The sequence below is a fragment of the Phoxinus phoxinus genome (assembly GCF_949152265.1).
Source record: "Phoxinus phoxinus genome assembly, chromosome: 4".
Lineage (NCBI taxonomy): Eukaryota > Metazoa > Chordata > Actinopteri > Cypriniformes > Leuciscidae > Phoxinus > Phoxinus phoxinus.
The window spans coordinates 15,587,717-15,648,918 of NC_136879.1; the positions used below are offsets into that span (position 1 = coordinate 15,587,717).

The following is a 61,202-nucleotide window of genomic DNA, read 5'->3' on the forward strand; positions in this document are numbered from 1 at the left end:
AGAGCCCCCACCCTCCCCCTCCGATGGACCTTGTACAGGGCAAGGACTCACCTTTCCAGAGAGAGAGAGAGGGGGGGGGGGGGGGGGGCATTATGTCAGGATTATGTTCTGTTGAGTGTGTTTGACCTAGTTTCCCAGTCTGTGTCAGTTTTATTCTGTTCACTTGGTGTTCGATAATTATCTCATAAGTTCCCTCGTTTAGTCATATATATATATTCCCTGTTTTGTTCAGTCCTTTGTCCTTTCTCATCAGTTTTACATGGTTGTATTATTCTGTTTCCTGAGCTTTCCTTGGCTTTTGGATTTATTTGATTAAAGAGTGTTTTTGCTGATCTCCTTCGTCTTTGTGCGCTTTATACAGCCACCCGTGCCGTGACAGTAGGAATGTTGTATGTAGTATACATCAGTCATAACAGACTGTGGGCTCACCGCGCAGCTGTAAAGAGGCTGAAAAGAGTTATCGCTGTGAATTAAAGAGGTGACCTCCATTCTTTTTTACCCTCTATCTTTAATCTATCTCTGATGCTTAGTTCCCACTTTTATGTGATTGCATTTAGTAGGATCTATTATTAGGCATACACTTTAGCTGCTGAAGCGCTTAGCTTTAGCACTTGTTCTTGTTCAAGATTTGATTAAATGGGCAATACTGGAGAAAGGGCAGTGAAAGTAAATACATTCAGACTGAGTGGACTTGAAATGGGTTGCTGTCATTGTTTGAAGAGCGTGACATAGTGACGCACAACTCCAGCCTCCCTCCTTCAGGCAGCAGTTTTTCATTTCCCATCTCCCAGGCCAAACAGACTCGACTGGGCTTTGTGTCTGAGCATCTTTCCAAGCATTCTTTTTTATAAATAATCCCGGCAAATGGATCTTCCCTTCCCTCTGCTTTGTACTCTATGACACCATTCAAGGCCCCTTTAAGGCTCATTTTTATGATTTAGAAATGGCATGTTCCACCTCCCCCTAATCTTCAGCTAGAGGGCATTTCCACGGTTTACTCATATTGTGCATTGACACTTTCTTATTACCTACACGAAACAGAATTTGCAACCCATTTTACTTCTGTAATGAGATGCATTACTGACCAAAAACAGTCATTTCAAAGTGATATAACATCCCTATATGTATTGACACAATGACCTCTAGATGCATGCAAATATGTACTGTATATATGTATTTATACACTGTGAATCTATTTGTATGTATGCCAGTCTCTTCAAAGTTTTTTGTGTATACAAACAGTCAAGCGTTTTCTTCATTCCCTTACGTTAGTTGTTATGGATACCAGTGAAAAAAGCTCATGCCTGTGCTGAGGCACACTGCCTCGTGTCGGTAGCAGTAAAGTGATGCATTTCCCTCATCAGTCTAATTAAACTAAGTGGCAGTCCTCTGAATACGGCTGTCTAGTGACATTGTTATAGTCTTTGCTTTCTGGTGGGGATTGATAGAGTGGATTCCAGTAAAGGATGCGTATAAGCCAGTCAAGCGAGCAATACAGGACATACTGCACCTGGGAGACATTCCTGTGACATGGTGACCTCTATATGGTGTCTGCTATACAATGACACCCAGACTGCGTCTGCTCACTGAGCAATTAAGTGAAGAAACAACACAATAGATTTTCCTCATGGCAATAAAATAAAGAACTGCCATGATTTCTCCAAGGATGCAATCGAGGCAGTGCAGTACATGTCAGAAAGAGGGAAATAAAGCAAAACAATTAGTGCACAATTTGAAATTAAATAGTGTGTAAAGGCCAATTCACACTGCACCGACAGACGCTGACCAACGGCAACAGACACTATGGGCCCTATTTTAACGATCTGAAACGCAAGTGTCAAAGCGCAAAGCGCAAGTAACTTTGTGGGCGGATCCCGGCGCTGTTGCTATTTTCCCGGCGGGATAAATGCCTCTTGCGCCCGGCGCAAATCTAAAAGGGGTTGGTCTGAAGTAGCTTCATTCACAAACACAGAGAAGTGACATTGGGGATGATGGGAGAAACCAACCCAAATTAGCTTCGGTTAAACAGGCGTATAATTTGGGTAAATGTGTAGCCTAATCTAGATTTTGTTTTTTTTTAATCTAGATATATCTTTTTCACATCTTCACGGACACAACAATGATTTCCCTCGTGTGTTAATATTTTTCCTTGTAATAATGTATGATTTGCAAAAATGAAAACTGCTGCGTCTGTTTATAATTATTAGAGAATCAAAGTGTATGCGCGCTAACACGCTACATTATGGCCAAGCACGCGCCCTTAAAATACCATATGACTAACGCGCAACGCGCCACTGTCTTTAGACTGTTTTTTTCCTGGTCAGTGGCGCAATTGCTTTCTAAAACTGGAAAATAGCTCCAGGGAAGTTTTGCGCCGGAACACGCCTCCTCTTTTCGCTGAACCGCCCCCGCGAGCGCAAGTTCATTCCCTAATTTACCGACGGGCGTCTGTGGAGGGAAAAGTCTGCTGTGCGCGGGTGCAAAATAGGAATAATACATGCGTCGGTGTTCAAAGTCAATTGCGCTGGGTGCAAGATAGGGCCCATTGTTGGTCTGTTAGCACTGTCTGCATCTGCTGCCATTGGTCTGTGCTTGTTTTCGCTAATTGAAGATGTTTAATCGACATTTGTCGGGTCGTGGAATGTCTGAGAAGTGAAGCACTGTAATTTGGCATTTGTCCGCGTTGGTTGGCGTCTGTCGGTGCAGTGTGTCTTTTGCCTTTCTCGAGCTCATTGTATTCTCAATGAAAAGTCATGTGAGATGTTATAAGTGTTATAATTGGCTGATTACCCTGTCAATCAATGGAAAAATCACCGCCTATCATATTGCGATTTTGCACAACAGGTTTGGGAATTCTGTGGGAGTTCAAAAGATTTTCCTTTTCTTTTTTTTCCGCACAGGTTCAAGTTGTTTGCGTTGACCAACATAAATCTGCTTGGTGTGAAAGTGACTACTTTATACAATGCAGATTGTTTCAAAGTAGCTTTACAGTGATAAAAGGGAAAGTAATGATTCAATGACACTGTGTGAAATTCATCAATTCTGAAATGAGTTCAATTCAGCTAAGAGGGCACGTATACAGAAGACAATAGTCTCATTATTCACTTTGAAGAGGAATCAACTATAAAGCAGCTCTGCAGAAGACACTACTGTCATCATCCAGCTCAATCCAGTTCACGTTTTGTTCTCATCCAATGTCAGTGCAGTCAAATCAATAATATTACTTTCTTGACTCGACTCCCTAACCATTTGACTTGCAGTTGTAATAAATCACAACACTTCATAAGCAAAGTTTCTTATTTTATAGGCTTTCTTCTGGCCGGTGGTTATGAGGCTTGGATGTTGACTCTTGTGTCTGTGTTTAATCCATTTCATTTTCATGGTTGGTTAAGATTGTATGAGCCTTTCTCGGATAATGGCCAACAACTCATCCACATCCCTGTTTGTGCCCTCATCCTCACCTTTGCTTGTCATTAACGGATAAAGCAAATGGCAGCATTTCAAGTGAAAATGTCGAGTCATCACATAGGAGTGATGAAGATGTAATCCCGCTACCTAATATAACACATCTCCCTTAATTTCAAGGCAATGTTCTTTTGATTGAGTCACATCAAATGCAGACAGATGAGATGAAAAACGTTGGACAAATGAAATGGCATTACTAATGAGGCAAGATGTGGGAAGAGCTAATGCAATCTCTCCATTTATTACTCTGCAGAGAACTGCCATGGGAAATCATAACACCTTCCGCCTGCCATGCTTGCGGTGAGCTCTAGCATTGTTCAGCATGATTAAAGGTACAGTATGCCTAAGTTATGTACAAGTTAGAGTTAGTGCAAAGTGGACTATCAAAATAAAGTGTAGCCAAAAATGGTGTTACCTGAAAATAAAATATAAAAAATGCATACTTTAACAAAAATTACTATTGTACCACAGTGTATTTCTTATACCAAAAGTTGACATGACATGAAAATCAGGTAAAAAACGCTTCTGCTTCCGGGCTCTCCTACAGCAGGATTTGTGTTGGTAGGTTTGAAGGGCTTGAACACTCCATGTCCCAGCGGGGGAGCCACACACACACACACACACAAAAAAACCTGTCAAGCCTTGTACTGCTTCTCTATCAGGCTACTGTCACCTGTGAATATTATGTTTTCCTTGAACAAGCTCAGGAATTAAATCACAAAATGGTTTTAAGCTTTATAATAATGCAGACAGTTTAAGAAATTGTAACTATCAATTGAAAATTGTTGTTGAATTAGTTTCATGATACAATGATTAATCAAATAATTGCAATTCATTTTATGATTATATTTATAATTTATAAACATTATTGTGACTGGCGAGCAAATCATGGAAAGTGGAGTTATAAGTCAATCTAAAATCATATAAGCCTCCAGTCCACAGCTATCCACGTAGGGGCCATCAACACAGGATGTGTTCTCTCATTATGTCTGCACTATTTTTAATTGGTCTATGTACGCATGTAGATTAACATCTTTGGCTGTTGTTTTTTTGTTTTGTTTTTTTCTTCACTTGAGCGTTTTATCTGTTTTTTCCCCCTCCATATACTTTGAAAAAAATGTCTTGAAACCTCTGCATTCTCTGTTTGTTATTAAAATTGTTTATTCCTGACCACTCCTCGAAATTCTCTTACTCAGTCTAATGAGCAATGCTTTTGAGAAGACTTTAGAAAGTTTGACCTCGGCCCTCCGCGGAGGTTAAGAACATTACAATTTTTAAAATATAATGAAGCATTTATTTATTTTTCCACAGAAAGAGAGAGAAATAAATTGCTAATGTTTTATTTGCAACCATTCTAGTCAGCTGTGAGGGTAGTATTGACCGGGGCAGGTCAAATAGCTCCTCAAGTCTCAACCTGTTTTTATATCAGATGAATCAATACTTTGACAAAGCATAAGATAACATGACGCAAGACCTTCTTATATAATGCAGAAGTCCTCATGTAGTCAATCATTTTATATATTGAAACTCTTTATCTTTGATCACCAAAATTACATAGGCCTATGTAAAAGTTTTTTCATTGAAAAAAAAAACTTCATGCCTTAAAATAGCTTAAATATAACTCTACACCCTTGTCTCATTTAGTATACGCGGTTCTATGAATATGTAAATTAGCCCCACCTCTGCTTACTCACTCAGCTCAGAGATCCACTGGTTGACGATCACACGTTGATCTGATTGGTTACAAGGTAGTGTGTGACGTCAGAAACACCAGCGATTTCAAACCGTGTTTTTGAGACTGTCTTTGGTTCACTGCAGTTTTTACATCAAAAATGTCACTTTTTTCGTTCTTGAAGTGAACTTTTCGCCTCTATGGTGATTAGATATTTACCCGGCAGGTATTTTTAGTACAGCGCCTAAACAAAATGTCACAGGAACGTACATTTTTGTGAAATCAACTTCAAATTTGGAACACACATCTTGGTTAGATATATGGCTTTGATTTTATAGTAAAATATATTTGGTAAAGTATATATTTTATATAAAATAAAAAATGTTTAGAGCAGTACATTTGATTTACAGTAAACTTCCATAACTTTTTCAAGCTTTCATTTTTTGTAGTGCTTTCACTTCAGCAATAATCGCTGTCTTCTTTAAACCAAACATACGTCTATATTCCAAAGCATTTTAGAATTACAACCATTTAAATTTGGAAAGTGCATTTTTCATGTCTATTCTCCAAAAGGGGGGTGACAGTTCAAAGAACAAAAAAAACAAAACAATACATTTTGTAGCTTTAACAAGGATTGATCTAATTAATTTAATTTTACTTTATTTCATTTATAACCGACAGTGAAGATTATAAATGATTGCTCGATTTATGTACCTGCATTATTGTCGAATTGAGAACTGTAAAGATTTTGGACCAAACTATATACGTTGTTGCATAATGAGAATGACCTCCATCTCTACATGCTGCCAACACAACTTCAGTCTGACATCTCAGGGCCATTCTCACATTTCTCTAACTTTTCATCTCTTTATTTCAACTTGGAAGTAATAATGGGTAACAAAAGTAGCAAGTGCAGAGAGGTTAAAGATCACTTCTTTCTTCAGCTAGAAGTTAACATTAAAGGAATCATTCACACGGAATGAAAATTCCAACCCAGGCTCATTGGAAAAATGTGCCTGTAGCGACATTTCTGCAATCAAGATTTTGCATTGATTCTTGCACATTTCACAACACCTTCAAAGTGAAATGTGTAGTGAGTTGTGCAAAAAAAAAAAAGCTGATTTAGTTTTATCCGAAACAGATGAATATGAATCAGGCCACGGTTTATATGCTGGTTGTTGCACTTGCGTGCTAAATTGTATTGAATGTGCACCTGTAGTGTAATTAAAACCTTAAAAGTATTTAAAAAAAATAAAAATAATTGGTACATGCAGATAATATAATATGAGTTAAATAAAAGGCCACTTGAATTAAAGAGTACATTTTTGTGACTTTTTCTTAACTCTTAACATACAAAGTATTGGCTACTTTTAAAAAGTGCACTTTTTAAATCATTATGTTTTGTAAAGCTTTAAAATAGTACTCTTGTTTTGAAGTGTTTACTAAGATGCTAATTAAAGCATATGTAATAATTTTGACTGTAGTGTGTTATTTGATATTACAGTTGGAGGTGATATTTAAATGTACTAAATTGTAACTTCATCATTACAAATATGTAATTACAAATATAGTTGAAATGCAAATTTCAATTGAAATACACCCAAAATTCGGACACTTCAAAACGTTCATAAAGAGATTGTAATATGAATCAAGCATCTATATTCTGTATGTTTGCTGATAGCCCTAAATATATCAGTATATGCACACCACTTCCTTATTTGCTTGATGGAGAACAAGCGGCTCCGTGGAACTGGCAGATGTAGGCCTGCCTGCCTGTCAGAAGTCCTGATGAATTATGTAGAGGACTATGCGAGCCAAGGTTGAGAGATAGATGGCCTCAGTGGACTTGACAATCGAGATCCAGCACAAGCACTAAACATTCAAGTCCACACCAAGATGTTCCACCGAACCGGGGAGGCTTCGCAATCCCCCGAGACAGTCCAGAAGCCAAGCACAGGCACGTGGAGAGAGATGGAAGAAGATAAAAGAGAAAACGTGTCAGGAGACCACACAGACAGACTCAGGGGAGAATGAAAGAGTCATATCTTACAAAGCAGTCCTCTAGCGTAGGTACATTACTCAATTGATGCCATGTTATCTGCAAGAGAGGGTAGTTTTGCTATTCAGTTCTGTTGGCTGTCACAGTCTAAAAAAAATCAAAAATAAAAACTAAGAGGCTTCAACAAATTGCTTTGGCGTATTCAGCTAAGCACTTGTCTGAAGATCTTCTCTCTCATTTTATATACTCAATTGTCTTGGGCTCTCAGTTTCACCTTTCGAGTATACAACTCTACAGAATGTTGTTTTTTGTTTCTGTAATATGTTATGTCACATATTCTTATATAACAAGTATATTTTTGTGTTGTCCTATAAGGTAATTTCCAACTATATCAAAGTAACAATCCACAGGCAGTGTTAGAGCCTATTAGGCTTGAGACCTCTTTTTTCTTTTTCTTTTTTTTTACCTCATGTCCCCTTCAAATCTGTGATTATGTGATCTCTCTTCACATTTTCTCCAACAGTGCCTGCAGTAATCTGTCTGTGGTAATGTCACTCTGGGTCCTCCCTGTAATACTAAAGCATTTAAAATGATCATTGCCTCTAGTCAGACGGCAGGGCTTGAAATGTTCAGCCTGGAGCGCTACCCAACGCACAAATCCAAATACGACACCACTGCTGATATACCGACAAAAATACAGAATTGTAATTGGTTTATTTTTAAATTGCCAGTGGGTCAAGAGTCACGACCTGCCACTCATAGAGCCAGAAATAATTATCTGAGATTTACTACTTTAAGATATATGTGGCTACCATTTGGACGTTTACAAATTATAAAACTATAAGATAAGTGTATTAAAGTGAGAAATATTCTTGGACTGTGTTAGGTTCTATCGATTAGGGACTATCAGCTATTGTGTCATTTCGTTCTGAATCTGTGTTCTGCTCTGTTGTGGGAAGTGTTTGTATGTATTTTGTCCAGGGAAGACTGATTGGTTCCTGCAGCCTGATTGTTACATTGGCCAGCTGACTTCCTGGTGTTCCATAAAATATCCTTATAACTTAGATAACTTAGGGAGTCATATTCCCTTCCATTCTCTTCCCATCCTTTCCCTTCCATTCCCTTCCATTCCCATCCAATTCCTTCCCCCTTCCCTTCCCTTCCGTTCCCTTCCATTCCCTCCCCATCCCTTCCTTTCCCATCCCATCCTTTCCTTTCATTTCCTTTCCCTTCCCTTCCTTTCCTTTCCTTTCCTTTCCTTTCCTTTCCTTTCCTTTCCTTTCCTTTCCTTTCCTTTCCTTTCCCTTCCCATCCCTTCATTTCCCATCCCATCCCTTCCCCTTCCCCTTCCCCTTCCATTTCCTTTCCCATCCCATCCATTCCCTTCCTTTCCTTTCCTTTCCTTTCCTTTCCCATCCTTTACTTTACTTTACTTTACTTTCCCTTCCCTTCCCTTCCCTTCCCTTCCCATCCCTTCCTTTCCTTTCCTTTCCTTTCCTTTCCTTTCCTTTCCCTTCCATTCCCTTCCCTTCCCTTCCCTTCCCTTCCATTTCATTTCATTTCATTTCATTTCATTTCCTTTCCTTTCCTTTCCCATCCCATCCCATCCCTTCCCTTCCCCTTCCCCTTCCATTTCATTTAATTTCCCATCCCATCCCATCCCATCCCATCCATTCCCTTCCCTTCCCTTCCCTTCCCTTCCCTTCCCTTATATATATATATATATATATATATATATATATATATATATATATAGATAGATAGCTTAGATAAAGCTATACATCTATCTAATTTATCTAATTGACAAATTTAGTTTTTCTTATCTCTTGCTTTTAATTGTCAAAGAAATAAATTACACTGCTGAACAACCACCAATTTGTATACAATCTTTCCCTATATTTTCATTATTACAATTATATGATTGGTTTAGGGATTTTATACAATGTAAAAAACATTTGTCAGTATAAAGCAGAAAATATATGTTATAGTTTCTATACTGTAATAAACGCTATGTCAATTACCACTGCATTATTCATATCCTCTTTTTTTATTTTTTATGAAATTACCCCAAGATGGCTTGAAAAACTAACACAGTCTCACCCCAAAACGTCACATACTGACGGGTCTTGACCATACGGCAACATATGACGAAAAGGGTACCCTTTAACGTCCATGTGTGACGATTCGGGTATGGTTGGGTTTAGGTATGCGTTAGGGTACCGCTAGGAGGCGCTGCTGGTGCGCTTATGTCTGCGTCTCATATTGACGTTATAGGGGAACCCTTTTCGTCGTATGTTGACGTATGGTCAAGACCCGTCAGTATATGACGTTTTGGGGTGAGACCGGGCTGGAAAAACAAATACATCTGATTGTATTGTCACAATCAGATGAAGGTATCTCAGGAGACAGGAAGTAAAGCTAAAACATTTGATTTGGATGTGCCTTGCTTGATGCCTTCCTACCTTGGAATGCGTCCTCCGAAGGCAGCATTTTTAAGCTTTCGGACGCAGCCCATATAAGGGGGTTCCTGGAACATAGGTTATTACTTCTATGAGTTCATTTTTGACTTTCTGTGAGAGAGTGCCCCCTGGCTTCCATTATGAATAAAACATACATTGAGAGAATTGCGCTCCATAATGTCCATTGCCTCTTTTGGATTAGAAGAAGTTCACAAATATCTATCTAGAGACTATCTTTTCTTTTTTTTAATTGAAATCTAGATTTATTCTCATTGGTCCATGAAACCCTTGAACACGGTTATCCGCAAAATGCAGGGGACGAATTGACTTTTTATTAAAAGTGCCTAGCGTATTCTACGCCCATGGATAAAAAGAATGATTGATTGATTGATAAATTTTCAGGCTTCATTGATAATCACACAAAGTCCACATTAACAATCTTACATAGTTATATTTGTATTAGAGCAGCCTCTATTAATGCGTTTTGTTAATCTCTCTGATATTTCTAAGGAGCTCAGCAAGCAGTACAAGAACAAGGCTGAGGACCTCATCCGTCAACTCTAGCCGCTGCTCCATTACAATGTTTAATTAAGGTCATTAATCCTGCTTATTTTTCATGAATTTCTCATTCGTTCCATCACAAACCCAGCCTAACTTCGCTGCGGGCACACACAGTTGTCTGGGGCGACATCCCTGTTAATTACAGTGAGTACTGTTTAAAACAGTCGGTTTCATTATAAAAAAATGCTGTAAATGAAGTCTTAGACATCATAGAGAGAACTCCTTGAGGTACCCTTGTGGCTCAGCACTGAAATCTGCTAATTGCTAACGTGGTTGCAAACAAAAAAAGAGTTGCACTCTGTCGAGATAGCTCCTGGGGTCGCTTCACGGCTCTCTAGCGGCTTTATGTATGCAAGAGGCAGCTTTTGCAGACGTCCCTGCAGGGTCTTGTGTGCGGCTCAGCCTGGCCCCAGGTCTCTGAATGAAAACGTAAAGGCTTCTCTAATTATTGATCAAAAGTCTGCCTCCAAGCCTGCAGACCCTTGATAAGTCTTTCTGACGTTTGCAGGGTTTGAGTCGAGTATTCTGCGGCAACACCTTAAGAGACCTTCATTCAAAGAAGAATAAATGATGGATATTTCAATTGTGCCTTTGTTGGTTTGTTCCTGTTTTGTCTTTGACATGGAGATTACTTGGCCATATTTTCACTCTGAAATTTCAGATTCATATTAAAATGCCTGTCAGCGGACAATCAAATCAGGGTCAGACTGACTAAATATGTCTTTAATGGGATATGTAGGGCATAAAGCTACTGATGTGAAAAGAAGGTCTGTTTCTTGTGAGCCATGAATACACATTTAAAAGATGAATAAATATCAAAAGTTTCCCCACAGTTTGCCAAACCCATCCCATCCCCAAACCCTGCTGTAAACATGTCAACTTACCATAGCAACTTAGCAATACAAATATATTTATATTGTTATTTTTTAACAGTTGTATAGATATATTTAGATCCCTTAACCCTATTTCTAAATGTAAACACAACCCACTTTTCAACAAATAAAAAAAAACATGTATTATATTAAACAATTATATATACAGTATATACAGTATTTAGTCACCAATCCCTCTACTGTCTCTAAAACTAACCCTAACCATTTCTTAAAGTCCCCCTGTTGTCAATAATAGTATCCCTTAAAACTTATCTTTGAACACCAAAATTACATATTTTTATGTTTTTTCCTTGAAAAAAAAACCTTCATGCCTTAAAATAGCTTGAATAGTACTCTACACCCTTACCTCATTTAGTACGCGGTTCTATGAAAATGTAAATTAGCCCCGCCTCCACTCACTCACACCAGCTCAGAGATCCACTCGGTGACGATCACATGTTGATCTGATTGGTTACAAGGTAGTTTGTGACGTCAGAAACACCAGCGATTTCAAACCGTGTTTTTGAGACTTTTGGTCTTTGGTTCACTGCAGTTTTAAAGAGAAAATACTCAGCAATGGTGTTGACTTATGAATTTGCACATGGTTTGTCTTAAAGCATATTAAAAACACCACACAGACATATAAACCACAGGGGGACTTTTGATGCTAATAGTTTTAAAGTTTAACTAAACAATATGTGTGATACCATGAGTTTAATGAGAAACGTGCTTACCCAATATAGAAGCTACTGAAATAGTCCAGTATTTTAATTAACTCATCCATCCCCATTTCTTTGTTTATACTTTTATTCCACATTACAGTAAAAAGAAAAATCTGGAGAAGAAGGTATTACATCTACTTCACCATAAATGACTGGATAAGCAGTACAGTGAATGACATCCAACCCAAAATGACAGCAGTTTCGTTCTGAAAGCTCTTCTTTCTTCTACCGTCAAAGATCTAATTTTCTCTGACAACGACATATCTCACAGTTATCCGTTTATAATGCTTCGGCTGATCTCACCCGCTGCTGACGATTGTGCCCTTTGAGTTCTCCTCGGCCTTGAGTAGCAGAGAGTTTTCAAGTGCTCTACCCATTCCTCACGCTGTGCTTTGTATTCACAACATGCTTTCATTGTGCTCAGATGAGATTCAGAGGATAATACAGGTCATTTTCTAGCTGAGTGCTTCACCAGAAGGAAACACCATTCTCTAAAAATACTCAATTGTACAGTCTGAGTTAGTAAAACAGATAAATATCATTATACTGTACATGAGTTAAAGGAAATTCAATTTTGGTATGTTTTAGCTTACCTGAAGTGCATCCAAGATGTAGGTGTCTTTGTCTCTGCAGTAGTTTCAATTTTGATATTTTTAGGTCAAACCGATCTTGTCTGTCAGTCATATAATGCAGGTATATAGGTACTGTATCCAAAAGCATGCAGAGATGTCTCTAATAGGATGCAGAGAAAAGTCCAAATTAAAAAATTCCCCATCGTAAGTGCACATTGATGGCCTAAGACACGAAACAAGCGGTTTGTGTGATAAAACGAAGAGTATTTATATCGTTTTTATCTCTTTTACTCAACGACGTCCAAGTGATCTGTTTACTTAGTCTGCGCAAGCACCGCAAGGCTCCGGAAGTGATCTCTCGCGCCCGTGTACGTCACTCATTGTTTACACCAGAACCTATGCACAGAAAAGAGATTGTAGGTAGGACGGCTAATTGAAATGGGACTAGTTTGCGCTTATCCGGGATGTTTAAAACGATGTAAAAAAATACATTTACGTAAGCTCGCGCGAACTCATCCGGGAGACCACTTCCGGAGCATTCCGGCGCTTTACGCCGCTTACGTGGACTAAGTAAACAGATCACTTGGACGTCGTTGAGTAAAAGAGATAAAAACGATATAAATACTCTTCGTTTTCTCACACAAACCGCTTGTTTCGTGTCTTAGGCCATCAATGTGCACTTACGATGGGGAATTTTTTTATTTGGACTTTTCTCTGCATGCTATTAGAGACATCTCTGCATCTCTGCATGCTTTTGGAGACAGTACCTATATACCTGCATTATATGACTGACAGACAAGAACGGTTTGACCTAAAAATATCAAAATTGAAACTACTGCAGAGACAAAGACACCTACATCTTGGGTGCACTCAGGGGCGCAACTACCCAGTGTCAGAGGGGTATGCAGCAACAAATTAGGCGCCCCCCACCCCCCAAACAAACAACAACAACAACAACAAAAAGTGTCCAATGTAATGAGTGAGGAACGAGTGAGAGTTAACATATAAAATAAGTAGAAAATTGCTATTTGTTAATAAAATTGAACTTTGTCCCTCTAGGGGGGTTCGGGGGCATGCCCCGAAAATTTTGTGCTTTTTAATGTTAAATTCATCAATCTGGTGCACTTTGAGAGTTCAAAATTAAAAGCTCCAACCCATATTCAGTGTGCAAATTAAACAAAGAAAAATGCAAACCTCTTTTAGTTACAGTGTCTGTCTACATTACACTACATAATAATAGTTATAATATTAATCCCTTGATAGTAATAGCCATATATTGTAAAACAAATGCACTGAAAAATAAAGGAAACTTTCATAATTAGTTTTGTACTAATTTATATACTTCACAATAAAGATGTGATTGGGTCAGCCCAGTGTCAATCAAGGAAAGAACCAATTAGCTGATAGCTGATCTAAGTGTTTCATGAAAAATTTCAGAAAAAAAACCTAACATTGACTTTTTTTTGACCAATGGATTACACCGTTGTGTTTTTGTGTTTTTTTTTTTTTTTCTTAACAGCCCATAAAACTCGAAGATGCTTTTAATTTTTTTATTTTTATTAATTGGCGATGCTGGGTTAGTGCACCCAGCATCGCCAATTAATAAAAATAAAAAAATTAAAAGCATCTTCAAGTTTTATGGGCTGTTAAGAAAAAAAAAAAAAAAAGTAGGCCTATTATAGATGTATCGGCCCAAAAAGGACCGGGAATCTCCCGGTAGCCCCGATGGCCAGTAGGCTATGCGTGGACGTCACACTTTAAATCCTACCTGTTGCCTTTCACCATCCACTTATTTAGCTGCTGTCTCATCAATTGACATGCCATCTCCCTTTTCAGTCTTTCTTTTTCTATCTTTAGCCCCGACAGCTTTTTTACTTTATCCATCTTTATCGACGACAACTCTACTCATTCCTGCTCGCTCAGCGCTCACGGCGCCCCCGCCCGCTCGCGATATTATCCCCCCTCTTCTAATTGAAAATTCTATGATGGAATCTTATGAGGGCGCCTACTCTAGCCAGTTAGTCCTCAGAGGGTTATATAACATTGAGGAAATTATTTAGAAACGCACAACAGCAGCTCACAAATAGAAATTCAAATTTAAAAAATATATATATATATATTTTTACCATCGCTTTGGCGCCCCCGCTGGTGCTGCCTCCTGGTGTATAGTATAGTTCATAAACCCCGCCCTCTACATGTAATGGGACATGAGAGAAAATGAAAGCTTTAGCGTAAGTTCTGCCAGGAAGACTCAATCAGCGTGTCACGTATTACTTCACTTCTAACCAATCATGTGCTAACACTCACAGTATAAAAGATCGGTAGGCTACTTACATTCGTCTGAGTTCGCAGATGCTGACGCTGCCAATTACCTCCATCTTCCCCAACCACCACCAAGATGGTACCCTCCCCTTCATCCTCCCCACCACCACTGGATGGTCCCGTTCCTTTACAAGGGTGTTGGCTGCGCCCCTGCCTTCGTCTTCAGGCAGGATATGCAGATTCACTATACGCTCGTTAAATCAATTTATCTCCCGAGTCTTTCTGGCTGAACTATCAAATTACAGTTCAAATCCTTTTTTTACAAAGATGGTATCTGTCATTTTAGGCATCATGCTGATGTTAGTTCAAGTGTTCGTTCTTTAAATAAGTATAGATTTAGTTAGTTATTTGATACTATAAAAATGGGGGTATGACATCATGCTTGACAGCTGAGATTGACAGCTTCTCTGAGTGAAGGAGTCACTGAGGCACCAACTGACTTTTTTTTTTTGGATCTTGGGGAGGAGGAGATTGGAGCTTTAACTTTAATTTCTTGTTGTTCTCAGTAAACTGTACAAAATTCTGAACAGGACCTTGATATCGCGGCTCCACTTCACGCTCACTACTGCACAGACTCGGGCTCCAAGTTCACTACTGCGCAGACTCAAGACTCAAGATGTCAGTGCCATATTGGGACACTGGCAGCTTCACTCATAGATATGTAGCTACGTAGATGCCACATTCGACCGCTCCAGACACGACGGTGCGCCTGCCATCTTGGAACGGTCAGCGTTCAGCGTCAGTACGAATCAATGATGCCACAACATTGCGTAGCTTCTGGTTGTGAAACCGCCAAGATTTTAATTCCCGAAAAATTGGGATAACCTTTTACAGGTGAGAATGTGTTGGTTTGTGATTTTAACTTAATATTACATGTTTTTACTATGGTAATTGGTAATTTTAATGTTTTTACTTTTATATGGTGACTTTGTAATGTCAGCTGATGCCTTAATCTTGTTGAATTGTGTTAGTTAAGCAAAATCATCTGCTGAGGTCTATTTCACATAGTTATTATATTCATACATGCGTCTAACTACGGTTCAACGCGATCGCCAATGTTTATGGACCACTCAATCTATTTATATATATATCTATGGCTTCACTGGAAGAGAGTGAAGGTGTGTCATCCATCTTTTTTTTACAGTCTTAGATCTAGGTAGGCAGCACCACATGTGTTGAAACAGAATGCGTTTGACAGAGAAGACATAGTTTCATTAATTGGATCCTCCATGTTCTCGCAAATTGCCACACAATTTGCATTCCAGCAGGTTCTTGCATATGCTCTCAGAGGTGACAAAAGCTTTGTGTGAATTCTGGCAAGCTTTTCACTAGCTAATGCTAATTTGATTTAACATTTTCCGTTGCTAGGTGACAGCATGTAACTGGCAGGCTATGTCTGACACCAAGAGATGAGTTAACACTATAACATTTTCACAAATGAGGTAGAATAGTATTAATAGATACATCTTGAATGAACTGATAGGCATTTCAGATATCTATATTAATTCTGGACTACATTTGAATATCTTTATCGTTCATTTAATAAATCCAGACTGAGTATTAAGTGGCGAAATAAAATAATAAAATCTTGAATATGCCAGTTGCTTTGGTGCAAGTATTTTTGAGGAGACATTGGCATAGGGACATGCAGATTTTTGGTTCTAGCACAATAAAAAACCCAATAAAACACTCAGTTCTTCATGTGAAAGCAGATCATTTTTATTTTATGGCAACCAGTGCTACTATAGAGAAATTAGAGAGGGGAACATCCGCTCCTTTCAGAAGAGGTCACTTATGGTCCATAAATAAAAATGTGTAACAAAGATTCATATTTGAAGGAGAATAATATTAGCACACAGTACTTGTAGTACAAAAAATTACACTTAATTCGTGGTTTTCATTATTGCATTTGCAATAATGATATTGTCAAAGGAAGGGCTCTCACTGACTGTCTCGGTCATATTCTAGACAGTAACCTTCTACAATCGTCTCACCCCTAAATAATTAGCCACCACTGTGCCCATACATGAATATGGATGTTGTTTGTCTGATAGAAGGGCACAGCTTGGCCTTTTGACCATTATGGGGCATCATGCCAGAATGTGGGATGGAGTAAAGTACTGTACTCATTCAGACTGCTGTATTTTCTTTACAATTTATGATTTTTGGCCACGGACACCTGTATGACTTGACACAATCTGAATAAATATAAAACATCTTATTAAACTTTGTACAAAAAGCCTACAAAGACAAAATCAGTTTGTAAAATAGATTTGTATCCAGCATGTTTTCAGCAAAGGTCATTGCTAGATTTAGTGCTCTAAAAAAGTGACCTATAAAGCAGAAGGCAACGATAGGCTTTATTTTCTATGGTTTTCATTGGTTGCTATAGTCAGCACGATGCTCCAAGGCTTTCTTACAACGGCTCAGAGCAGCTGCCAGTATATGCAAAGAAAGTTTGGAAAGCTAGAACATTTTGGCTGGGTTCATGAACATTATGACATCTAGCCAAGGCATGTATTGACATTGAGCAAAAATGAGTATTCCCAAAAAAGAAATGCATACAAAGATCTCTGAAATTACATTCAGACCGAGATGTATTCTACAAAAAAACACACACATTATAATTGGATTCCAAAACACAAATGGGTTTGGTTTGGAGTGTTTTTGTGAATGGGATTTCATGCATTTTATTGTATTGTATTGATTGTATTGATTTTTTTCTCTCTTTTTTTTCTTCTGCTTGTTGAAGTCAAATGTGAAATAGTCATCTGCCCATGAGCCATGAGATCAATTGCTCTTTTGAGTGAATGATCCTTTAGTGGTGAAAAAAAGGGAAGAAAAATGCATTTGATTTCATAAAAATGAAAAGCTTGGTGGTGTTCCATTATGGAGAGTGGCTAATACAGGTGATGTCCACTTATCTGAACATGGTAAAGGCCAGCAGGTGGAGGATGGCGAGCTCAGAGACATGCATTCTTCCTGTCAGACTAGATTTGGCTGTTGTCCATGAGTACCAGGATTTATTATTTCCTGATGACATAATAGACTTCCCTTTTTCCCAGATTAAATCTGGGACAGTCTTTAACTATTCAGACATGGGTGTAAAATCCAGACTCAGGATGACCTGAAAATTGCTCCAGATGTGTTAAAATAATTGAGGCATTATAGGATCCCTGTCAAAAGAAGGTGTTACAGAGATTTGATGTGAATTACTCATAATACAATTTCTTCATTGTTGGCAATTAACACTAATTTAGAGCAGTTACTTAATTAATTAATTGGTAAAAGAGATTAATATTAAATATTATCAATACTTAATGTTTTAACTAAATAAATGTAATATAAACGCAGCAAAAAAATAAACAGAGCCTTTTTAGGGTAATGTATTTGAAAGATTATATCCCTTTCGAAGGATCTCTACGCTGCATCTGACGTCAACACTATGGGGAACGCCTCGGTGTGATTCGGTCTGAAGCATGTGTGCAACTATTCCAATAATGATTAGTGCAAAATCAACCCGTGATGCATGACGGCGTACCATGAAATCCATAAAGGATACCCGGAACAAAGCAGTGTTAGCTTCTTTGTCTCCTGTGTCTCCCTCCCCTCACTATATTACGGATGGGGACACACATTATCTGTATGTAAGCTGCATGGGTGTGGAGCTTGCTCGTTCAGCTTTCGAGGGGGCTGACACTCAGTATGCTCTGATCCGCCTGTCTCTCTTTGATAAGAGTTGCCAGGTTTGCGCCCCTCGTGGTTCGGGTCTGGACGCGACAGCTCAGATCATGGGGGTCGCAGATAGAGCTTGCAGATGATTTTGAGACGGGCCCAGCCCTTTCTCAGCTCTAACCTGCGGGTTCTAGTGCATTTCTGAGTTCCAGAAGACCACTCTACGGCTTCTTCAGCCCAATGTAAGCGTTATTCCTCTCCGAGGAGGTTGATATTTTGAGCATCGAGGCAGGGGATTTAGAAGATTTGCCACCTCTATCCTCTGCTTACGAGGAGTTGGTGGAGGTTGTCACTCATGCAGTGGCCAAGTTAAACATTGATTGGTTAGCTGAGAAGTAAAACGCAACCTCCACGTCCATTCTTTCCAGACCTCCACACAAAGGTATCGAGGTCCTGATATAAGCAGTTTTCCCCCAGCATCTCTAGCCCTATGATCTCCATCTCTGCATCGATTGTAGGGATGATGGAGCATGGCAATGGGACGATCCCCGGGGTTGAAGAGACATTGGCATGCTATCTCTCTCCTGAGGCTGCATGGTCACTCAATGCCCTGACCCTTCCCACCAAGCCCTGTAGAACAACATCATCTTTGATGGGCAAGGTTAATATGCCAATGGCTCACCATGGCTGTCCTCCAGGCATACCAGGCTGTCCTTCTTAGGGACCCAGATGAAGGCGAGGGTGTTGGCAGCGCAATTAAAGAGATCCAGGCCACCAAGGAGATGGAGCATTGGCCGCTCCATGTCAGCATTGGTGGCTACTGAGAGGCTTTTTTGGCTGAAACTTTCAAGGATAAAGGTGAATGATAAATCGTTTCTATTGGATGCTCCGCTGTGTCCTCCTGGCCTCTTCGGGATGCAGTCAGTTTGGTCATCGACAGTTTCCAGGAGGCTAAGCGACAGTCGCGGCATTCCAAAGGTTCATCCCTCGCTGCCGGGGAGCAGAGTACACGGATGCCTTCAACGCACCATTAGGCAATGGGTCTTTGGGGAGAACCCTACCTCTTGGACTCAACTTCTGAGAAGTTCCTAACTTTAAAGATGGCTTTTCTGTTGGCGATTGTGTCCCTTAAGAGGGTGGGAGAGTTGCAAGCCCTGTCACTTGCCTCCCCCTGATTCATCCTGGGTATGGTCAAGACAATTTTGCACCCTAGACCGGGCTACATCCTTAAAGTTCAAACTAATATAGCTAATTCTATGATCTTCCAGGCCTTTCATCCTCCTCATTTCGTGTTGGTGGACTAAAAGAAGCTTAATTTGCTTTGCCCAGTTAGGGCCCTTACTTACGTCCAGCGGAGTGTTCAGTGGCATAAGACTGACCAGCTGCTGGTTTGCTTCAGTTCACCTAGGAAGGGTTCTCCAGCTTCCAAACAGACCATTAGTAAATTAATTGTGGAGGCTATCACAGAGGATCTTACCTGGGCCACCAACACCATGTCACTCTCCAAAAAGGCACAACAGCGCCTACACTTTCTCCGCCGGCTGAAAAGAGCTAGCCTTCCTACACCTATCCTAAACACATTTTACAGGGGCACCATCGAGAGCGTGCTGACCAGCTGCATCACTGTCTGGTACGGAAACTGCAATGCTGCTGACCGCAAGACCCTCCAGCGGACAGTGAACTCCGCTGCCAAGATCATTGGTGCCCCTCTCCCCTCCATCCAGGACATCTTTGTTATACGACGCTCCAGCAAAACAAATAGCATCGTTAAAGACTCCACCCATCCCTGCCACAGTCTTTTCCAGCTCCTACCATCAGGAAGACGGTATCGGAGCATCAGAGCCCACTCCACCAGACTGCTCAACAGCTTTTTCCCCCAGGCCGTGAGGGCCCTGAACTCAAAACACCCCGCCATCTTCTGAAACCTCATGCAAACCCCTCCTCTTGAAAACATACCAGATACCTCACAAACTATGCACTAGACACTTTACACTCACTGTTGCGTATGCATAAAAAGCAATCTATTTATGTTCATATGCTCATGCACTTTAAATTATTCTGTATTGTTCTTTAACCAGCTGCTTGACTAATTAATGTTTTTATTGCACATTCACAGTATGATGTGAAGCATTTTAGTCTGTATTCTACTTCACTGTTGTATGTCTGTATTAATTTTTATGTAGCGCCGTGGTCCTGCGAGGCACGACATTTCGTTCCACTAGATGTCCCCACATTTAGCGGAATGACAATAAATTGAACTTGAACTTGAACTTGATCTCTACAGCTTATGAGGCGCATGCCTTGTCTTCGCCTCTGGTCTTCCACGCTACTAAGAAGTATGTGATGCTGAGGGCTGGTCTTCCCTGCACATACTTAAAAGGTTGTATATCCTTTATAGCTTCATAGCAGGGTGACTGCGCCAATCAGGATTGGAATAGTTGCACACATGCTTCAGACACAGTCACGCTGAGGTGTTCCCCATAGTTTCAACATCAGACGCATCTCTAAAGTCACAGTCTTGATAACTTAGGACACTAAAGAGACCTTTAGTGTCAAACCACATGTAATCATATTACCCCCATGTCCGAGACGTGTTCGAGAACTTGCCAGTGTCTTGGTGGAAGAGTGGAGTAACATATCACAGCAAAAATTAACTGGCAAATCTGGCTCAGTCCATGAAGAAGAAATGGATTGCATTTCAAATTTCTACAAATTTCGTTTAAGTATAATAAATAAAACAAAAAGCAGAGGCAGATCAGAACATTTCATGAACAAAATCGCATTCTGTACATGGCAGACGGTGGAGCGTAGTCGAAAGCCGTGCGATAAAGGTCAGTAACCGGAATCCGTCAAGGAAACATTAACAAATCCAGAGGAGCAAAGAAACAAATGAGACTAAATAGCAGACAAATCAAAGGAAAAAAATAAACCGGTAACACATTTTTTTTTCTCTGTGCGACACTGTCTGTTCAAGAAGTGCTGAAATGTCAATTACTCATCATTAAAGTGATTTTGACTTACTTAGGACTTACGCTTATGGCTTATAACATTTGGCACAAAGTTAAAATATTTGTCATACCTGACAAAAAGATGTTCAACACTTTTCCTAGCGGTAAGGATTAAAGGATATCTGAATACTAAAATAAATATAGCTAACATTAGCATACACTAGTACTATAATTTACACAAGATCGCAAACTCCATGAATTATCAGCCAGCGTTATTCTGTCCCTTCAGTTAGACAGAACAAATAAATGACACATTAGACAAGGAAGTTGTAGGTTGTGTTTGAATAATTATATTTTTAGCTGAGGTAAATTAAACACAATTCTCTCGTATCCTTGCTCGATGAAGAATGAGACAACACAATGTTAAGTCGAATTTTAAAAGGCTGATTTTCACACTTCAGGGATGTGACGAGTACATATGTCGTCCAGTGGTTGTATAGATACCTTAGCCACAAACTTAAGCAATGGCCCTGCAACTGTGGTTTAATGTCAACATTGTGACAACACTGTAACAACCTTCACCACACAATGTAGTTATAGCAACCTTTTGGCCATGTTGTTAAAACGTTGTTAGAAGGTTGGGTACGCTGTGCCAGCGTTCTGTGTTTGCTGAGTGGTCACACCACATACTCACGGCGACTTCTGAATTGACCTCCTCTTTGTTCAGGAACTCATTATTCCAATTCTGTTTGCCATATGTGACACGTTCTGGCAAAATGAGTCGGAATGGGCACCGGCTAATTACGAGCTACAGACAAAACAAGTGAAATATGTCATAAACATGGCACAAATTCAATATTTCATCGATATATGACTGTTTTGTTATGCCTTTGACACAGTTAGGCCTCTTTCTTGCAGCCTGACATAATATAATATTGCAAAAATAACAGAATGTTGGGCAATGTCTGGCTTCTGACCATCGCCATTGTGCTGCAAAGGGATCGGGGATCTATTTGCAAAACAGCCTAATTTGTACCCGTGCTTGCTGGCAACAAATATGCTAATTTAGTTTGAAGTTGGAAAATAGCATTGGGTTTGGATAAGAAAACAGGGCCAGTTATAATAGATTACATGGTGCATTATGATAGTGTGCCTCACAGCATTTGAGTTGTGCCAATGCACATACCATATGTTGCTGCTCAATGATTGTAAATCTTGTTTAAGCTCAGAACCTTAAGCAACCCACTTGGGTAAATATGTATTATGAATCCCATGTCCAATCAACATTACCCTTGTTTTGTATGCTGGCAAAAACGATTAATCTTAATTTCAAGCCCATTTGATGCGGCCAAATAGATTAAGGCTCATGTTCATTATTATTTCACATAAAATGATGATTTAACCCCCCAAAATTACACAGCTGTACTGAAAACAATACACAGGATAGCAAGAGAATAGCTTTTCGGTGCTTGATCAGAAAAAATTATTTTCTCCTAGAATTAAATAACATCATATAGGTTTAAAACAATATTACTGGGTTTCCATCCAAACGTGAAGCAGATCTTTTCAAATTTCCCAAAAACAAAAAACAAACAAATGCAAATTAGGTGCATTTCCATCAAGTTGTGGGAGAGGATTACATCAGAATTTATTCAGCAACTGTGTTTCCATTCCCCATTATTTGCACAAGTCAAAAACCACCTAAAATGAACTTACATTTTTTTTTGTGTGAATTAAGGGATGTTTTTTCTCTAAATGTAGCATTTTCATTACTCGTTTCTGATGTGGTAGGCCTACTTCAAAATGCACTTAAAAACAGGGTGATGGAAACATAGCTAATAAGAGTGAGTAAATAATGACAGCTGCAGTAGTGTCTTTGTGGCCAGTCAGTCATCCACCACTGTTTTCAATTTATCTGGGCTCTGCTTTGGTAAACTCTGTCCTGCTGGTTTATCCTTATCTCTCTTCACCATGCAGAGTCCTTTTTTTGTCATCACATTTTGTCTGAGATGTTATATATCCATTGTCCAATTGTTTCCTAAAACGTGTGACGAGACACGAGATTGAGTTCACTTGAACGAGACAAGATTTTTACACAGTATTTTTAAGAAATACTCAATGATGAAATACATGATGCAAAAATAGTCTGCAGGTGCAATGTTTTGACTAATCATCTTCTAATGAATGTCCTTTCAGTTCTACTTTCTGAGTATGAATGATCATATACACTGACAGACAGCAATACTCAAGCACTGTAAAAAGTTTTACCACAAACTCATCTGACTGGCTTCTCTCCTGTATTCATGAATCTCTTCAGACCTTAGAACTGTACATGATTTATGAGCTTCTACAACTTTTGACCTCCTAACTGAACTCCTTTCCCCAAATTGATTATAGAAATAAAAATAGTAAAAATGAATAACACAGTTTTCTCTTAGTCTTATTTAAAGGCGACCTATTATGCCCCTTTTCACAAGATGTAATATAAGTCTCTGATGTCCCCAGAGTGTGTATATGAAGTTTTAGCTCAAAATACCCCACAGATAATTTTTTACAGCATGTTTAAATCGTCAGAACATGAAATCCACTGGGAGGAGTTGGATCCAGATCCAACTCCTCCCACTATATATACTTCGCCCCCATACCCCAGCCCCACCACCAGATGAACCAGCATATCGGTGATCACCATTGTTTGCTCTCATCAATGTAAGTCTATATTTTGATTAATAATATAGTCGAGATAGATTAATTATTTAGTGTGCGTCTTTAAGTAATGATCACACTTAAATATATGTTAAAGTTTTGACAGTGTCCATACTTTTTGATAACACCAAGACATGTTTAACTAGTCCGCTAAACTGGCATCCATTAATTGTAAGTTAGGTCGTTTGTAGCGTTAACGTTAGCACGCACGTGTAGAGGTGGCCTATCTATTTAGCTAAACTAATTAGCTTTGGATACTACTGTTGGTATGTTCATATGTTTATAGCTAGGGTAAGCTAACATGTGGTGTTGTCAGTTAGGTAGCTATCTAGTTAGCCAGGTTAGCCACGCTACCCACTAGCCAGGTTAGGCAAACACTGCACTCCAGGTATGCATTGTTAGTTGTTGCCATGGAGTGTTTTACATTCAATGATGAATTAAAACATTTAAAAAAATAATGAACATTTAAATATTTGCTTTCTTTGCTAACCCACAGGATATGGAGGTCGAGGAAGAAAGGGGGAACTTTTTAAAATAATATGTGAAGACACCCACCCAGACTTCTGCAGCGAGTTCTGCCAGATCTGTGCTGACCTGAAAGGATGAATAGTTAATTGTGAATGTCCGGTGGTTTCCCTGTAATGTTTGTGTCATTTCTGCGTGTGCTCCCAATGTAATTTCCTTATGTTTTGCCTTCAAAGTTTCCCTACTGTTTTCAAAATGTCTGTTTTACCTAGTGTGTTAATAAACGTGTTTTTTTTCCTATTTAATTGTGCTGGTAATGAATTGTTCATGCATTTATGTAAGTGAGATGCTCTTATGTTATGTAAATTAAGTCAGATTCCCTTGTGAAGTCATTTATAAGTTTAAAATTAGTGCTGCTATAATTTAGTCACTTACAGTTGCATAATCAGTGGAAAAGCACACATATTTTCTACATGAATTTAAATTTGATTTAATATTACTCAAAAGTAGACGCGCCTACTTATTAATATTATAATATTTGATTTAATATTTGAAATCAAAGTGCATGTGGACTACTGGGGTAAAAGATCAGCCAATCAAAGAATACATTTCTTTTTAAGAGATATTTATTCTTGCATGTAACAAGGAACTACATGCTTTTCAGGGAAGATTAAATGTAAGAATTTTTAATCAATCTTTTTGTTTTGGATTATAATTAAACGCTTTTTCCAAATGAAAAAAAAATTCACACAATGTACAAACTACAATGTTTGTAACTTTTTAAACTTCATTAAATAAGATTTGTTTTCAGCAAGTTTGTTTTTCTGTCAAAAGTCAAATCATCTTAATTTATATAGCGCTTTTAACAGTGTTGTTTCAAAGCAGCTTTACAGAGATAAACTTATAATTTAAGGAAATGGAGATGGTTTTGGCTTTATAGCAGTTCTTTAATACAATTATTTTCCAGCTAAAGTTAGTTTTGATTGATTCGCTTCCGTCGCAACGATCATTTGTTATTAAATTAGGTTCTTAAATTAGACGATACCGTTCTCTCTACACAGACTTTAAACGCGAACCTGTGAGAAACGCTAGGAACCTGTCGACCAATCAGAATGCAGTGGGAGGAAATCCAACTCCGCCCCTCGGATCTGGATCCAACTCCGCCCATCGGATCTGGATTTAACTCCGCCCCTTGGATCTGGATCCAACTCCGCCCCTTGGATCTTATGTACTGCATTGAGGTGCTACTGCACTTTTTGGGGCTCAGAAAAACACACCGTTTTAGTGTGTCTCCTTTAAATGCTAATGAGCTGCTGGTACACGGCACAGGGGGCCGCAGTGAACAATTTCAACTCACAGAAAGATGATAATATCAAAACAGAAACTCACAGTAACGGTGTTCATTTCGACTCGGACAATAATGCTTAGAGTCAGAGAATATGCTGTATGGAGTTGGAACAGGTATAGTTTAGTTTAATTACGTTATGTGTCATTGATTGTAGCCACTATTAATACATGCCTGCTGTAGGACCACGTCTGAATGATGACACAAAATATACTGATATACTGAGTTTAATAAAGTTTATTGTATGTCACAAAAGATGAAGCGTCAGTTTTACTCCAGAAAATCACTGTAAGAGCTGAGTAAACACAGTATAAGAAGTGCGTAAGTACATAAACAAATTTTGGTAGATTTGAGGGAGCATTTTCTTCAAAAACAGAATGAACCCACCTCGTCTTCAGCGGCTGGGTCAGATTTCAGGAGTAAATAGAGAGAGCTAACGTTAAGTGAATACATACATCTAGCCACAACACCTTCAACGCTTGGGAGACATTCTCATTAGTGCAGAAATGGCGGATGTGCACAACTCGCTGAGACCTCGATCAGAGCGGGTCTAAGTTAAAACGGCAGGGGCTGTCAACACTCGTGGGCGGGGCCTGTGGCTGTAGTGACGTCACTAAAGCCGCATTCTGAAAACAGGTTGTTGAGAGACACTGCTTATGATTTATGGGGTTTAAAAAAAAAGGAGTGTGTGGATTTTTACCACTGTAGGGTGGTTGTGTACACACACTGCCAACACACTTTCAAAATGCAGGGTATTGAAATTGCGTTTGAATGCATGCTCGCATTTTACTTTCGCTATCGTGATCGCGCATACTCTGTGAATAGGGAGCGGTGGTGCTAAGTGTGCATTCTAAAAGATAATAAATGTATCGGACACTTAGGGTCCTTTTTTAACAATCTAAGCGCATGGACTAAAGCGCTCAGCGCAAGTGCACTTATGCACTTTTGCTAGTTTAACGATGGGAAAACAGTCTAAAAGGGTTGTCCTTATTCTCTTAATGAGTAATGTGTGTGTGTTTTGGGCGTAATGTGCAATACACCAATCAGAGTCTCATCTCCCATTCCCTTTAAAAGCCAGTTCCGCTCACGCCATGGCGGATTCGCTATTTGCATGGTAGAATTTGCAAGCGGAAAGACTGAACATGTCTCCAGAGAGGTAACGGATCTGCTCGTTCGCGGGATTAAAGCTTGCCATCAGACCATCTACGGGACAAGCCGGATTACGCACCATATCTTTATGTACACAATAATAATATTTTACATTGTAATCCTTTTATTTTTATTATTTGGCATGTTTGTGTGCTGCTGCATGTCACTGTGCATGTAATAAGCAGAGTGTACACAAGTTGTGGATCCGCCTATAGGCACACAATACTAACACGGTCTTTAAATAACAAAAAATATATTGTGCAATTGACATTAGATCAGGTTAAATTTGCAGTCTATTTCAGTTGCCTCAAAATAGCAACGCCCAAACAATGCGCCTGAACACACCTCGTTTTCAGACCAGCACGCCCTTGGACGCACAAATGGGTGCAAATGCATTCCCACTGGAGACAAAGGTGATGGCAGCAGGTAAAATAGTTCCATAATATGTTTAGTTGAAGAGAGAAACTTTGGATGGAGCCCAACCTCCTCTAACAAGACAATAAATGTGCATTTCTAAAAATTTGGGGTATATTATCACCTTATAATTGAAAAATATAGATAGTGTTTAAAAAATATATTTTATTCTTACACGAACACATACATTCACCTCAGAAGGCCTTCATTTACCCCAACAGAGCTGTGTTGATTACTTTTATGATGGATGGAAGCACTTTGATGGACTTAGTAAATCATGGGGTAATTTTTATTTGTGGGTAAACCAACCCTTTAAATGTCAAGTCAAGTCTTTTATTGTCAGATGCACAGAACAACACACGGTTAACTGGCACTGAAATTCTTATGACAAGACACCGCATAGTAACCTGACATTACATAACATATAATATACTAGGTGCAAACAGTTAACTAAAGTGACAGTGGATAAATGACTAAAGAAAAGTGAAGAGAGATTATCATTGACCATTTAGGAGCATGATGGCCCTGTTGAAAAAACTGTTATCCAGTCTTTGTGTGCGGGCCCGGATGCTTCGGTATCGCCTACCTGAAGGCAGCAGGGTAAAAAGACTGAAGGATGGATGGTAACAGTCTCTTAGAATCCTGCCCGCTTTCTTGAGGCATCGTGTGTGGTAGATGTCCTGCAGGGCTGGGAGCTTTCTGCCGATGATGAACTCTGCAGACCTAACCACACTGGATTTTTCTGTCCCTGTCAATGCAGCTCTCATACCACACTGTGATACAGCCAGTCAGTGTGTTCTCAATTGTACATCTATAGAAGTTAGTGAGGATGACTGGGTCCATGCTGAACTTCTTCAGTCTCCTCAAGAAGAATAGGCGTTTCCGGGCCGCATTGACCACCTTGTCCGTGTGAGCAGACCAGGTAAGGTCATTTCTGAGGTTGACCCCGAGTAACTTACAACTGACATTTTCCACTACATATCCATTGATGTGCAGGGGTACATGCTCCTCGCTCTGTCTCCTCCTAAAGTCCACAATCATCTCCTTAGTTTTGCTGACATTGAGAGAGAGGTTGTTGTCATGGCACCATGTCACCAGAGTGTCGACCTCCTCTCTGTAGGCTGACTCATCTCCGTCAGAAATGCAGCCCACAATGGTTGTGTCGTCAGCAAACTTCACGATGAGGTTGGAACTGTGGTTTACTTCGCAGTCATGTGTAAACAGGGAGAACAATAGAGGGCTGAGCACACAGCCCTGGGGCGTGCCTGTGTTGGTGATCAGTGTGGATGAGGTGCGGACACCGATTATCACCACCTGTGGCCTCCCCGTCAGGAAGTTGTGGATCCACTTACATAGGGAGATGTTTAGTCCCAGATCCACGAGCTTGGTGACGAGTCTGGAGGGGATGATGGTGCTGAATGCAGAGCTGTAATCAATGAACAGCATTCTCACATACGTATTCCCCTTGTCCAGGTGGGAGAGAGCATCATCTGTAGACCTATTGGACCGAAATGCAAACTGCATAGGGTCCAGGGTGGGGGGCAACGAGGAGCAGATTAATGGTTTGACCAGCCGCTCAAAACACTTCATGGTGATAGAGTTCAGTGCTATCGGGCGATAGTCCTTCATGTCGGTGGCTTTGGTTTTCTTGGGCACATGGACGATGGTTGTCCTCTTGAAGCAGGTAGGGAGTACAGACAAACTTAGAGAGAGATTGAAGATGTCACTGAAGACCCCAGCTAAACAGTCAGCACAGCCCCTGAGGGCCCTACCTGATATGCCATCCGGACCAGGTGCCTTGCGGGGGTTGATCTTTTTAAAGCATAGCCTCACCTCAGCTTCAGTTAATATAGGCACGCCACTGGCTCGGCCTTCAGGCAGTTCCACTGCAATAGGTCACTGTCACTCTCGAAACGAGCATAGAAGTAATTTAGCTCGTCTGGTAGTATGACAGATGCCTGGGTCTCGCTACAACCTCTCCCTTTGTAGTCTGCAATGGCTTTAAGTCCGTACCACATATGCCTAGGGTCAGAGCCATGATAACTGGACTCCACCCTGGTTCTGTAAGACCTTTTCGCTGTTTTGATGGCCTTCCGAAGGTCATATCTGGCCTTCCTGTACAAATCAGGGTCCCCGGAGTTAAAGGCGGCAGCCCGGGCTCTTAGGTTATTCCGGACCCCAGCATCAACCCAGGGCTTCTGATTGGGAAAGGACCGAACAGACTTCTTAGGAACGATGTCCTCAATGCAGTGATGGATAAAGCTGGAAACAGTATCTGTATATTCGTTAATGTTCCCATCTGCTGCCTCTCTAAACATCAGCCAGTCAGTGGTCTCAAAACAATCCTGGAGAATCGCAACACTCTCATCACTCCATTTTTAAACACATTTTTAAAACTCATCTTTGATTACCAAAATGACATATTTAAAAAAAATGTTCCTTGGAAAAGTTCTTCACGCCTTAGAATTGCTTGAATATAACTACACTGTTGCCTCATTTAGTATACGTGGTTCTACGAATATGCAACATTTAGCCCCGCCTCCATTCACTCACACCAGTTCAGAAATCCACAAGTTGACGTGTTTTAACAGTTTAGAGAAATAATGCTTTTGAACTTTTTCATTGTGAAATCTATTATTTGCATTTGTCCCAATGGAGACAAAGGTGATGGCAGCAGGTAAAATAGTTCCATAAAATGTTTAGTTGACGAGAAAAACTTTGGATGGAGCCTGTCCTCCTCTGACAAGACAATAAATGTGCATTTCAATAAATTTGGGATATATTATTGCCTTATAATTTCAGGGCTAGGGTTAGGTTGGTTGGTTAATATTACAGCTAGAACATGACGGCTGCACAAATAGATTTTTAAATGCCAGTCACAGTTTTTATTTTATTTTTGCAATTTCAGGGATGAAAAAATAATAATACAGACATAACTGAAATGCAGGACACTATTTATGTATTGAGGGACGCACCAATTTCGGGAATGTCACCCTAAGTTGTCGTCTCTAAGAAACTTCCCACGAAAACTCAAAGAAAAAACGTTTCCATTTTTAGTACGTCGTTGTAGTGTAAACATACCCTGGAAATACAGGCCTTTTGCCATGAAAACCGCAAGATGTCAAAAAATATATATAAAATCCAGAATAGCCAAACCATCAAATAGCCTATAAAATTCAGCTAATGAAGGAGAAAACAAAGGCTAACTTCAGAATGAAATAAATTGTACTAGCATACTATTCAGAATTCAGCTCAATATGTGCTTTTGTGTATGTTCAAAAAGTGTGGAAAGTATACAAAAATTATAACAATTGTAAGAACCAATAGAATCACGCATTGCATAGACTCCCACTCATCCAAGTCTGGAGAATCATGACTGTTAATGAAGAGGGAGGGATTATCATTAATTAGCCAAAGTCTGTATGGTACAAAAAAACCAGAGGGCAGCATCTCAGCAGTGTGACTAGCTGTTGAACAATGGCAGGAAGTTGGTGTGCTCTTCAGTCTCTGGCACTTTAGCTGTGTCCCAATGTGAAGGCTACAGCCTCCGAAGTCCGTATTTGAAGGCCGATTGGCCGTATTTGAAGGCCGATTGCGTCACAGCGGCACGACGAAACGTCACAGCGGCGCGACGAAGGATGTCCCAATTCAAAGGCTGCACACCTGGAGGTCGCATTTTAAGGCCGATTGCGTCACCGCGGCTCGATGAAGGCTGTCCCAATTCAATTCGGCATCATCCAAAGGCCGTATTCGAAGGCCGGTTGAGTCATCGCGGCGCGACGAAGGCTACCCTGATTCAAAAGCGACGCCAAATGCACCCTTCATTTCCCCGTGAAAGAAAGGATGCATAAACGGATCCTTACGGCCTGATTCTATCCCATAAGCCATCGCGCGCCGGTGACGACAGCATTATTATTATAAAAAATGACGGCCGAGAGTTCGGTGGTGGACGGCAAATTCACATTTAAATGTAAGTATTATGTTTTCATTTACTCAAATAGCTAGTGAGTTAAAAGCCACAAGTTTTTCTTTCTTACAAACTTCATCTTAACTCATTCATCACCATTGCGTGGCTTCATTTGTAAGGTGGTATACAACTTGTCCTAATATTTAGTTTAATAATTGTTTCAGGGAGCAAGGAGCAGACATCTCAATTTATTAAATTGCAATTAAATAAATAAATTAAATACATTTTTATTGTAATATTTGCACTAGTCTGTCTCACTTGTGTATTATAAGAAATATCACTCACCCTATAAAGCCCACAACAATAAGAAAAGCAGTAGACAAGGCAATGGGGTTTTACTTTTATGTGTTTTTGTAGTGGTGTCATGCAAGCTACGTCTACAAAGGTTTTAACTATAAGGTTAAAACCTTTAACTATAATTTAAGGTTTTAATTTTTCATGTACCCTTTTCTGCTTTTTTATAGCAATTCTGGAGAAAATGGGTCTGCTGGGGAAGGTAATTAACTCTCATACAGGCCAAAAAAAAAGAAAAAAAAAAAAAAGAAAGTTAATACACACATCTTAGCTGAAATGTATTGTGCTGTTGTTTTTAACAAGCCATGGTTAATTTGCTCTGCCTTAGGATTGCAAGTGTCCTGGGACAGGTGAGGGTGTGAGTGGGAAACCCACTGCTGAAACTTGGCCCTGGTTTGTCCTCATGGATGAGGTGTTGGGACAGAGGCACTCCCTGTCCTCATTGCCTTAATCCCTGAGGACAAACCAGGGTCAAGTTCAGCAGTGGGTGCCCACGGTGAGGAGGAGCCAGAGGCACCAGCACGAGCACCAGCATCAGCACCGGCAGCACCAAGAAGAGACCGAGAGGACGAGTTTTTGACTTGATTAGAGAAGACATGGGACTGCAGAGGCGAGGAGAGCACAGGAGAGGATGGACAGGCAAAAGAGAGAGTTTTCTCTTCTTGAAAGAATGATTGAGAATATTATATATTTTTTTTTAAACTTATATTTTTTAAAAGGGAAAAAAATCTGTTTATTTATTTATTTTTATGCAACTTTAAATGTGTAAATAAAAGAAAATTCATTGCTCTGGACATAGTTTATTTTTGTAATGACAGTCATAATTTTTACATGAAACAAATGATTCTATACCTTTTTTCCCCCCAACTATTTACAACATACGTTAAAAAATCTCAAAATCAACATACACATTTAAATTTACAGTACATAAAATAAGAAAGAATGATGTAGACTTGTATTGAGCTGAGTGGGAGACCCTGGTGTGCTGCTGGACCGCGACAGGCTCCACAATAGAGCCCCTGGTAAGGCCTCCTGCTGGTGGGACTTCATCTGATGGTGTTTGAATGCATATTTCCACTATCCACTAAGTTTTCTACCAACCGGTTTGCAGGGCTGACTCATGAAATAAATATTGAGATACTTTATTACGCTTTATTAATAACCACTAATACCGCATTGGGGAAAAACTACTAGTCATATATTTCAAACCTTAGTAAAGCAAAATGATCTTGCATAACGTTACTCTAATGTAGGCCTAAAGGTCTCAAGAGTAAAAGTGTATTCTGCAGGGAAAAAACCTCCTTGTCATGAACGAAGTTTGTAGTTCCTTACTTACCACCACTGGTTATTTTGACAATGAAAGTAACAACATGTCCTATTGTCACAATATTAACAAGTTGTTGCTAACTACAGCTCCGTCCCATTTCAAAGGGCGCATCTGAAGCGCTCGGACCGGTGTAGCTTACGGACGATTGTCTTCAGTGACAGCTGCCGATGACGAGCGGGAGTAACATTCGCACTAGACTTTTTTATATTCAACTGGGTTTTATATTCAAATAGCGTTGAAAACCTGTGTAAATGTATGTACCAAGGTCCATTTATGTGCATAATAAAAAGAATACACTAGCCTATAAAATCGCATCAAAGTAATTATAAATGAACATTTGAACCTTCGTCTAAGCCGAAAGTACAAGACCTGAAACATCCTCACCATGTTCTCCAATGAAATATAAAACATAAAAATGGCAATAGCCAATTCTGGGTCCATAGCTGTGTACTCAAATATCAAATGAATTATCAGGATGGCTGTACTCTCGCACCGTTGCTTGGCGCCTGGAGCTGTAATCGGGAACACCTGGTTGCGCAATTAGGAAATTCCACGAAGGCTACAATCAAAGGACGCATAGGCTGCATAATTTGAAGTCCGCGGCCTTAGATTGATGCAGCCTTCACATTGGGACACAGCTTTTGTGTTTGGCTCTTTGCGTTCAGTCATGCTGTTCCACAGTGGAGTAATCTGCCCCAGAATCCTCAATCTCTGATGTTCCAGCAAACTGACCAGCGGTTTCAACAGCAAGCTAGTCAACAATTTCCTCGGCCAGTTCAGCAACAAACTAGTCAACAGTTTCCTCAGTCAGTTGTACAGCAAGCTAGTCAACAATTTCCTCGGCCAGTTCAACAGCAAGCTAGTCAACAGTTTCCTCAGTCAGTTCAACAGCAAGCTAATTGGCAGTTTCAACAGCAAGCTAGTCAACAGTTTCCTCAGTCAGTTCAACAGCAAGCTAATCGGCAGTTTCAACAGCAAGCTAGTCAACAGTTTCCTCAGTCAGTTCAACAGCAAGCTAGTCAACAGTTTCCTCAGTCAGTTCAACAGCAAGCTAGTCAACAGTTTCCTCAGTCAGTTCAACAGCAAGCTAGTCAACAGTTTCCTCAGTCAGTTCAACAGCAAGCTAGTCAACAGTTTCCTCAGTCAGTTCAAATTTTATTCTTACACGAACACATACATTCACCTCAGAAGGCCTTCATTTACCCCAACAGAGCTGTGTTGATTACTTTTATGATGGATGGAAGCACTTTGATGGACTTAGTAAATCATGGGGTAATTTTTATTTTTGGGTGAACCAACCCTTTAAATGTCAAGTATTTTATTGTCAGATGCACAGAACAACACACGGTTAACTGGCACTGAAATTCTTATGACAAGACACCGCATAGTAACCTGACATTACATAACATATAATATACTAGATGCAAACAGTTAACTAAAGTGACAGTGGATAAATGACTAAAGAAAAGTGAAGAGAGATTATCATTGACCATTTAGGAGCATGATGGCCCTGTTGAAAAAACTGTTATCCAGTCTTTGTGTGCGGGCCCGGATGCTTTGGTATCGCCTACCTGAAGGCAGCAGGGTAAAAAGACTGAAGGATGGATGGTAACAGTCTCTTAGAATCCTGCCCGCTTTCTTGAGGCATCGTGTGTGGTAGATGTCCTGGAGGGCTGGGAGCTTTCTGCCGATGATGAACTCTGCAGACCTAACCACACTGGATTTTTCTGTCCCTGTCAATGCAGCTCCCATACCACACTGTGATACAGCCAGTCAGTGTGTTCTCAATTGTACATCTATAGAAGTTAGTGAGGATGACTGGGTCCATGCTGAACTTCTTCAGTCTCCTCAAGAAGAATAGGCGTTTCCGGGCCGCATTGACCACCTTGTCCGTGTGAGCAGACCAGGTAAGGTCATTTCTGAGGTTGACCCCGAGTAACTTACAACTGACATTTTCCACTACATATCCATTGATGTGCAGGGGTACATGCTCCTCGCTCTGTCTCCTCCTAAAGTCCACAATCATCTCCTTAGTTTTGCTGACATTGAGAGAGAGGTTGTTGTCATGGCACCATGTCACCAGAGTGTCGACCTCCTCTCTGTAGGCTGACTCATTTCCGTCAGAAATGCAGCCCACAATGGTTGTGTCGTCAGCAAACTTCACGATGAGGTTGGAACTGTGGTTTACTTCGCAGTCATGTGTGAACAGGGAGAACAATAGAGGGCTGAGCACACAGCCCTGGGGCGTGCCTGTGTTGGTGATCAGTGTGGATGAGGTGCGGTCACCGATTATCACCACCTGTGGCCTCCCCGTCAGGAAGTTGTGGATCCACTTACATAGGGAGATGTTTAGTCCCAGATCCACGAGCTTGGTGACGAGTCTGGAGGGGATGATGGTGCTGAATGCAGAGCTGTAATCAATGAACAGCATTCTCACATACGTATTCCCCTTGTCCAGGTGGGAGAGAGCATCATCTGTAGACCTATTGGACCGAAATGCAAACTGCATAGGGTCCAGGGTGGGGGGCAACGAGGAGCAAATTAATGGTTTGACCAGCCGCTCAAAACACTTCATGGTGATAGAGTTCAGTGCTATCGGGCGATAGTCCTTCATGTCGGTGGCTTTGGTTTTCTTGGGCACATGGATGATGGTTGTCCTCTTGAAGCAGGTAGGGAGTACAGACAAACTTAGAGAGAGATTGAAGATGTCACTGAAGACCCCAGCTAAACGGTCAGCACAGCCCCTGAGGGCCCTACCTGATATGCCATCCGGACCAGGTGCCTTGCGGGGGTTGATCTTTTTAAAGCATAGCCTCACCTCAGCTTCAGTTAATATAGGTACGCCACTGGCTCGGCCTTCAGGCAGTTCCACTGCAATAGGTCACTGTCACTCTCGAAACGAGCATAGAAGTAATTTAGCTCGTCTGGTAGTATGACAGATGCCTGGGTCTCGCTACAACCTCTCCCTTTGTAGTCTGCAATGGCTTTAAGTCCATACCACATATGCCTAGGGTCAGAGCCATGATAACTGGACTCCACCCTGGTTCTGTAAGACCTTTTCGCTGTTTTGATGGCCTTCCGAAGGTCATATCTGGCCTTCCTGTACAAATCAGGGTCCCCGGAGTTAAAGGCGGCAGCCCGGGCTCTTAGGTTATTCCGGACCCCAGCATCAACCCAGGGCTTCTGATTGGGAAAGGACCGAACAGACTTCTTAGGAACGATGTCCTCAATGCAGTGATGGATAAAGCTGGAAACAGTATCTGTATATTCGTTAATGTTCCCATCTGCTGCCTCTCTAAACATCAGCCAGTCAGTGGTCTCAAAACAATCCTGGAGAATCGCAACACTCTCATCACTCCATTTTTAAACACATTTTTAAAACTCATCTTTGATTACCAAAATGACATATTTAAAAAAATGTTCCTTGGAAAAGTTCTTCACGCCTTAAAATTGCTTGAATATAACTACACTGTTGCCTCATTTAGTATACGTGGTTCTACGAATATGCAACAATTAGCCCCGCCTCCATTCACTCACACCAGTTCAGAAATCCACAAGTTGACGTGTTTTAACAGTTTAGAGAAATAATGCTTTTGAACTTTTTCATTGTGAAATCTATTATTTGCATTTGTCCCAATGGAGACAAAGGTGATGGCAGCAGGTAAAATAGTTCCATAATATGTTTAGTTGACGAGAAAAAACTTTGGATGGAGCCTGTCCTCCTCTGACAAGACAATAAATGTGCATTTCAATAAATTTGGGATATATTATTGCCTTATAATTTCAGGGCTAGGGTTAGGTTGGTTGGTTAATATTACAGCTAGAACATGACGGCTGCACAAATAGATTTTTAAATGCCAGTCACAGTTTTTATTTTATTTTTACAATTTCAGGGATGAAAAAATAATAATACAGACATAACTGAAATGCAGGACACTATTTATGTATTGAGGGACGCACCAATTTCGGGAATGTCACCCTAAGTTGTCGTCTCTAAGAAACTTCCCACGAAAACTCAAAGAAAAAAAGTTTCCATTTTTAGTACGTCGTTGTTGTGTAAACATACCCTGAAAATACAGGCCTTTTGCCATGAAAACCGCAAGATGTAAAAAAATAAAAAATAAAATCCAGAATAGCCAAACCATCAAATAGCCTATAAAATTCAGCTAATGAAGGAGAAAACAAAGGCTAACTTCAGAATGAAATAAATTGTACTAGCATACTATTCAGAATTCAGCTCAATATGTGCTTTTGTGTATGTTCAAAAAGTGTGGAAAGTATACAAAAATTATAACAATTGTAAGAACCAATAGAATCACGCATTGCATAGACTCCCACTCATGCAAGTCTGGAGAATCATGACTGTCAATGAAGAGGGAGGGATTATCATTAATTAGCCAAAGTCTGTATGGTACAAAAAAACCAGAGGACAGCATCTCAGCAGTGTGACTAGCTGTTGAACAATGGCAGGAAGTTGGTGTGCTCTTCAGTCTCTGGCACTTTGTGTTTGGCTCTTTGCGTTCAGTCATGCTGTTCCACAGTGGAGTAATCTGCCCCAGAATCCTCAATCTCTGATGTTCCAGCAAACTGACCAGCGGTTTCAACAGCAAGCTAGTCAACAATTTCCTCGGCCAGTTCAGCAACAAACTAGTCAACAGTTTCCTCAGTCAGTTGTACAGCAAGCTAGTCAACCGTTTCCTCAGTCAGTTCAACAGCAGGCTAGTCAACAGTTTCCTTGGCCAGTTCAACAGCAAGCTAGTCAACAATTTCCTCGGCCAGTTCAACAGCAAGCTAGTCAACAGTTTCCTCAGTCAGTTCAACAGCAAGCTAGTCAACAGTTTCCTCAGTCAGTTCAACAGCAAGCTAGTCAACAGTTTCCTCAGTCAGTTCAACAGCAAGCTAGTCAACAGTTTCCTCAGTCAGTTCAACAGCAAGCTAATCGGCAGTTTCCACAGCAAGCTAGTCAACAGTTTCCTCAGTCAGTTCAACAGCAAGCTAGTCAACAGTTTCCTCAGTCAGTTCAACAGCATGCTAGTCAACAGTTTCCTCAGTCAGTTCAACAGCAAGCTAGTCAACAGTTTCCTCAGTCAGTTCAACAGCAAGCTAGTCAACAGTTTCCTCAGTCAGTTCAACCGCAAGCTAGTCAGCAGTTTTCTCAGTTTCAGCCTAAGCAGCCAGTGGCACAGGCAGAGCCCCTTGACAAATGTGCTGTAGCTGATTATGAGCAGATCCAATGTGGACCACCTGGTATTACTGGTGCTGAGTGTGCAGCTATCAACTGCTGCTTTAATGGACAGCAATGTTACTATGGGAAGGCTGGTAAGATTGAGTCAATGCAAAGTGTTCATGTTAAACTGATTTTCAGCAATAACCTGCTCTTGTAACTCATTCCAGTGACTGTCCAGTGTATAAGAGATGGTCAGTTTGTGGTAGTGGTGGCTAGAGATGTTACGCTGCCTCGACTGAGCCTGGATTCTGTCCGTCTCTTGGGTGGAAGTGACCCATCTTGCAGTCCTGTGGGATCCACGCCTTTCTTTGCTATATACCAGTTCCCTGTCACTGCATGTGGCACGAGCATGATTGTGAGTAGCTGCTTGTGTTTTTTTTTCTGTGTGGCTTAGGATGGACTGGATGCCAACAGTGTTACTATTTGCAGGAGGACAGTGGATATGTGGTGTATGAAAACCGAATGATCTCCTCGTATGAAGTGGGTATTGGACCACTTGGTTCCATCACAAGGGACAGCCATTTTGAGTAGGTGACCTATGCTTTATCATAAATGTTAATCATTGACAACTGCTACAAGCTCATGGTTTGTCCAGGCTTCTCTTCCAGTGTAGGTACTCTGCTACTTCTGTGGAAGCTCTGGTTGTGGAGGTCAACAGTGTTCCTCCACCTCCACCAGTAGCTGCTCCTGGACCCCTCAGGGTTGAGCTTAGACTGGCAAATGGTCAATGTGTCACCAAAGGCTGTGCAGAAGGTAAGTGTTTGTCCCAAGTATAACTAACGCCTCTCAAACTCCAGGTTGCAGCAGTTTAGTTTAACACTGTATCCTCAGGGGATGAGGCGTACACATCCTACTACAGTGGTGCTGATTATCCAATTACAAAAGTCCTGCGAGAACCTGTGTATGTTGAGGTGCGCATTTTGGAGAGGACCGACCCCAACATTGTCCTGATGCTGGGACATTGCTGGGCGACACAAACCCCCAGTCCACTCAGTCTACCCCAATGGGACCTTCTGGTTGATGGGTGAGTAAGGCCATTCTTTATCCATGTGCTGTAAGGCTTTTCTGACTGCCTCTTTGCCTTTCAGATGCCCTTACCAGGATGATCGTTACCTGACCACATTGGTTCCAATGGCTGGATCTTCGGGTCTTCAGTTCCCAACCCACTACAAGCGCTTTGTTGTGAAGATGTTCACATTTGTAGATCCAGCATCACTGGCTCCTCTGCAGGAAACCGTATGCTCTGCAGCCTTACCTCAAGCCTTAATTTTAGTGCTTTTTATATTGAATTATATGGCTTAACCCTTTCCCCTCTGTTAGATCTTCATCCACTGCAGTACAGCGGTGTGCCATCCCTCTTCTGGCACCTGTGAGCAAAGCTGCACTAGGAAAAGTGAGTGCTTGCTGTAAATTGACTTCAGGAATAACATTTTATTTGAATGCCTCATGCTTCTATCACTTTTTTTTTTAGGAAGAGATGCGCACGTCAAGACCATCTCTAGTGGGCAAACTGTGGTGTCTAGTGGAGAAGTTATCCTGGTCATGTGAATTTAGTTTTTTAATAAACTTCCTGAAACTCAACATTAGTTTCTCTCTGGTATTGATTTCTGACTGGAGTTGGATGTTTCGTGATTGTTCTCAGTTTGATTTATAGGGCTGCACTACTAAACCCTTTTTATTTTGTGCAAAGAGGTTTTAGACTTGAACTAAATGGGCCAAGCTTCTACCCAAGCCATTTAACTTAACTATTTGCTAAGCTCTAGTTGCTATTTTGGGGCCCCTCAAATTAAGGGTTGTGTAACTTCTGATTGTGGCTTTACGTTTGACTTTATGGCTGGACTAACATAACTGCACGTATTGATACTCAAGCATGCCCAAGCCCCTGTAAGGTCACTTGTTGGCTTATTTTTTTTCTTCAGTCATGCAAGTATAGCATTATCTGGAATAAAATATGCATCAACCTGTACTTTTCCTTTTATCCCAAGTTTATTACTTTTTTTTTTTTCAGGATAGTCCTGGTAATGTTTGAGAAGTAGACTGCTTTAAGCATTAATCCCTTAACTATTATATCCACCCTAGGTTGCTGTCCAAGGCCTTGTTTACACCTAGTACTAAGCATAAAAAAAAAAATCCAATCACCAGTTAACTGGTAAATCCAAAAATGGTCGTTTTTGTTTGAGCTTGTCTACTTTTGATCACTTCTAGAGGTAGTCAAACATATTTAACCAGATTGCTTTCATAGAGTAGATGCTCATGTGTTTGAACATCTGCAAACGTAGACCCTCTCCTTTAAGAGATCAGGACAGAAGTGGACAAATGAGACCAATTAAAACGCCACATGTAAACCGGAATTTCTACTTGTGATCCGATCAACCAAAATGCACCTTAATAACGGGTGTGAACAGGGCTTGAAAGCATTGCATATGTGCCCATGCAAGAATTGCCCTTATGAGTTATTGAGTGTGCACTTTCACATGACTAGTTATTTGGTCTTAAAATCTCTCTGTAGTTAATGTTATCCCCTACAGGGATAGTTCACCCAATTATGAAATTTACCCTCTGATTTACTCGCCCTCAAATCATCCTCAGTGTATGTGACCTTCTTTCAGACGAACACAATCTGAGTTAAATGTCCCGGCTCTTCCAAGCTTTAGTCAAAGTTTAAATTTTAGTCGATAATGTTTAAAAAATATATTTTATTCTTACACGAACACATACATTCACCTCAGAAGGCCTTCATTTACCCCAACAGAGCTGTGTTGATTACTTTTATGATGGATGGAAGCACTTTGATGGACTTAGTAAATCATGGGGTAATTTTTATTTTTGGGTGAACCAACCCTTTAAATGTCAAGTCAAGTCTTTTATTGTCAGATGCACAGAACAACACACGGTTAACTGGCACTGAAATTCTTATGACAAGACACCGCATAGTAACCTGACATTACATAACATATAATATACTAGGTGCAAACAGTTAACTAAAGTGACAGTGGATAAATGACTAAAGAAAAGTGAAGAGAGATTATCATTGACCATTTAGGAGCATGATGGCCCTTTTGAAAAAACTGTTATCCAGTCTTTGTGTGCGGGCCCGGATGCTTCGGTATCGCCTACCTGAAGGCAGCAGGGTAAAAAGACTGAAGGATGGATGGTAACAGTCTCTTAGAATCCTGCCCGCTTTCTTGAGGCATCGTGTGTGGTAGATGTCCTGCAGGGCTGGGAGCTTTCTGCCGATGATGAACTCTGCAGACCTAACCACACTGGATTTTTCTGTCCCTGTCAATGCAGCTCCCATACCACACTGTGATACAGCCAGTCAGTGTGTTCTCAATTGTACATCTATAGAAGTTAGTGAGGATGACTGGGTCCATGCTGAACTTCTTCAGTCTCCTCAAGAAGAATAGGCGTTTCCGGGCCGCATTGACCACCTTGTCCGTGTGAGCAGACCAGGTAAGGTCATTTCTGAGGTTGACCCCGAGTAACTTACAACTGACATTTTCCACTACATATCCATTGATGTGCAGGGGTACATGCTCCTCGCTCTGTCTCCTCCTAAAGTCCACAATCATCTCCTTAGTTTTGCTGACATTGAGAGAGAGGTTGTTGTCATGGCACCATGTCACCAGAGTGTCGACCTCCTCTCTGTAGGCTGACTCATCTCCGTCAGAAATGCAGCCCACAATGGTTGTGTCGTCAGCAAACTTCACGATGAGGTTGGAACTGTGGTTTACTTCGCAGTCATGTGTGAACAGGGAGAACAATAGAGGGCTGAGCACACAGCCCTGGGGCGTGCCTGTGTTGGTGATCAGTGTGGATGAGGTGCGGTCACCGATTATCACCACCTGTGGCCTCCCCGTCAGGAAGTTGTGGATCCACTTACATAGGGAGATGTTTAGTCCCAGATCCACGAGCTTGGTGACGAGTCTGGAGGGGATGATGGTGCTGAATGCAGAGCTGTAATCAATGAACAGCATTCTCACATACGTATTTCCCTTGTCCAGGTGGGAGAGAGCATCATCTGTAGACCTATTGGACCGATATGCAAACTGCATAGGGTCCAGGGTGGGGGGTAACGAGGAGCAGATTAATGGTTTGACCAGCCGCTCAAAACACTTCATGGTGATAGAGTTCAGTGCTATCGGGCGATAGTCCTTCATGTCGGTGGCTTTGGTTTTCTTGGGCACATGGACGATGGTTGTCCTCTTGAAGCAGGTAGGGAGTACAGACAAACTTAGAGAGAGATTGAAGATGTCACTGAAGACCCCAGCTAAACAGTCAGCACAGCCCCTGAGGGCCCTACCTGATATGCCATCCGGACCAGGTGCCTTGTGGGGGTTGATCTTTTTAAAGCATAGCCTCACCTCAGCTTCAGTTAATATAGGCACGCCACTGGCTCGGCCTTCAGGCAGTTCCACTGGAATAGGTTCACTGTCCCTCTCGAAACGAGCATAGAAGTCATTTAGCTCGTCTAGTAGTATGACAGATGCCTGGGTCTCGCTACAACCTCTCCCTTTGTAGTCTGCAATGGCTTTAAGTCCGTACCACATATGCCTAGGGTCAGAGCCATGATAACTGGACTCCACCCTGGTTCTGTAAGACCTTTTCGCTGTTTTGATGGCCTTCCGAAGGTCATATCTGGCCTTCCTGTACAAATCAGGGTCCCCGGAGTTAGAGGCGGCAGCCCGGGCTCTTAGGTTATTCCGGACCCCAGCATCAACCCAGGGCTTCTGATTGGGAAAGGACCGAACAGACTTCTAAGGAACGATGTCCTCAATGCAGTGATGGATAAAGCTGGAAACAGTATCTGTATATTCGTTAATGTTCCCATCTGCTGCCTCTCTAAACATCAGCCAGTCAGTGGTCTCAAAACAATCCTGGAGAATCGCAACACTCTCATCACTCCATTTTTAAACACATTTTTAAAACTCATCTTTGATTACCAAAATGACATATTTAAAAAAATGTTCCTTGGAAAAGTTCTTCACGCCTTAAAATTGCTTGAATATAACTACACTGTTGCCTCATTTAGTATACGTGGTTCTACGAATATGCAACAATTAGCCCCGCCTCCATTCACTCACACCAGTTCAGAAATCCACAAGTTGACGTGTTTTAACAGTTTAGAGAAATAATGCTTTTGAACTTTTTCATTGTGAAATCTATTATTTGCATTTGTCCCAATGGAGACAAAGGTGATGGCAGCAGGTAAAATAGTTCCATAATATGTTTAGTTGACGAGAAAAAACTTTGGATGGAGCCTGTCCTCCTCTGACAAGACAATAAATGTGCATTTCAATAAATTTGGGATATATTATTGCCTTAAAATTTCAGGGCTAGGGTTAGGTTGGTTGGTTAATATTACAGCTAGAACATGACGGCTGCACAAATAGATTTTTAAATGCCAGTCACAGTTTTTATTTTATTTTTACAATTTCAGGGATGAAAAAATAATAATACAGACATAACTGAAATGCAGGACACTATTTATGTATTGAGGGACGCACCAATTTCGGGAATGTCACCCTAAGTTGTCGTCTCTAAGAAACTTCCCACGAAAACTCAAAGAAAAAAAGTTTCCATTTTTAGTACGTCGTTGTTGTGTAAACATACCCTGAAAATACAGGCCTTTTGCCATGAAAACCGCAAGATGTAAAAAAATAAAAATAAAATCCAGAATAGCCAAACCATCAAATAGCCTATAAAATTCAGCTAATGAAGGAGAAAACAAAGGCTAACTTCAGAATGAAATAAATTGTACTAGCATACTATTCAGAATTCAGCTCAATATGTGCTTTTGTGTATGTTCAAAAAGTGTGGAAAGTATACAAAAATTATAACAATTGTAAGAACCAATAGAATCACGCATTGCATAGACTCCCACTCATGCAAGTCTGGAGAATCATGACTGTTAATGAAGAGGGAGGGATTATCATTAATTAGCCAAAGTCTGTATGGTACAAAAAAACCAGAGGGCAGCATCTCAGCAGTGTGACTAGCTGTTGAACAATGGCAGGAAGTTGGTGTGCTCTTCAGTCTCTGGCACTTTGTGTTTGGCTCTTTGCGTTCAGTCATGCTGTTCCACAGTGGAGTAATCTGCCCCAGAATCCTCAATCTCTGATGTTCCAGCAAACTGACCAGCGGTTTCAACAGCAAGCTAGTCAACAATTTCCTCGGCCAGTTCAGCAACAAACTAGTCAACAGTTTCCTCAGTCAGTTGTACAGCAAGCTAGTCAACCGTTTCCTCAGTCAGTTCAACAGCAGGCTAGTCAACAGTTTCCTCGGCCAGTTCAACAGCAAGCTAGTCAACAATTTCCTCGGCCAGTTCAACAGCAAGCTAGTCAACAGTTTCCTCAGTCAGTTCAACAGCAAGCTAGTCAACAGTTTCCTCAGTCAGTTCAACAGCAAGCTAATCGGCAGTTTCAACAGCAAGCTAGTCAACAGTTTCCTCAGTCAGTTCAACAGCAAGCTAGTCAACAATTTCCTCGGCCAGTTCAACAGCAAGCTAGTCAACAGTTTCCTCAGTCAGTTCAACAGCAAGCTAATCGGCAGTTTCAACAGCAAGCTAGTCAACAGTTTCCTCAGTCAGTTCAACAGCAAGCTAGTCAACAGTTTCCTCAGTCAGTTCAACAGCATGCTAGTCAACAGTTTCCTCAGTCAGTTCAACAGCAAGCTAGTCAACAGTTTCCTCAGTCAGTTCAACAGCAAGCTAGTCAACAGTTTCCTCAGTCAGTTCAACCGCAAGCTAGTCAGCAGTTTTCTCAGTTTCAGCCTAAGCAGCCAGTGGCACAGGCAGAGCCCCTTGACAAATGTGCTGTAGCTGATTATGAGCAGATCCAATGTGGACCACCTGGTATTACTGGTGCTGAGTGTGCAGCTATCAACTGCTGCTTTAATGGACAGCAATGTTACTATGGGAAGGCTGGTAAGATTGAGTCAATGCAAAGTGTTCATGTTAAACTGATTTTCAGCAATAACCTGCTCTTGTAACTCATTCCAGTGACTGTCCAGTGTATAAGAGATGGTCAGTTTGTGGTAGTGGTGGCTAGAGATGTTACGCTGCCTCGACTGAGCCTGGATTCTGTCCGTCTCTTGGGTGGAAGTGACCCATCTTGCAGTCCTGTGGGATCCACGCCTTTCTTTGCTATATACCAGTTCCCTGTCACTGCATGTGGCACGAGCATGATTGTGAGTAGCTGCTTGTGTTTTTTTTTCTGTGTGGCTTAGGATGGACTGGATGCCAACAGTGTTACTATTTGCAGGAGGACAGTGGATATGTGGTGTATGAAAACCGAATGATCTCCTCGTATGAAGTGGGTATTGGACCACTTGGTTCCATCACAAGGGACAGCCATTTTGAGTAGGTGACCTATGCTTTATCATAAATGTTAATCATTGACAACTGCTACAAGCTCATGGTTTGTCCAGGCTTCTCTTCCAGTGTAGGTACTCTGCTACTTCTGTGGAAGCTCTGGTTGTGGAGGTCAACAGTGTTCCTCCACCTCCACCAGTAGCTGCTCCTGGACCCCTCAGGGTTGAGCTTAGACTGGCAAATGGTCAATGTGTCACCAAAGGCTGTGCAGAAGGTAAGTGTTTGTCCCAAGTATAACTAACGCCTCTCAAACTCCAGGTTGCAGCAGTTTAGTTTAACACTGTATCCTCAGGGGATGAGGCGTACACATCCTACTACAGTGGTGCTGATTATCCAATTACAAAAGTCCTGCGAGAACCTGTGTATGTTGAGGTGCGCATTTTGGAGAGGACCGACCCCAACATTGTCCTGATGCTGGGACATTGCTGGGCGACACAAACCCCCAGTCCACTCAGTCTACCCCAATGGGACCTTCTGGTTGATGGGTGAGTAAGGCCATTCTTTATCCATGTGCTGTAAGGCTTTTCTGACTGCCTCTTTGCCTTTCAGATGCCCTTACCAGGATGATCGTTACCTGACCACATTGGTTCCAATGGCTGGATCTTCGGGTCTTCAGTTCCCAACCCACTACAAGCGCTTTGTTGTGAAGATGTTCACATTTGTAGATCCAGCATCACTGGCTCCTCTGCAGGAAACCGTATGCTCTGCAGCCTTACCTCAAGCCTTAATTTTAGTGCTTTTTATATTGAATTATATGGCTTAACCCTTTCCCCTCTGTTAGATCTTCATCCACTGCAGTACAGCGGTGTGCCATCCCTCTTCTGGCACCTGTGAGCAAAGCTGCACTAGGAAAAGTGAGTGCTTGCTGTAAATTGACTTCAGGAATAACATTTTATTTGAATGCCTCATGCTTCTATCACTTTTTTTTTTAGGAAGAGATGCGCACGTCAAGACCATCTCTAGTGGGCAAACTGTGGTGTCTAGTGGAGAAGTTATCCTGGTCATGTGAATTTAGTTTTTTAATAAACTTCCTGAAACTCAACATTAGTTTCTCTCTGGTATTGATTTCTGACTGGAGTTGGATGTTTGGTGATTGTTCTCAGTTTGATTTATAGGGCTGCACTACTAAACCCTTTTTATTTTGTGCAAAGAGGTTTTAGACTTGAACTAAATGGGCCAAGCTTCTACCCAAGCCATTTAACTTAACTATTTGCTAAGCTCTAGTTGCTATTTTGGGGCCCCTCAAATTAAGGGTTGTGTAACTTCTGATTGTGGCTTTACGTTTGACTTTATGGCTGGACTAACATAACTGCACGTATTGATACTCAAGCATGCCCAAGCCCCTGTAAGGTCACTTGTTGGCTTATTTTTTTTCTTCAGTCATGCAAGTATAGCATTATCTGGAATAAAATATGCATCAACCTGTACTTTTCCTTTTATCCCAAGTTTATTACTTTTTTTTTTTTCAGGATAGTCCTGGTAATGTTTGAGAAGTAGACTGCTTTAAGCATTAATCCCTTAACTATTATATCCACCCTAGGTTGCTGTCCAAGGCCTTGTTTACACCTAGTACTAAGCATAAAAAATAAAAAAATCCAATCACCAGTTAACTGGTAAATCCAAAAATGGTCGTTTTTGTTTGAGCTTGTCTACTTTTGATCACTTCTAGAGGTAGTCAAACATATTTAACCAGATTGCTTTCATAGAGTAGATGCTCATGTGTTTGAACATCTGCAAACGTAGACCCTCTCCTTTAAGAGATCAGGACAGAAGTGGACAAATGAGACCAATTAAAACGCCACATGTAAACCGGAATTTCTACTTGTGATCCGATCAACCAAAATGCACCTTAATAACGGGTGTGAACAGGGCTTGAAAGCATTGCATATGTGCCCATGCAAGAATTGCCCTTATGAGTTATTGAGTGTGCACTTTCACATGACTAGTTATTTGGTCTTAAAATCTCTCTGTAGTTAATGTTATCCCCTACAGGGATAGTTCACCCAATTATGAAATTTACCCTCTGATTTACTCGCCCTCAAATCATCCTCAGTGTATGTGACCTTCTTTCAGACGAACACAATCTGAGTTAAATGTCCCGGCTCTTCCAAGCTTTAGTCAAAGTTTAAATTTTAGTCGATAATGTTTAAAAAATATATTTTTTATTCTTACACGAACACATACATTCACCTCAGAAGGCCTTCATTTACCCCAACAGAGCTGTGTTGATTACTTTTATGATGGATGGAAGCACTTTGATGGACTTAGTAAATCATGGGGTAATTTTTATTTTTGGGTGAACCAACCCTTTAAATGTCAAGTCAAGTCTTTTATTGTCAGATGCACAGAACAACACACGGTTAACTGGCACTGAAATTCTTATGACAAGACACCGCATAGTAACCTGACATTACATAACATATAATATACTAGGTGCAAACAGTTAACTAAAGTGACAGTGGATAAATGACTAAAGAAAAGTGAAGAGAGATTATCATTGACCATTTAGGAGCATGATGGCCCTTTTGAAAAAACTGTTATCCAGTCTTTGTGTGCGGGCCCGGATGCTTCGGTATCGCCTACCTGAAGGCAGCAGGGTAAAAAGACTGAAGGATGGATGGTAACAGTCTCTTAGAATCCTGCCCGCTTTCTTGAGGCATCGTGTGTGGTAGATGTCCTGCAGGGCTGGGAGCTTTCTGCCGATGATGAACTCTGCAGACCTAACCACACTGGATTTTTCTGTCCCTGTCAATGCAGCTCCCATACCACACTGTGATACAGCCAGTCAGTGTGTTCTCAATTGTACATCTATAGAAGTTAGTGAGGATGACTGGGTCCATGCTGAACTTCTTCAGTCTCCTCAAGAAGAATAGGCGTTTCCGGGCCGCATTGACCACCTTGTCCGTGTGAGCAGACCAGGTAAGGTCATTTCTGAGGTTGACCCCGAGTAACTTACAACTGACATTTTCCACTACATATCCATTGATGTGCAGGGGTACATGCTCCTCGCTCTGTCTCCTCCTAAAGTCCACAATCATCTCCTTAGTTTTGCTGACATTGAGAGAGAGGTTGTTGTCATGGCACCATGTCACCAGAGTGTCGACCTCCTCTCTGTAGGCTGACTCATCTCCGTCAGAAATGCAGCCCACAATGGTTGTGTCGTCAGCAAACTTCACGATGAGGTTGGAACTGTGGTTTACTTCGCAGTCATGTGTGAACAGGGAGAACAATAGAGGGCTGAGCACACAGCCCTGGGGCGTGCCTGTGTTGGTGATCAGTGTGGATGAGGTGCGGTCACCGATTATCACCACCTGTGGCCTCCCCGTCAGGAAGTTGTGGATCCACTTACATAGGGAGATGTTTAGTCCCAGATCCACGAGCTTGGTGACGAGTCTGGAGGGGATGATGGTGCTGAATGCAGAGCTGTAATCAATGAACAGCATTCTCACATACGTATTTCCCTTGTCCAGGTGGGAGAGAGCATCATCTGTAGACCTATTGGACCGATATGCAAACTGCATAGGGTCCAGGGTGGGGGGTAACGAGGAGCAGATTAATGGTTTGACCAGCCGCTCAAAACACTTCATGGTGATAGAGTTCAGTGCTATCGGGCGATAGTCCTTCATGTCGGTGGCTTTGGTTTTCTTGGGCACATGGACGATGGTTGTCCTCTTGAAGCAGGTAGGGAGTACAGACAAACTTAGAGAGAGATTGAAGATGTCACTGAAGACCCCAGCTAAACAGTCAGCACAGCCCCTGAGGGCCCTACCTGATATGCCATCCGGACCAGGTGCCTTGTGGGGGTTGATCTTTTTAAAGCATAGCCTCACCTCAGCTTCAGTTAATATAGGCACGCCACTGGCTCGGCCTTCAGGCAGTTCCACTGCAATAGGTTCACTGTCCCTCTCGAAACGAGCATAGAAGTCATTTAGCTCGTCTAGTAGTATGACAGATGCCTGGGTCTCGCTACAACCTCTCCCTTTGTAGTCTGCAATGGCTTTAAGTCCGTACCACATATGCCTAGGGTCAGAGCCATGATAACTGGACTCCACCCTGGTTCTGTAAGACCTTTTCGCTGTTTTGATGGCCTTCCGAAGGTCATATCTGGCCTTCCTGTACAAATCAGGGTCCCCGGAGTTAGAGGCGGCAGCCCGGGCTCTTAGGTTATTCCGGACCCCAGCATCAACCCAGGGCTTCTGATTGGGAAAGGACCGAACAGACTTCTAAGGAACGATGTCCTCAATGCAGTGATGGATAAAGCTGGAAACAGTATCTGTATATTCGTTAATGTTCCCATCTGCTGCCTCTCTAAACATCAGCCAGTCAGTGGTCTCAAAACAATCCTGGAGAATCGCAACACTCTCATCACTCCATTTTTAAACACATTTTTAAAACTCATCTTTGATTACCAAAATGACATATTTAAAAAAATGTTCCTTGGAAAAGTTCTTCACGCCTTAAAATTGCTTGAATATAACTACACTGTTGCCTCATTTAGTATACGTGGTTCTACGAATATGCAACAATTAGCCCCGCCTCCATTCACTCACACCAGTTCAGAAATCCACAAGTTGACGTGTTTTAACAGTTTAGAGAAATAATGCTTTTGAACTTTTTCATTGTGAAATCTATTATTTGCATTTGTCCCAATGGAGACAAAGGTGATGGCAGCAGGTAAAATAGTTCCATAATATGTTTAGTTGACGAGAAAAAACTTTGGATGGAGCCTGTCCTCCTCTGACAAGACAATAAATGTGCATTTCAATAAATTTGGGATATATTATTGCCTTAAAATTTCAGGGCTAGGGTTAGGTTGGTTGGTTAATATTACAGCTAGAACATGACGGCTGCACAAATAGATTTTTAAATGCCAGTCACAGTTTTTATTTTATTTTTACAATTTCAGGGATGAAAAAATAATAATACAGACATAACTGAAATGCAGGACACTATTTATGTATTGAGGGACGCACCAATTTCGGGAATGTCACCCTAAGTTGTCGTCTCTAAGAAACTTCCCACGAAAACTCAAAGAAAAAAAGTTTCCATTTTTAGTACGTCGTTGTTGTGTAAACATACCCTGAAAATACAGGCCTTTTGCCATGAAAACCGCAAGATGTAAAAAAATAAAAATAAAATCCAGAATAGCCAAACCATCAAATAGCCTATAAAATTCAGCTAATGAAGGAGAAAACAAAGGCTAACTTCAGAATGAAATAAATTGTACTAGCATACTATTCAGAATTCAGCTCAATATGTGCTTTTGTGTATGTTCAAAAAGTGTGGAAAGTATACAAAAATTATAACAATTGTAAGAACCAATAGAATCACGCATTGCATAGACTCCCACTCATGCAAGTCTGGAGAATCATGACTGTTAATGAAGAGGGAGGGATTATCATTAATTAGCCAAAGTCTGTATGGTACAAAAAAACCAGAGGGCAGCATCTCAGCAGTGTGACTAGCTGTTGAACAATGGCAGGAAGTTGGTGTGCTCTTCAGTCTCTGGCACTTTGTGTTTGGCTCTTTGCGTTCAGTCATGCTGTTCCACAGTGGAGTAATCTGCCCCAGAATCCTCAATCTCTGATGTTCCAGCAAACTGACCAGCGGTTTCAACAGCAAGCTAGTCAACAATTTCCTCGGCCAGTTCAGCAACAAACTAGTCAACAGTTTCCTCAGTCAGTTGTACAGCAAGCTAGTCAACCGTTTCCTCAGTCAGTTCAACAGCAGGCTAGTCAACAGTTTCCTCGGCCAGTTCAACAGCAAGCTAGTCAACAATTTCCTCGGCCAGTTCAACAGCAAGCTAGTCAACAGTTTCCTCAGTCAGTTCAACAGCAAGCTAGTCAACAGTTTCCTCAGTCAGTTCAACAGCAAGCTAATCGGCAGTTTCAACAGCAAGCTAGTCAACAGTTTCCTCAGTCAGTTCAACAGCAAGCTAGTCAACAATTTCCTCGGCCAGTTCAACAGCAAGCTAGTCAACAGTTTCCTCAGTCAGTTCAACAGCAAGCTAATCGGCAGTTTCAACAGCAAGCTAGTCAACAGTTTCCTCAGTCAGTTCAACAGCAAGCTAGTCAACAGTTTCCTCAGTCAGTTCAACAGCATGCTAGTCAACAGTTTCCTCAGTCAGTTCAACAGCAAGCTAGTCAACAGTTTCCTCAGTCAGTTCAACAGCAAGCTAGTCAACAGTTTCCTCAGTCAGTTCAACCGCAAGCTAGTCAGCAGTTTTCTCAGTTTCAGCCTAAGCAGCCAGTGGCACAGGCAGAGCCCCTTGACAAATGTGCTGTAGCTGATTATGAGCAGATCCAATGTGGACCACCTGGTATTACTGGTGCTGAGTGTGCAGCTATCAACTGCTGCTTTAATGGACAGCAATGTTACTATGGGAAGGCTGGTAAGATTGAGTCAATGCAAAGTGTTCATGTTAAACTGATTTTCAGCAATAACCTGCTCTTGTAACTCATTCCAGTGACTGTCCAGTGTATAAGAGATGGTCAGTTTGTGGTAGTGGTGGCTAGAGATGTTACGCTGCCTCGACTGAGCCTGGATTCTGTCCGTCTCTTGGGTGGAAGTGACCCATCTTGCAGTCCTGTGGGATCCACGCCTTTCTTTGCTATATACCAGTTCCCTGTCACTGCATGTGGCACGAGCATGATTGTGAGTAGCTGCTTGTGTTTTTTTTTCTGTGTGGCTTAGGATGGACTGGATGCCAACAGTGTTACTATTTGCAGGAGGACAGTGGATATGTGGTGTATGAAAACCGAATGATCTCCTCGTATGAAGTGGGTATTGGACCACTTGGTTCCATCACAAGGGACAGCCATTTTGAGTAGGTGACCTATGCTTTATCATAAATGTTAATCATTGACAACTGCTACAAGCTCATGGTTTGTCCAGGCTTCTCTTCCAGTGTAGGTACTCTGCTACTTCTGTGGAAGCTCTGGTTGTGGAGGTCAACAGTGTTCCTCCACCTCCACCAGTAGCTGCTCCTGGACCCCTCAGGGTTGAGCTTAGACTGGCAAATGGTCAATGTGTCACCAAAGGCTGTGCAGAAGGTAAGTGTTTGTCCCAAGTATAACTAACGCCTCTCAAACTCCAGGTTGCAGCAGTTTAGTTTAACACTGTATCCTCAGGGGATGAGGCGTACACATCCTACTACAGTGGTGCTGATTATCCAATTACAAAAGTCCTGCGAGAACCTGTGTATGTTGAGGTGCGCATTTTGGAGAGGACCGACCCCAACATTGTCCTGATGCTGGGACATTGCTGGGCGACACAAACCCCCAGTCCACTCAGTCTACCCCAATGGGACCTTCTGGTTGATGGGTGAGTAAGGCCATTCTTTATCCATGTGCTGTAAGGCTTTTCTGACTGCCTCTTTGCCTTTCAGATGCCCTTACCAGGATGATCGTTACCTGACCACATTGGTTCCAATGGCTGGATCTTCGGGTCTTCAGTTCCCAACCCACTACAAGCGCTTTGTTGTGAAGATGTTCACATTTGTAGATCCAGCATCACTGGCTCCTCTGCAGGAAACCGTATGCTCTGCAGCCTTACCTCAAGCCTTAATTTTAGTGCTTTTTATATTGAATTATATGGCTTAACCCTTTCCCCTCTGTTAGATCTTCATCCACTGCAGTACAGCGGTGTGCCATCCCTCTTCTGGCACCTGTGAGCAAAGCTGCACTAGGAAAAGTGAGTGCTTGCTGTAAATTGACTTCAGGAATAACATTTTATTTGAATGCCTCATGCTTCTATCACTTTTTTTTTTAGGAAGAGATGCGCACGTCAAGACCATCTCTAGTGGGCAAACTGTGGTGTCTAGTGGAGAAGTTATCCTGGTCATGTGAATTTAGTTTTTTAATAAACTTCCTGAAACTCAACATTAGTTTCTCTCTGGTATTGATTTCTGACTGGAGTTGGATGTTTCGTGATTGTTCTCAGTTTGATTTATAGGGCTGCACTACTAAACCCTTTTTATTTTGTGCAAAGAGGTTTTAGACTTGAACTAAATGGGCCAAGCTTCTACCCAAGCCATTTAACTTAACTATTTGCTAAGCTCTAGTTGCTATTTTGGGGCCCCTCAAATTAAGGGTTGTGTAACTTCTGATTGTGGCTTTACGTTTGACTTTATGGCTGGACTAACATAACTGCACGTATTGATACTCAAGCATGCCCAAGCCCCTGTAAGGTCACTTGTTGGCTTATTTTTTTTCTTCAGTCATGCAAGTATAGCATTATCTGGAATAAAATATGCATCAACCTGTACTTTTCCTTTTATCCCAAGTTTATTACTTTTTTTTTTTTCAGGATAGTCCTGGTAATGTTTGAGAAGTAGACTGCTTTAAGCATTAATCCCTTAACTATTATATCCACCCTAGGTTGCTGTCCAAGGCCTTGTTTACACCTAGTACTAAGCATAAAAAAAAAAAAATCCAATCACCAGTTAACTGGTATATCCAAAAATGGTCGTTTTTGTTTGAGCTTGTCTACTTTTGATCACTTCTAGAGGTAGTCAAACATATTTAACCAGATTGCTTTCATAGAGTAGATGCTCATGTGTTTGAACATCTGCAAACGTAGACCCTCTCCTTTAAGAGATCAGGACAGAAGTGGACAAATGAGACCAATTAAAACGCCACATGTAAACCGGAATTTCTACTTGTGTTCCGATCAACCAAAATGCACCTTAATAACGGGTGTGAACAGGGCTTGAAAGCATTGCATATGTGCCCATGCAAGAATTGCCCTTATGAGTTATTGAGTGTGCACTTTCACATGACTAGTTATTTGGTCTTAAAATCTCTCTGTAGTTAATGTTATCCCCTACAGGGATAGTTCACCCAATTATGAAATTTACCCTCTGATTTACTCGCCCTCAAATCATCCTCAGTGTATGTGACCTTCTTTCAGACGAACACAATCTGAGTTAAATGTCCCGGCTCTTCCAAGCTTTAGTCAAAGTTTAAATTTTAGTCGATAATGTTTAAAAAATATATTTTATTCTTACACGAACACATACATTCACCTCAGAAGGCCTTCATTTACCCCAACAGAGCTGTGTTGATTACTTTTATGATGGATGGAAGCACTTTGATGGACTTAGTAAATCATGGGGTAATTTTTATTTTTGGGTGAACCAACCCTTTAAATGTCAAGTCAAGTCTTTTATTGTCAGATGCACAGAACAACACACGGTTAACTGGCACTGAAATTCTTATGACAAGACACCGCATAGTAACCTGACATTACATAACATATAATATACTAGGTGCAAACAGTTAACTAAAGTGACAGTGGATAAATGACTAAAGAAAAGTGAAGAGAGATTATCATTGACCATTTAGGAGCATGATGGCCCTTTTGAAAAAACTGTTATCCAGTCTTTGTGTGCGGGCCCGGATGCTTCGGTATCGCCTACCTGAAGGCAGCAGGGTAAAAAGACTGAAGGATGGATGGTAACAGTCTCTTAGAATCCTGCCCGCTTTCTTGAGGCATCGTGTGTGGTAGATGTCCTGCAGGGCTGGGAGCTTTCTGCCGATGATGAACTCTGCAGACCTAACCACACTGGATTTTTCTGTCCCTGTCAATGCAGCTCCCATACCACACTGTGATACAGCCAGTCAGTGTGTTCTCAATTGTACATCTATAGAAGTTAGTGAGGATGACTGGGTCCATGCTGAACTTCTTCAGTCTCCTCAAGAAGAATAGGCGTTTCCGGGCCGCATTGACCACCTTGTCCGTGTGAGCAGACCAGGTAAGGTCATTTCTGAGGTTGACCCCGAGTAACTTACAACTGACATTTTCCACTACATATCCATTGATGTGCAGGGGTACATGCTCCTCGCTCTGTCTCCTCCTAAAGTCCACAATCATCTCCTTAGTTTTGCTGACATTGAGAGAGAGGTTGTTGTCATGGCACCATGTCACCAGAGTGTCGACCTCCTCTCTGTAGGCTGACTCATCTCCGTCAGAAATGCAGCCCACAATGGTTGTGTCGTCAGCAAACTTCACGATGAGGTTGGAACTGTGGTTTACTTCGCAGTCATGTGTGAACAGGGAGAACAATAGAGGGCTGAGCACACAGCCCTGGGGCGTGCCTGTGTTGGTGATCAGTGTGGATGAGGTGCGGTCACCGATTATCACCACCTGTGGCCTCCCCGTCAGGAAGTTGTGGATCCACTTACATAGGGAGATGTTTAGTCCCAGATCCACGAGCTTGGTGACGAGTCTGGAGGGGATGATGGTGCTGAATGCAGAGCTGTAATCAATGAACAGCATTCTCACATACGTATTTCCCTTGTCCAGGTGGGAGAGAGCATCATCTGTAGACCTATTGGACCGATATGCAAACTGCATAGGGTCCAGGGTGGGGGGTAACGAGGAGCAGATTAATGGTTTGACCAGCCGCTCAAAACACTTCATGGTGATAGAGTTCAGTGCTATCGGGCGATAGTCCTTCATGTCGGTGGCTTTGGTTTTCTTGGGCACATGGACGATGGTTGTCCTCTTGAAGCAGGTAGGGAGTACAGACAAACTTAGAGAGAGATTGAAGATGTCACTGAAGACCCCAGCTAAACAGTCAGCACAGCCCCTGAGGGCCCTACCTGATATGCCATCCGGACCAGGTGCCTTGTGGGGGTTGATCTTTTTAAAGCATAGCCTCACCTCAGCTTCAGTTAATATAGGCACGCCACTGGCTCGGCCTTCAGGCAGTTCCACTGCAATAGGTTCACTGTCCCTCTCGAAACGAGCATAGAAGTCATTTAGCTCGTCTAGTAGTATGACAGATGCCTGGGTCTCGCTACAACCTCTCCCTTTGTAGTCTGCAATGGCTTTAAGTCCGTACCACATATGCCTAGGGTCAGAGCCATGATAACTGGACTCCACCCTGGTTCTGTAAGACCTTTTCGCTGTTTTGATGGCCTTCCGAAGGTCATATCTGGCCTTCCTGTACAAATCAGGGTCCCCGGAGTTAGAGGCGGCAGCCCGGGCTCTTAGGTTATTCCGGACCCCAGCATCAACCCAGGGCTTCTGATTGGGAAAGGACCGAACAGACTTCTAAGGAACGATGTCCTCAATGCAGTGATGGATAAAGCTGGAAACAGTATCTGTATATTCGTTAATGTTCCCATCTGCTGCCTCTCTAAACATCAGCCAGTCAGTGGTCTCAAAACAATCCTGGAGAATCGCAACACTCTCATCACTCCATTTTTAAACACATTTTTAAAACTCATCTTTGATTACCAAAATGACATATTTAAAAAAATGTTCCTTGGAAAAGTTCTTCACGCCTTAAAATTGCTTGAATATAACTACACTGTTGCCTCATTTAGTATACGTGGTTCTACGAATATGCAACAATTAGCCCCGCCTCCATTCACTCACACCAGTTCAGAAATCCACAAGTTGACGTGTTTTAACAGTTTAGAGAAATAATGCTTTTGAACTTTTTCATTGTGAAATCTATTATTTGCATTTGTCCCAATGGAGACAAAGGTGATGGCAGCAGGTAAAATAGTTCCATAATATGTTTAGTTGACGAGAAAAAACTTTGGATGGAGCCTGTCCTCCTCTGACAAGACAATAAATGTGCATTTCAATAAATTTGGGATATATTATTGCCTTAAAATTTCAGGGCTAGGGTTAGGTTGGTTGGTTAATATTACAGCTAGAACATGACGGCTGCACAAATAGATTTTTAAATGCCAGTCACAGTTTTTATTTTATTTTTACAATTTCAGGGATGAAAAAATAATAATACAGACATAACTGAAATGCAGGACACTATTTATGTATTGAGGGACGCACCAATTTCGGGAATGTCACCCTAAGTTGTCGTCTCTAAGAAACTTCCCACGAAAACTCAAAGAAAAAAAGTTTCCATTTTTAGTACGTCGTTGTTGTGTAAACATACCCTGAAAATACAGGCCTTTTGCCATGAAAACCGCAAGATGTAAAAAAATAAAAATAAAATCCAGAATAGCCAAACCATCAAATAGCCTATAAAATTCAGCTAATGAAGGAGAAAACAAAGGCTAACTTCAGAATGAAATAAATTGTACTAGCATACTATTCAGAATTCAGCTCAATATGTGCTTTTGTGTATGTTCAAAAAGTGTGGAAAGTATACAAAAATTATAACAATTGTAAGAACCAATAGAATCACGCATTGCATAGACTCCCACTCATGCAAGTCTGGAGAATCATGACTGTTAATGAAGAGGGAGGGATTATCATTAATTAGCCAAAGTCTGTATGGTACAAAAAAACCAGAGGGCAGCATCTCAGCAGTGTGACTAGCTGTTGAACAATGGCAGGAAGTTGGTGTGCTCTTCAGTCTCTGGCACTTTGTGTTTGGCTCTTTGCGTTCAGTCATGCTGTTCCACAGTGGAGTAATCTGCCCCAGAATCCTCAATCTCTGATGTTCCAGCAAACTGACCAGCGGTTTCAACAGCAAGCTAGTCAACAATTTCCTCGGCCAGTTCAGCAACAAACTAGTCAACAGTTTCCTCAGTCAGTTGTACAGCAAGCTAGTCAACCGTTTCCTCAGTCAGTTCAACAGCAGGCTAGTCAACAGTTTCCTCGGCCAGTTCAACAGCAAGCTAGTCAACAATTTCCTCGGCCAGTTCAACAGCAAGCTAGTCAACAGTTTCCTCAGTCAGTTCAACAGCAAGCTAGTCAACAGTTTCCTCAGTCAGTTCAACAGCAAGCTAATCGGCAGTTTCAACAGCAAGCTAGTCAACAGTTTCCTCAATCAGTTCAACAGCAAGCTAGTCAACAATTTCCTCGGCCAGTTCAACAGCAAGCTAGTCAACAGTTTCCTCAGTCAGTTCAACAGCAAGCTAATCGGCAGTTTCAACAGCAAGCTAGTCAACAGTTTCCTCAGTCAGTTCAACAGCAAGCTAGTCAACAGTTTCCTCAGTCAGTTCAACAGCATGCTAGTCAACAGTTTCCTCAGTCAGTTCAACAGCAAGCTAGTCAACAGTTTCCTCAGTCAGTTCAACAGCAAGCTAGTCAACAGTTTCCTCAGTCAGTTCAACCGCAAGCTAGTCAGCAGTTTTCTCAGTTTCAGCCTAAGCAGCCAGTGGCACAGGCAGAGCCCCTTGACAAATGTGCTGTAGCTGATTATGAGCAGATCCAATGTGGACCACCTGGTATTACTGGTGCTGAGTGTGCAGCTATCAACTGCTGCTTTAATGGACAGCAATGTTACTATGGGAAGGCTGGTAAGATTGAGTCAATGCAAAGTGTTCATGTTAAACTGATTTTCAGCAATAACCTGCTCTTGTAACTCATTCCAGTGACTGTCCAGTGTATAAGAGATGGTCAGTTTGTGGTAGTGGTGGCTAGAGATGTTACGCTGCCTCGACTGAGCCTGGATTCTGTCCGTCTCTTGGGTGGAAGTGACCCATCTTGCAGTCCTGTGGGATCCACGCCTTTCTTTGCTATATACCAGTTCCCTGTCACTGCATGTGGCACGAGCATGATTGTGAGTAGCTGCTTGTGTTTTTTTTTCTGTGTGGCTTAGGATGGACTGGATGCCAACAGTGTTACTATTTGCAGGAGGACAGTGGATATGTGGTGTATGAAAACCGAATGATCTCCTCGTATGAAGTGGGTATTGGACCACTTGGTTCCATCACAAGGGACAGCCATTTTGAGTAGGTGACCTATGCTTTATCATAAATGTTAATCATTGACAACTGCTACAAGCTCATGGTTTGTCCAGGCTTCTCTTCCAGTGTAGGTACTCTGCTACTTCTGTGGAAGCTCTGGTTGTGGAGGTCAACAGTGTTCCTCCACCTCCACCAGTAGCTGCTCCTGGACCCCTCAGGGTTGAGCTTAGACTGGCAAATGGTCAATGTGTCACCAAAGGCTGTGCAGAAGGTAAGTGTTTGTCCCAAGTATAACTAACGCCTCTCAAACTCCAGGTTGCAGCAGTTTAGTTTAACACTGTATCCTCAGGGGATGAGGCGTACACATCCTACTACAGTGGTGCTGATTATCCAATTACAAAAGTCCTGCGAGAACCTGTGTATGTTGAGGTGCGCATTTTGGAGAGGACCGACCCCAACATTGTCCTGATGCTGGGACATTGCTGGGCGACACAAACCCCCAGTCCACTCAGTCTACCCCAATGGGACCTTCTGGTTGATGGGTGAGTAAGGCCATTCTTTATCCATGTGCTGTAAGGCTTTTCTGACTGCCTCTTTGCCTTTCAGATGCCCTTACCAGGATGATCGTTACCTGACCACATTGGTTCCAATGGCTGGATCTTCGGGTCTTCAGTTCCCAACCCACTACAAGCGCTTTGTTGTGAAGATGTTCACATTTGTAGATCCAGCATCACTGGCTCCTCTGCAGGAAACCGTATGCTCTGCAGCCTTACCTCAAGCCTTAATTTTAGTGCTTTTTATATTGAATTATATGGCTTAACCCTTTCCCCTCTGTTAGATCTTCATCCACTGCAGTACAGCGGTGTGCCATCCCTCTTCTGGCACCTGTGAGCAAAGCTGCACTAGGAAAAGTGAGTGCTTGCTGTAAATTGACTTCAGGAATAACATTTTATTTGAATGCCTCATGCTTCTATCACTTTTTTTTTTAGGAAGAGATGCGCACGTCAAGACCATCTCTAGTGGGCAAACTGTGGTGTCTAGTGGAGAAGTTATCCTGGTCATGTGAATTTAGTTTTTTAATAAACTTCCTGAAACTCAACATTAGTTTCTCTCTGGTATTGATTTCTGACTGGAGTTGGATGTTTCGTGATTGTTCTCAGTTTGATTTATAGGGCTGCACTACTAAACCCTTTTTATTTTGTGCAAAGAGGTTTTAGACTTGAACTAAATGGGCCAAGCTTCTACCCAAGCCATTTAACTTAACTATTTGCTAAGCTCTAGTTGCTATTTTGGGGCCCCTCAAATTAAGGGTTGTGTAACTTCTGATTGTGGCTTTACGTTTGACTTTATGGCTGGACTAACATAACTGCACGTATTGATACTCAAGCATGCCCAAGCCCCTGTAAGGTCACTTGTTGGCTTATTTTTTTTCTTCAGTCATGCAAGTATAGCATTATCTGGAATAAAATATGCATCAACCTGTACTTTTCCTTTTATCCCAAGTTTATTACTTTTTTTTTTTTCAGGATAGTCCTGGTAATGTTTGAGAAGTAGACTGCTTTAAGCATTAATCCCTTAACTATTATATCCACCCTAGGTTGCTGTCCAAGGCCTTGTTTACACCTAGTACTAAGCATAAAAAAAAAAAAATCCAATCACCAGTTAACTGGTAAATCCAAAAATGGTCGTTTTTGTTTGAGCTTGTCTACTTTTGATCACTTCTAGAGGTAGTCAAACATATTTAACCAGATTGCTTTCATAGAGTAGATGCTCATGTGTTTGAACATCTGCAAACGTAGACCCTCTCCTTTAAGAGATCAGGACAGAAGTGGACAAATGAGACCAATTAAAACGCCACATGTAAACCGGAATTTCTACTTGTGATCCGATCAACCAAAATGCACCTTAATAACGGGTGTGAACAGGGCTTGAAAGCATTGCATATGTGCCCATGCAAGAATTGCCCTTATGAGTTATTGAGTGTGCACTTTCACATGACTAGTTATTTGGTCTTAAAATCTCTCTGTAGTTAATGTTATCCCCTACAGGGATAGTT

General features: G+C 41.4%; 4 protein-coding genes across 38 annotated transcripts; all 4 read left to right on the forward strand.

The window, feature by feature from the left end:
* Positions 1-30,799: 30,799 nt before the first annotated feature.
* Positions 30,800-40,141, forward strand: LOC306996564 (zona pellucida sperm-binding protein 4-like). Of its 13 annotated transcripts, none has more exons than XM_079609178.1 (12): positions 30,800-30,864; positions 33,570-33,685; positions 33,779-34,041; positions 37,691-37,833; positions 37,895-38,250; positions 38,326-38,513; positions 38,588-38,685; positions 38,754-38,911; positions 38,990-39,182; positions 39,247-39,394; positions 39,479-39,551; positions 39,630-40,135. In XM_079609178.1, the coding sequence occupies exons 6-12, from the start codon at positions 38,508-38,510 to the stop codon at positions 39,704-39,706; spliced, it is 753 nt and encodes a 250-aa protein (XP_079465304.1). In that variant the 5' UTR covers positions 30,800-30,864; positions 33,570-33,685; positions 33,779-34,041; positions 37,691-37,833; positions 37,895-38,250; positions 38,326-38,507; the 3' UTR covers positions 39,707-40,135. The 13 variants fall into 13 exon arrangements, with proteins under 13 accessions (XP_079465304.1, XP_079465305.1, XP_079465315.1 ...); XM_079609179.1 differs by having other exon boundaries at positions 33,935-34,041; positions 37,650-37,833; XM_079609189.1 differs by having other exon boundaries at positions 33,570-33,681; positions 33,838-34,077.
* A 3,917-nt stretch (positions 40,142-44,058) lies between these two features.
* LOC306996565 (zona pellucida sperm-binding protein 4-like) lies at positions 44,059-46,955 on the forward strand. Of its 7 annotated transcripts, XM_079609194.1 has the most exons (10): positions 44,059-44,446; positions 44,579-44,650; positions 44,711-45,083; positions 45,159-45,346; positions 45,421-45,518; positions 45,587-45,744; positions 45,823-46,015; positions 46,080-46,227; positions 46,312-46,384; positions 46,463-46,595. In XM_079609194.1, the coding sequence occupies exons 1-10, from the start codon at positions 44,168-44,170 to the stop codon at positions 46,537-46,539; spliced, it is 1,659 nt and encodes a 552-aa protein (XP_079465320.1). In that variant the 5' UTR covers positions 44,059-44,167; the 3' UTR covers positions 46,540-46,595. The 7 variants fall into 7 exon arrangements, with proteins under 7 accessions (XP_079465320.1, XP_079465316.1, XP_079465321.1 ...); XM_079609195.1 differs by lacking the exon at positions 44,579-44,650 and having other exon boundaries at positions 44,078-44,446; positions 46,463-46,955; XM_079609192.1 differs by having other exon boundaries at positions 44,096-44,614.
* A 3,941-nt stretch (positions 46,956-50,896) lies between these two features.
* On the forward strand, positions 50,897-53,817 carry LOC306996566 (zona pellucida sperm-binding protein 4-like). Of its 6 annotated transcripts, XM_079609201.1 has the most exons (10): positions 50,897-51,284; positions 51,417-51,488; positions 51,549-51,921; positions 51,997-52,184; positions 52,259-52,356; positions 52,425-52,582; positions 52,661-52,853; positions 52,918-53,065; positions 53,150-53,222; positions 53,301-53,806. In XM_079609201.1, exons 1-10 carry the CDS (start codon positions 51,006-51,008, stop codon positions 53,375-53,377), a joined length of 1,659 nt encoding a protein of 552 aa, XP_079465327.1. In that variant the 5' UTR covers positions 50,897-51,005; the 3' UTR covers positions 53,378-53,806. The 6 variants fall into 6 exon arrangements, with proteins under 6 accessions (XP_079465327.1, XP_079465323.1, XP_079465328.1 ...); XM_079609202.1 differs by lacking the exon at positions 51,417-51,488 and having other exon boundaries at positions 50,916-51,284; XM_079609199.1 differs by having other exon boundaries at positions 50,934-51,452.
* Positions 53,818-57,808: 3,991 nt separating this feature from the next.
* LOC306996460 (zona pellucida sperm-binding protein 4-like) lies at positions 57,809-60,641 on the forward strand. 12 transcript variants are annotated; one of them, XM_079608962.1, is made up of 10 exons: positions 57,820-58,119; positions 58,252-58,323; positions 58,384-58,756; positions 58,832-59,019; positions 59,094-59,191; positions 59,260-59,417; positions 59,496-59,688; positions 59,753-59,900; positions 59,985-60,057; positions 60,136-60,641. In XM_079608962.1, exons 1-10 carry the CDS (start codon positions 57,841-57,843, stop codon positions 60,210-60,212), a joined length of 1,659 nt encoding a protein of 552 aa, XP_079465088.1. In that variant the 5' UTR covers positions 57,820-57,840; the 3' UTR covers positions 60,213-60,641. The 12 variants fall into 12 exon arrangements, with proteins under 12 accessions (XP_079465089.1, XP_079465083.1, XP_079465088.1 ...); XM_079608959.1 differs by lacking the exon at positions 58,252-58,323 and having other exon boundaries at positions 57,820-57,991; positions 58,065-58,163; positions 58,401-58,756; XM_079608963.1 differs by lacking the exon at positions 58,252-58,323 and having other exon boundaries at positions 57,809-58,155.
* The last annotated feature ends 561 nt before the right edge of the window (positions 60,642-61,202 follow it).

Bases quoted from the DNA above. Each gene is read 5' to 3' on its own strand.
- LOC306996564 (XM_079609177.1), top strand. From the start codon at position 33,646: ATGTTCCAGCAAACTGACCAGCGGTTTCAACAGCAAGCTA. The intron at 38,514-38,587 runs GTGAGTAGCTGC...TACTATTTGCAG, and splicing joins CATGTGGCACGAGCATGATT to GAGGACAGTGGATATGTGGT. The intron at 39,183-39,246 runs GTGAGTAAGGCC...TTTGCCTTTCAG, and splicing joins TGGGACCTTCTGGTTGATGG to ATGCCCTTACCAGGATGATC.
- LOC306996565 (XM_079609190.1), top strand. From the start codon at position 44,168: ATGGCAGGAAGTTGGTGTGCTCTTCAGTCTCTGGCACTTTGTGTTTGG. The intron at 45,519-45,586 runs GTAGGTGACCTA...TGGTTTGTCCAG, and splicing joins ACAAGGGACAGCCATTTTGA to GCTTCTCTTCCAGTGTAGGT. The intron at 46,385-46,462 runs GTGAGTGCTTGC...TTTTTTTTTTAG, and splicing joins GCAAAGCTGCACTAGGAAAA to GAAGAGATGCGCACGTCAAG.
- LOC306996566 (XM_079609197.1), top strand. From the start codon at position 51,006: ATGGCAGGAAGTTGGTGTGCTCTTCAGTCTCTGGCACTTTGTGTTTGG. The intron at 53,066-53,149 runs GTATGCTCTGCA...CCCCTCTGTTAG, and splicing joins TGGCTCCTCTGCAGGAAACC to ATCTTCATCCACTGCAGTAC. The intron at 53,223-53,300 runs GTGAGTGCTTGC...TTTTTTTTTTAG, and splicing joins GCAAAGCTGCACTAGGAAAA to GAAGAGATGCGCACGTCAAG.
- LOC306996460 (XM_079608957.1), top strand. From the start codon at position 57,841: ATGGCAGGAAGTTGGTGTGCTCTTCAGTCTCTGGCACTTTGTGTTTGG. The intron at 59,020-59,093 runs GTGAGTAGCTGC...TACTATTTGCAG, and splicing joins CATGTGGCACGAGCATGATT to GAGGACAGTGGATATGTGGT. The intron at 59,689-59,752 runs GTGAGTAAGGCC...TTTGCCTTTCAG, and splicing joins TGGGACCTTCTGGTTGATGG to ATGCCCTTACCAGGATGATC.